At 43.6% G+C, this 72,089-nt stretch overlaps 2 protein-coding genes across 3 annotated transcripts; both read left to right on the top strand.

Annotated features, from left to right (window-relative positions):
* The first annotated feature begins 24,321 nt into the window (after positions 1-24,321).
* On the top strand, positions 24,322-59,361 carry LOC144723454 (fasciculation and elongation protein zeta-2-like). The gene is made up of 8 exons (XM_078602224.1): positions 24,322-24,945; positions 36,981-37,089; positions 41,015-41,134; positions 46,398-46,554; positions 47,060-47,328; positions 50,463-50,538; positions 52,077-52,142; positions 55,813-59,361. Exons 1-8 carry the CDS (start codon positions 24,521-24,523, stop codon positions 55,827-55,829), a joined length of 1,239 nt encoding a protein of 412 aa, XP_078458350.1. The 5' UTR covers positions 24,322-24,520; the 3' UTR covers positions 55,830-59,361.
* Positions 59,362-65,073: 5,712 nt separating this feature from the next.
* JMJD7 (jumonji domain containing 7) lies at positions 65,074-70,582 on the top strand. 2 transcript variants are annotated; one of them, XM_078602222.1, is made up of 9 exons: positions 65,074-65,259; positions 66,237-66,390; positions 66,824-66,969; positions 67,077-67,187; positions 67,796-67,852; positions 68,110-68,205; positions 68,367-68,443; positions 68,931-69,090; positions 69,566-70,582. In XM_078602222.1, exons 1-9 carry the CDS (start codon positions 65,208-65,210, stop codon positions 69,670-69,672), a joined length of 960 nt encoding a protein of 319 aa, XP_078458348.1. In that variant the 5' UTR covers positions 65,074-65,207; the 3' UTR covers positions 69,673-70,582. The 2 variants fall into 2 exon arrangements, with proteins under 2 accessions (XP_078458348.1, XP_078458347.1); XM_078602221.1 differs by having other exon boundaries at positions 68,346-68,443.
* The last annotated feature ends 1,507 nt before the right edge of the window (positions 70,583-72,089 follow it).

The following is a 72,089-nucleotide window of genomic DNA, read 5'->3' as shown; positions in this document are numbered from 1 at the left end:
TGTCACGCCGGAGGGCAGGACATGAGGGCTTGGTCAGGGCAGCGGGCACGGCGTCACGCCGGAGGGCAGGACTAGAGGGGCTTGGACTGGGCAGCGGGCACGGTGTCACGGTGGAGGGCAGGACTAGAGGGCTTGGTCAGGGCAGCGGGCACGGTGTCACGGTGGAGGGCAGGAGGCAGGACATGAGGGGCTTGGTCAGGGCAGGCGGGCACGGTGTCACGGTGGCATGGGGCTCGCGTGCATCCTTCAATGGGAGGCCGTCTCCCCCTCTCTCTCTCTCTCTCCGTGTGTGCTGCCCTTGTACTTGCCGTGTGGGAAAGCAGATGGGCAGTTTCGGGGGTGGGGGGGGGGGCGCTATCAAGACCTCATCTGTTTCCACACACAATGCTTCGTCAAGCCCCTGAGTGATGCAGAAAGCAAAAACCGGCACACCTGCACCTGGCCTCCTCAGCGTCCGTACATGTATCTTTGTTGAGCTGCTTCTCACGCGGACCTTGCCCGGGTGCTGGAAGCTGCCAGACCTTGCTCCCTGCGTCTTGGCCAACGATTCGATTTCAAGTAATTACCGAAGGTTGCCCCGGGGGGGGCAGGGGGAGTGGGGGGTTGTCTTTTTTCACGAACTTATTCCAATTGCGCTATCGGTGTCGTGTCATAAGACGAATGGATGACCGTTTGGAAGGTTCTCAAGATGAGTGCATCACCTGTGTTATGTGAATGGACCGTGGAAGGTAATGTTACAGAACTGCTACTGAGATCCCTTCCAGTGAACTCACGTGAGAGGCAGCAAATGTCCCCAATGTGCTGCCGTAGAGAGACGTTTATTGCATGGTAGGCAAAACTACATTTTGAATCCTCAGAACTGGAATTTTTTGCTTAATAAATTGAACGCCCATATTTATGGAGGTGAGTTTTATTGTGCATTTTATGACTGGGCTTAGATGAACAAGTCGCTTGCACTTGAGAACCCAGTTTATTCATCAGTGGCTGACATCCAGGTTCCAGCCCAGAATCTCAGAGGTGGTAGTTCAAGTGCTCTGGCCACGGAGTCACCTGATGATTAATAAAAGATAAACGTTCGCTCATTTGTGGGTTTTTTTGTGGATTTATTTTTTTTCTGCTAACAGTGCGCGAAACCAGAGCTGTATGTTCCTAAATACGGCAAATATAATGGCGGGATTGTTTTGCGAGCGCAGTGCGTGCTTGCCTATGACAGCCATCGGTAGCAAATGGGTGTTTACTCCATCCAACATGAAAGGCGGCTGCGTTGAATGCGCGCAGGCATAATTGAGTTATTCACAGGCTGCCGTATTTTTGTTCCGAAATAACTGGCAGGGTTACAATGAAACCAGCAGCGGCCTAAACAGGGGACCCAGTTGCCTGTAATGATCCACCATTGTTCACACTTAGTTGGCAAAAAATGGCATAGACCCACCTGCGCTGCTGAGCCCTGCCAAACAGCTGCCTCCCACGGGTGCAAAGTGGAAGGCGTTGCATGTTGTCCGGACAACCCCGGTGTTACGGGACGGCTTTGGCCAGGTCTGCAGAGACCAATCGCTGGGCCAGAGACACATTTAACGATAGCAGAGTTTCCAATCTCCCCCAGGTGAATTGAAGGAATGAAAGCAAGTCTGCTCACACTCGCGTGTTAGCAAACGCTCTGAGACGCGTTGTTTAAGGGTGCCTTGTACATCTAAGTTATTATTACTGAGAACGTTGCGGTTGTGGAGTTTAACTCTCCAATGGTTGTGCCGCGTGTTGCCCAGCTTGAAGTCCGACGTTTCTCTCCACATACTGGTAGACTATGTAGCTCCACCCGGATGACGAGTTATCTGATCTTTTATGACCACGGCACACAGAGCCGTGAAACTGCCTGTGCGTATCTTACTGAAATAAAAAATAAAATCGGTAAGGTTTTCTCTGCTAAAGTAAACTAATGTTGGTCGTTTTCATATTTATTTTAGAATTTTACTATCAGTGTGTTATCGTGATGAGGATAATCCATGCAGGTCTCTCAGAGCAACACAGCACCTTGTGTTAGAGAATGAACTGCAGAAGTCACTTAACTTCTTCCATTTCTTGAAATGACACATTTTATCTCACACGCTGGGCTACACACTTTCCTCCATACCCGGCACGGTAGGAAATGCTTGTCGCTTAACGGTCAAGGCAATGTATATTTGTATTTCTCAGAGCCGGAATTTGACCGAATTAAGCGAAACCCCCTAATCTAGCATTACGTTTTATTTTGTGCAGTCATTGGCAACCAGGCTGAGACCATCAACTCCCTACAATTGAGAACACAGTTTAACCACGGGTGGCTACCACGATTCGAATCCGTGATCTTTGCAGTACCAGCTCAGTGCCCTGAGCCCAGAGCCACCGAGCCAACTGCAAATCGAGGTTGTGCCTCTCCTCCAATGAACACGCAGCAGCGTTGCGTGGCCATTAAATTAACTGTCATGGTCATATTTTTTGCGGCGCAGATGTGGACAGATGTTTGCGGGGAAAACCCACGATTCTAGATTTGAAGCTTTCGTGACTGCAAGGATTCATACTCTTATTTTTTTTCGGTAAAGTCACGTAGGTAAAAATAAAAATAAATAATAAAAATCATATAAATAATAAGAGAAATCAAAAAATAAATCACGACGTTTCGGAGGCAACACAAGCTTCCTTCATCAGGTGTAAAAAAAAGGCACAGCAAAATAACTGTATTTTTACCTACGTGACTTTACCGAAAAAAACCCCTAAAAACCCACGATGTCAACAATACCATGCTGTTGTCAGGTGCTGACCCTAACATTGACAACAGTGATTAGGAAGTCAGCACACTGGCGGATGGAAAGAATCGGCACATATTGCCTATGACCATATTACCATGAATGCTCCCAATTTTGTGTATTTGTAGAAGCTAGCCAAGCAGGCTTCGGCCTGGATAGTGCAAGTCAGGTCATTGAAGGCTGCTGCTACCGAGCGACATGATGTGGGTAACAGAGGGCAATGCCACAAAAATAATGTTGTGCACTATATTTATACGCTCACATGCCTATGACCCCCACCTTTGTCACCAGCACTGACCAGCGAAGTATGATCAATAGCTAACGGTGGCACTGATGGTCCATTTGCTGGAGGTTTTTGCTGTGGTGTCAGTGGCTGTGTGGGGGCCCCACTCCTGATTGTATTGCTTGCCTCCCCTGGTGGACTGCCTTGGCCACAGCACCCACTACTGTTATCTCTTGAAATCAACAGACTCGTTGCACTGCCGATACAGCGGTGTTGATTTGGGGAGGTGAAACTTTTTTTATTCAAAGTAACAATATAAATCATCATCTTGGTTTGGAGAGTGGTGATGCTAGTCAGCAGGTGGTGGGTTCTATCTAGACCCTGACGCCTGTGTATTTGGAGTTGGCAGTTTTCTCGCGTGGATTTTTCTCCGAGTCCTGCGGGTTTTCCCTCCACATTTAAAAGCATGCCTTTAGAGTATTTGACTGCTATCAATTTGCACGTGATACGTCACTTCGTTAGGCTATCATTTGTGGCCAAGTGGCTTCTGAACAAGAGCTATATAGCTCAGTGGGACTTACCTGGTAAAATAAAATGTTTTAATAGTTTAGCTTCGTGCACTCGCTGTTATCCCAGTCAGTTGAGTTTCAGTCTTGACCACAGCTAATGTCAGTAGCGGTATCTTAACTGGTGATGGTGTCCTGCCGTCACCAACCCTCGCTGACCAGCGTGCTGAAGTACAGTCAGACAACTCCCCATGGCTGACATGCTGTGTGGAGGCCTTGATAGAGCAGCAGATTGACAACGGGTCTGCAGATTATCATTGTTATATACATTGCTATATTCTCAAGTGGACTATTTATTACACATGTGAATTAGCCTTAGAGCTCCTCACAAATCACCACGCCTGTCACCACATCAGCAGTGATGTGAGATATGTACAGCTGCGCAATTGGTCCCGATGCTCCCACGAGGCTCTGAGTGGTGTTCGCGTCGTGTGCGACTTCTCAGGCCACAATCCTCCATACGATGTCACGAGCTCTCGGACCGCCGGTCGCTTAGTTTACACGCAGCGGCGTTCTGTGAACTCGAATGTTGGACCACGTGTCCACTGAGGCAGGCAGACTGAGTGAAACTGACATTTACTCATGATCGTCCACATTGTAACTTTAAGTGGAATTGATTGGGTGGTTAATACAGGCGTTGCCACCTTCTACAAGTATAGGATAATAAATTGCTTTTGAGTCAGTTCCCCACTCCCAGAAAAAAAACGTTGGTTGCATGACGGTGCAATGTACCCAGATATGAAGATTGTTATTGCGCGAATGATTAGGTTTCATAAATAGATCAATAATCATTGAATGTGACGTCGGCTCATATACAGTCACTTCACGGTGCACTCACAGTGCAGCCACTGCTATGGGCACAGCTGATAGTAGGCGAGTCCGTGCCCTTGGTGCAAAGTCAATAATCAAAATCCAATCTTCGCAGAATAAAGACAGAGTGTCACACTTCAACTATTTTCTTAACTGTTACATTGTCTTGTACATGTACAATTAAACATGTACAGCCCTTTGTCAATGCACTGTCCATTATCTGAAGGTAATGGAGGTTATATGACCGTACTTCATTACGGGCTGATTTAATGGAGGGAGCATAGATGTGGGAACAAAGTACTATGCAGCACGGATATTCAGTTTGCAGCAGTGCCCTTGATCTGTCGACAACGTGGCCTTGCAGCCTGCTCAAATCACCTGCTGTGCATGGTGGTCGACCAATGAAGCGCTATCCAGCCTCAAATCCGGCTTAGAGATGGGGCACATTCCGGGTGGTGTGGTCAAAGGCCTCATTGTCTTGTGCACGACGAATTTATCCTCACCCTTGAGTGTTGGCGGGCAATGATTCGTTTATCTTATCATATATACATTGTTTTTAAACTTGGATTATACCATGGAACCCTCTGCTCCCGCCCCCACCACTGCATTCATCAACAAATTGTAGCCAACATGTATGAATGGTGAACTTGTTTTATGTATTTTGAACTTCGAATGTCGTCAATCATGCTAGTCTGAGGTGCAGAGGAAGGACAACAAACTAAACACACGAAGCAGTTCTCAAGAAATGAGTTTTCAATCTATATTTAAAAGTGCATATCCTTCAGTGGCTTCCTAATATCGGAAGGAAGAGCGTTCGAGACGGCCACAGAAGCGCATCTGAAAGCGCGCGATGCGGTGACCGTCGTCTTTGTTCGATAGATAACCAAAAGCCGCCGCTGCTGTGAGGATGACCTAAGTTCACGCGATGATGGTTTATGCTCCTTGACGCGATCATCAAGGTATTGTGGTTCATTATACGCAGTGAAAGTAAATCATGTATTTTTCCAGCGACGATACTTCCCAGCAACTTTTGTACAGCACAGTCTCAACATACACGTAAAACAGTTGAATGTGCGAGCTAAATGTTCTGTTACAACTTAAACTCATTTAAATTCCACTTAATCGAATTTCTGACCCACTGGCACTTGATCTTTTTTTTGCAGAATGTTGATTTTCCCAGCTGCTGACTTTTTTCCCTCTCTCTCTCTGCATGTTCATTCGCAACATGGATTATGTATGTGTGTTGAACTTCTTTCGCACCGTGCGTAGCCAACCGTGCTAATCAGAGGTGCTGCTACAGCGATGGGCGCATGAAGCCACGTGGCTCTGGGGAAAGGGAGGTGGGGCGGGCTATGTATTTGTTTTTAGATGTCTCGGCAAGGACCTGATGGTTCCAGCTCAACTTCACCCACGCGCACACCTGTGGAGGTAAAAAACGCAATTAAATTAGTGGAGTTCTTTTTTAGGAAAATAATTATGGGCGATGCCACAGTTTCGGTTTACGCCACAGGCGTGGCAGACGGCCAGGTACCAGCTGCAGGGCCCACGCTGTGGTGAGTGCCGGACGAAACTACGACAGGGCCCAAATTTGGCACAGGGCATGCACCACAGCTTTGTGCCTCTTCTGCACCTGGGTGTTTACATGTGGACTGGCACGGGTGTTTACATGTAGACTGGCACGGGTGTTTACATGTGGACTGGCCCGGGTGTTTACATGTGGACTGGCAAGGGTGTTTACATGTGGACTGGCACGGGTGTTTACATGTGGACTGGCACGGGTGTTTACATGTGGACTGGCACGGGTGTTTACATGTGGACTGGCACGGGTGTTTACATGTGGACTGGCAAGGGTGTTTACATGTGGACTGGCACGGGTGTTTACATGTGGACTGGCACGGGTGTTTACATGTAGACTGGCACGGGTGTTTACATGTAGACTGGTACGGGTGTTTACATGTGGACTGGCACGGGTGTTTACATGTAGACTGGCACGGGTGTTTACATGTAGACTGGCAAGGGTGTTTACATGTGGACTGGCACGGGTGTTTACACGTAGACTGGCACGGGTGTTTACATGTGGACTGACCCGGGTATTTACACGTGGACTGGCCCGGGTGTTTACATGTGGACTGGCCCGGGTATTTACACGTGGACTGGCACGGGTGTTTACATGTAGACTGGCAAGGGTGTTTACATGTGGACTGGCAAGGGTGTTTACATGTGGACTGGCCCGGCTGCACGGGTGTTGGCATGTGTTTGTGTACCTGTGTGCTTACGTTGGAAGATCAAACTGCCATTACTGTTGTTATTAATTTGTAACGCTATTTTCTTGGGCCGAAGAATGAAAAGCCGAGCAACGTGGCACAAGCAGTTGCTGTCTCTGTTATTTCAACAAGCAGCTGGGTGAGTGTGTCTGTGAGTGTCTGTTTTTCTTTATGCTTTCGGAGTCCCTGACCCTCTGCTCACGATCATTAAGGACCTTCATGATGGTGAGCGGGCCCGGGTAAAACTACGTGGCCGGGAGTCAGAGCCTTTCCCTGTACACCTGGGGATGCGACAGGGATGTCCTCTGGCTACCACATTATTTAACATCTATTTTGACCGCGTAGTTCGTGAAGCCTTCAATAGCTGTACCGGGGGAATTTCCATTTGGTACAGATATAATGGGAGGCTGATCGACGCCCGGGTGTGATCAAGGGATGGCTCCCTATTGATCAACCACGTTATGTATGCCGATGATTTGGTAATAGCTGCTCAAGATCGGCCTCTGTGGAGGAGGCTCGTGAAGGACGCTACTGGGCAGTTGGAGGCAGTCGCCCTCCAACAACAACGGAGGGCGGAGGAGCTACGCTCACAACAACGAGCAGAGCGCCGGGTGGCTAAAGCACAGCAAGTTGGCACAGTAGGGGGCACAGGTGGTGCATCAGCCAGTCATCTCGGTCATCTCGGTCAGTCGACCCGTGGCAACTGGGTCTGCCCCGTGACCTCCTGCCAGCGGGCGTTCGACACTTCACGTGGCCTCAAGGTGCACATGGCCTGGCACAAGCGTCGTGGTGACGTCACCGCCACTTAGTGGCGAAAGGCGGTTGTTGTGTCTGTGTGTATGTGTGTCTGTGTGTGTCTGTGCGTGTGTCTGTGCGTGTGTCTCTGTGTGTGTCTGTGCGTGTGTCTGTGTGTGTGTCTGTGTGTGTCATGTCATGGTTAGCGCGCCGTGCTACGAACCCAGCGGCCCGAGTTCGATTCCCGCTTACGGTCACCAACGCCAGTGACGATAGTCTGAGCCGGTCTTGGTCTTCCTCTAGGTCGACTCAGCCTCAAATGAGTACCTGGTGCGCGTTGTAAAATCATTGCCACTGGGGAGACAAAGGCGGTCGGGCGTGGCGATGGCCACCCACCCCCTCGTGTACTGTGCTGACCTTTATAGGTGTTCGCTAACAGCACTTGCCCCAACAGTCTGTTGAGGCTATACGGGGGATCTTTGTCTTTGTTCAATCAGTACTCGGGAAACGGAAAGTCGTACGAAATTGAAACTAATATCGAGCAGCGCATTTTTTTTCACCGCTCACTTGATCATTTCATTGTTTACAGATGTGTTGTAAATGTGTTCATGCTGTTTTAACAGACATCTCTTAAACAATGGCGTCATTTCTGCAAGCCGGTGCAGTGCACTTTTATTAATCATTATGTCACGTATCCTTTCTTGCCTACACAAATATATATAGAGAGTACTCGTGCTCATTACAGTACCTAATCAACAAACATCTGTTTACACATTTACCGCAAATGACAACTTATGCATGGTGAGCGAACTGAGTTGTGAACACCGTCACACGAGTTTGATGCCTGTTACAGTCAAGGCGGAGCATCGTCGATGGCGAGCGATATCTGAACAGGGTCCTGGGCTCACCCCTTCAGCAATCCCCACTGACCAGAGTGGTGAAGTATGGCCCAAACAACCGCCATGACCAGGAGTCTGCAACCTGCGGCTCCAGTGCCGCATTGCGGCTCTTCAAGGGACTGCTGCCTCACCTGATTCAGCCAAGTGCGCATTGCGGGTTTTGAAATATCGTGGGGGGGGCGGGTTACCGAATTAGATTTTAAAAAATGCCACTTCGAATTAGTTTGGTTGCACGTCACTGACATGGTGTGAAGAGGCCTTATCCAGCTTGGTTCGACAATGGGCTGAAAGCTATAATTATTATCACATGTAACTTCAGATTAAAAATATATATCAAGCTATATATCAAGTTTATATATAAATGGATTGTATTATTACCTACAGATTTGCATGTTCTGGCAATAACGTGTGCCTGTTACGTTGTTGTTGAATGTAGTCTTTGAGGCTCATTGACAATTCCATATTTTTCCTAATGCTTTATTATCTGTATATCAAAACATAAAAATGAAATGTGTAAGGTACCCACAAATTGTAATGTAAATAACATGTTTTCTTCTTCAAAGAATTACACGTTGATATCCCACAAATGTAAATTATGTTCACGATATTCAGTTTTGTAACGTAATGGAAAAAGTACAAGTGGCGTATGTAGGTCTGTACCTAATTTACGGAAATATGTTTCAGCACCTCTCTATTTCCCCTCTCAATACATCGATAATGGCATATACAATTAGCTTCTATGTGTCTTCTGGCCGTTAAGATGTACATACATTTTGAACGTCTTTTGCACCGTACTTAGCCATCTGTGCTACTTTGATGTACAGGGTGGTCCAGATGTCTCGTGGCCCCCAATTAATCGACCCCTAACATTATTTTTATGTCCTTGTTCACTCTGTTTTTACACCATTTGAAATACAAAAAAATCTTACGTTTTAGATCTGGACCACCCTTACGGTCCTTGAATACCTAGTAAAAATGTGCTATATAAATGCAATATGATATTATAAATAATGCATTGTGGTGCAGTGGTTAGCGCATTGCACTATGCACGTATTGATCTGCGTTTTATGAATTACCACTGTTAACATCAGTGGCAAGTGATATGTGAATAGATCCTAGCTCCCCCTCCCTCCCCCCCCGCTCCATCAGTTCAGTTTATTTTGAAGTACCCTGTGAGCTCAAACGCTCTTCGATCGTGTTCATCAGCCCGCACTGACCAGCACAGTAACACACACGTGATTCTTTGCCAGGTCTTGTTTCATGACCTTCTGCACTGCAGGGGAAGGTGGCTCGGTCAGAAGTCTTCCGCAGGGCTTACAGGACGTGGAACTAATTTCAGCTCCAGGTTCACCTGATGGAGAACCCTCCCTGGGTACTCATTTGAGGCTGGGTCGACCTTCAGGGAGGCCTCCCTCCAGGTGCTCATTCCAGGCTGAGTCATCATGGGGCAGCCTCGCACCTGGCGCTCATTTCAGGGCTGTGGTGGCTTGGAGCTGCTTCTCACCGGGCTCTCATCTCGCGTTGACTTCAGCTGCGAGAGGCCCCTCCGGTGGGTAGAGCGACTGCAAGAAAGCCGACCTCGCTGGGACGTGGGGCTCAAGAGTTGCATTTCGTACAGGGAGCCTGCGACGTGTTGTCCACCCCCCCCCCCCCCCAGGTTATCTACGTGGAGATATACCGCCGGGGTGTATGGGTGAGCACTCTGGACTTGTAATCCCGAGCTCGTCCCCCATTGCATTTGATCCCACGGCGTTGGCGTTGCAGTTGGCACCATGGGTAGCTTCGTTTAAAATCCTCCTGCCTCTGTCCGCTCAGAATGATAACTACTGGCTACACAACAGCTAGCTGATCGCGTGTCGTGCAATGTTGGAGTAAACGTGTGGGTACTTCCCACTTCTGCAAACACATTCAGGCAGCGTGTACCAGTCGACTAGCGTACGGTCTATAAGGGGTTTCTAAAACTCCCTCTCGTGTCAGCCCCTTCCACTAGCAGTGGCATAAGAAAGTAATTTCAGGGCTGCACCTTTTCCTTTTAACTTAGGGTTATGCTTTGATTTAGTTTCCTCTGTTGCGTTTGTTACAAGTAACATAACATCATATACACGTTTCATATGAAGCCCTGTGTCAATCCGCCACTGAATAATGGCCTCCCCATGCTTTGTCGGCCATGTATGTTGTTTAACCATGTTTAACCATGTTTAACCATGTTTAACCATGTTTAACCATGTTTAACCATGCTTAACCATGTTTAACCATGTTTAACCATGTTTAACCATGCTTAACCATGTTTAACCATGTTTAACCATGTTTAACCATGTTTAACCATGTTTAACCATGCTTAACCATGTTTAACCATGTTTAACCATGTTTAACCATGTTTAACCATGTTTAACCATGTTTAACCATGTTTAACCATGTTTAACCATGTTTAACCATGCCGGTCAGTGCAGAATGCTTCGGATATCACGCAGCACGAATACCATCCATGGCCAGGAATCACACTCAGGTGGTTGAGTTCCAATGCACAGCACGCCGACCTCTGCGCCACCAACGATCAAAGTGATGTTGCCGTGGAGGAGGGTGTTTGTACCACAGCACGTAGTGTAGGATTGCTGTTTGCCACGGGAATGATCTACACAAAATGACCATTTGTACAAGTAATGGCTAAAATAAAATACTGTGAATGTGGTGGTGGTGGTGGTGGTGTGATCATTCTGAAGGCGACCCGATGCAATGTGTGTTTTAGTAATACACCTCCAAAGTCATAGTCAGTTGCATTAGGTTACTTGTCAATTATATCAAATCATATGTTATGTATTATAAGGCGGAATTAACCAGGTAACACAGACACCCAGGAACTTTCAAGACATTTCCCTAAGTTTCTTCCATAAATCAGTATAGCGTCAGCAGACATTGCATGCTATGCCATGGATCAGAAATGATGGACAATTACGAAGAGAACGGAACAAAAGTAGAAGCACGGAGAGGTGTATGTTTGGATTTCCACTGGGAGACAGAGAGAGGCACATCGAGATCAGAGATTCATCAATCATATGCTGACATCATTATTGCCTGTCAATAAAATTAAGTGGGAATTTGGCAGAATGCCCTGCTGGAAGGGACGACGGCCACTGGGTAGAGTGGTCGCCGGAGGAGGGAACACAATGACCGCCGCAAAGATGGAACGATGTTTATTGTTTATTTATGTCTGTTAATTGTGATTCATTTTTTAATTGCTTGGTTGCACCGTGGGACCAAGAGAGAGGACTGTAATTTCATCTGTGTTGTATGTCATGCATGTAACACACTTGACAATAAAGTGACTTTTGACTTTTTTGACTTTTTGAACGATGAGATCAGCTGAGTTTATTAACACGTCGGCTTTCGCGACCAATGTCATCCATACTAGAAGTGTCTTGAGCTCAGCGCGTGGGCAGGAACGAGAGGGACTCTTGCACCGCAGGATCATGAGAGATGGTGACACCTTCTTGGTTCTTTCGGTAAAGTCACGTAGAATGGAAATAATAAAATAATAAAAATACAACATAATAAAAATAATTCTCACGACGTTTCGGCCACAACGCAAGCAGCCGTCCTCAGGTGAAGAACAGGTCTGTCGAGAAGACGGAGTCTGAATGACACACTCCAGGCTTGGAGCGACTATTTAAGATGGTGACTCCTTGGGAAGGCCTTCATCCAGCAGTTGACAATGTCCGACGATGATGAAGGCAGTGGCTGGGAGTCACCTATTCCGGCAACGCCACGACACAAATCCCGTCCAGCAGTCGAACAACTATTGCCCACAGTGCGGCCGGTGCTTCTTTTGAAGGGCTGGCCTCTCATCCCATGAACACGCGCAGGAAAGTGATGCCGAGAGCTGCTCTCCGCAGTCGTCGTTGTTTGCCGAAGACGACACGTGAGTGACATTCTCCTTCGAGCAGACGGCTAGCCTTACCAACCTGCACTGACCCGCATGGTGAAGTAAAGTCAAATAGCCCTCCCTCCCTGTCTGCACTATTCTTCTTCATTCGTATGGCTCATGTAGATGGAGATCAACAACTACAATTTCACATTCAGCTGCTCAAGCCAGACAACTGCGTCAGAAGCAGCGGAGTGCATCGCTGTGATGTCTCCTTCGTGTTTGTGGATCGGGCATTGCACACTGGAGTTTCTCATTGCGTGCATCGGGTATCTGCCATGGTTTGTAGGGTGGAGCATGAGCTTCTGTCTGTACGGGGAGGGGGAGGCCCTAATACAACGATGGATTTGGAAATGGGCTTTTACTCGTACATATGCAATTTATGTAACCATGGGACCTATGCTGCTGCATTTAGTTCTTACTTTCTCCTTTGTGCAAGCTAGCGTACCCTAAAACTTACACAGCCTCACTTGATAAACGACTTGCGTTTAAGCCAAGGGCCAGTGGGTTATCTAGTCACTGCAGAGCACATGGGGGGGGGGGGCACCGGTGGGAGAGCCACGGAGGAGTTGGCAGATGAAGTTGGGCTGAGTGGGGCCACCTGGGGGGAGGTTGCATGTAGGGGTCATCTTATTAAAATAGCCGCGTGCGTGTGTGGGTGTATATGCACGTGCACGTGTGTGCCCACGTGTGCGTGTATGCACACGTGTTACAAGCCTGTTCTTTTATGGCAATTACAAAAACTGGTGCTATGAAAATACAAGACGATGTGGATTTATATAGTGTCTAAACGCAACTGCATCTGTAGACACTGTACAGAAATAGTGGGCATGTTTGTTTTATAGAGAGAGGCAGTCAGTCATAGGCAGAGGGGGGGGAAAGGGGAGGTCTTGAGTCTGGGCCTGAACAGCGGCAGATGGATAGGGGAAAATGTTGTGAGTGTTTATCTCTTGAAATACGTGGCTTAATTTATATACAGCAATTGGGACATATGCAATGTGAATTCATGTGTAGTGCATTTCTCTTGAAATTCTTATTCGTGATATTACAATTCGATAAAACGACAAAGCCAGTTTACAGCGTTGCTGATGAATTTCAACATTCAGTACCGATTCCATGAGGTCACAAGTTCTGCGGCTGAAGTAAACAAGTGCTCGGTTGGACATTTCACACGAAATTCACAGCCAGCAAAGACGTAGAGTGCACATAAGCCTGTATTTATAGGTGATAAACAGAGTATCATTGACTTCCTGTTTAGATTCTGTGCAAAAACCTGGAAGCCTGGCCAAATTACACTTATTGCACCCAGTCTTGTCAGGTCATTGACGCTACGCAGGTGTTGAACCTGTCCGGCGCTTGGTCGTTTGACCACTAGGGCTTTCCAGATGTTGGAGTGGAGCTGCTTGGTGGCCAAACAGTTGGCAGTGTTGAGCGTCACACGTGCAATTGGCCAAGCATCCCAATGCAGGATCTCCATGGACAAAAAGGGCTTCAGGTTCAATGAGGCTTTCCCAGAAACAATAATGGTCATGATTTTTAACCGAGACAAAGGCACTTGATTAACTTGCTCTGTGCCACACTGCGCACGACAGATTGTTATACTGTGATCTGTGATCGGGGACTGAAAAAAATACATTTTCAGTTCTGGTGATTTGTCTATTAATCGTTGACCTGTAGCACCCTGTTTTACAGTCTACACTAAGAAAATACCCCACCGTGAATTCCATTGCACGAATGAGCAGTGCTGTATCGGTGGGGGGGGGGTTCGCTGAAAAGAGATGGGAATTTTGGCAAAGATGTAAAAGTGGACGATGGCCCAAGAGCCTTCTGCCCAATCCAGACACCATCAAGCTCCCTACCGCTCTGCTTTCTTAATGGAATGTCAGGACATCTTCACACATTAATCTGTCCCTGCAGATGCTAATGATGAGTGTAAAATGTAAGCCTCTACAGCAATGGCACATTCGTCATAATACATAATCAGCGTGCGTGATTCATTACCGTTTTAGAATTCTCAGGATTTGTGATGTGTTAACCGTTCAACATGTTTATATTCCCACTCATGCTAAATAGGGAAATACCACTGGTCTGTCCGCATGGCCACACGCACAGTGCTGAATTGTCAGGTGCACCACCTTATCCTGACCTCCCTCGCTAATGATAACTTTGGGTGAAGTGGAATGTTTTTTTCCACATTCTTGAGCGAACAGAACTTTAAATCATCACACAAAAGCACAACACCAGCCTTCCATTTATTGCAGCCTCTGATTATCAAATCCAATGTCTCATTCAAATCCAAAACTCGGTCAACAAAAGAAGACCAGCTGCATCAGAAGCATCTGAATCTTTTTGATTTCAGTTCTGATGTTCAAACTCTCGGTAACCAAAACAAAATGTGTTGGACTTTGAGCGTTTGGGTAATTGTGGGGCAGGCAGTGACTAAAAGCAGGAATTTTTACTGAGGGCCCCAGGGCTGAGGTCACCTTCATAAACCAATAGGAGAAAGCCTCATTGCTCCATAGATTTCATCCAATCAGACATTTGTTGTTGACCTGGGCATGCCCTGCTCTGTGATCCGTCACCCTTCCACTGCCATTTGTGCTTTCAAAAAAAATCTATATTTTACTGCCCCGTTCAAACTATCGTCCATAAATTAATATTCAGCATCCGTGTGAAAATAAACAACCCAGGGTTTCTTTCGACATCCCAGCTTACACTCTTGCCAGGATTCGCTATAATTTCGTGCAGGTGACAGCTCGGTCACATTTATTTTTTCTATAAAGCACGATTTCCTATTTAGACATACGCATCCATCACGGCTGCTTTTGCCTGCATCTTGAGGGAGAGAGGGGGGGAACAAAACACCTCCTTCTTGCTGTCAGGGCATGTCTCACTGCATGCTCCAGAAATGCGCACATGCGTTTTAAAACAGATGGCACCTGTCAAATTTAAAAAGCCAGCCAGCACGTCGAGTTTGCCGCGAAAACGGTGCGAGCTTTTCCGCGGAAAGGAAATGGGTCTGAACAGAGAGCAATTAGTCTGATTAAACGGAACGGCAGAGTTTCATGTCTGTGACTACTGTGAACGCCGAAAAACGAACGCTCGTGGTCGATAGTAATAAGAGTTCTTACACAACGCGGTCGACGACTTCTCGCAAACATCCCTTGGCACACCTGCTGCTACTACGAGAGACTCCCTTCATTATATATTTATATTTACAATGCTGGAACGGGTTGTGATACATTCATGTAACTTTTTTTGTGTTAAGTAAATAAGTATCCTTTAACAGATGCTATGATCCATTGAGCTGTACCTGATATTGCGTGTGAGTGTACAGCTGCGGATTTGACGGCTGAGACTTGTGGTTAGGATTTGGATTATTTCCACAAGGCACATTAAAAGTGTCCGATTATTGCACAATTTTGACTTTATACTTAGAGCGTTAAGAGATGCGTTCACATGCTCGCGCTATTCATGGAAGCGATTTGATACAACACGGTGATGAAAAATTGAGAGGTAATGTTTAAAACTTGTCTCACATTTGAATGTCGGCGTGAGTTGCCAAAACCTGTCATTGTTTATAGCTGGTGTCTTCAGTGACACTCAGTGAACAAATGAAATACTGTGTAATGTTTTGTTCATTTTTGTATCAGATTTCTCCCATCAACTTTTTAAATAGCACCTTACTTCAGCACATGAACTAAAACATTACCTAAACATGGGTTTGATGTGACATGAACTTTAAGAAATCCTGCAAAACAGTATATATATTTTAAACATTAAGAGATTAAAATCTAATAAAGTGACTCATTACCCAATAACAACTGCATATTATATTTCAATATTTAATTTAGTATCTATAAATAACAATGCAATAAAGAAAAACAATGGGACACAATCCATTACCGTATGACCAGCATCAGAATATTTATGTATACTGGAGAAATCTGATGAGCTAATGGACAGTTTTGATTTGGAAACAAACGTGCACTTTCTGAGTCTAACCCAAAGTTAAATCCTGCATTCAGACTACAATCACTTGTTTACAACCCTGAGATAGTGGAGGAAATTCCACATTACTATGGCGAAGGGGGAGGAGTCTCTATACAGGGCAATCGCTGTTCACTTCCCCACAATGTAATGCCCATTGTATTGACCCTGGAAGAATGATGGGCTCAGTCAATCCCCCAACCAGAATTTTCAGTCGCAACCTTCCGATTGCAAGCCGCTCGCTGTGTCGCTGAGTCACATACACAATCCTGTCTATGTTGTTCAAGACTTATATGGAAACCAAGGTAAAACAATTCCATAATGCGTGGGTGATACATTATAAAGGTAGGGTTTGTGTTACAAATGCAGAAGAAACTATCCATTATTTTGTTAATAAAATGTTTGAAAGTAAGTAAGATTCCTCTTTTTACTGTACACGTCAATAATTGCTGGTGATTATGTTTGTTGCTTAAATATGAGATGCGGCTATAGGGAAAATAACAAAATTATCTCAAACATCATCAATCTGGATGAACAACAGCATTGGAACGCCTCCGATAATATTGCATTACAAGATCTGCAAAATTTCGATGTAAAGCTTTCGTGACTGCAGGGATTCATATTCTTGGTTCTTTCGGTAAAGTCACGTAGAAGGGAAATAATACAATAAATTATTATGGTTTTTTATTATTATTTCCCTTCTACGTGACTTTACCGAAAGAACCAGGAATACAATCTGCAAATGTATGTTGCCCTCTAGTGTGTTGCTGAGATACAGCGTCTCTACGTGAACTGCCCCACAGCTCCGCTATTGTGGCGCAGGTCTTGTTCGCAGCGAAGAGATCCCAAGACCAGCATTACTTTCAGCAGACACCATTTCAAACAACCTTCCATCGTGGCTGTGTCTTTGTCTCGTCTCTGATGTTAAGTATTTGAACAATTATTTAGAAAACAATTCTGAACGGGTTTTTTTTATCAACAGAGTACTGAAGATACTCTGTTGCCTTTTCGCCGGGTCTTCCCTAGAAAAGAGAATGTGAACGGGCTCTCTCACCTGATATTTAAATAAAACACACACACACACCTGTACATGCTCGGGCTAACATCAGATCTCTGGCAATGCGTCTGGTATCACCAGACCTCACAAGCCCCGTGGAGGCGGGTCTGGCTGGCGTATCACGCAAATAGTCCGAAACGCCTTTCCCGTGGGTGTCGACGTTTCATGCACCCTGCCTTGTCGGGAGAAGGCAGCGCAGCAAAACACAAAATGTGGACTCCCACCTTGCTCCGTCTGCGTTTGCCCGTGCACTCATGCTCTTGCCCCCCCCCCCCCCCACAAGTATAACACCGTTATATGTATAGGACCGAAGAACTTGCGGGACTCATCACGTGGCTGCCTGCCCCTGTCTGTGGTTGCCCCTTGCAGGTTGGCTACGTACGGTGCGAAAGAGGTTTAACCTCCATATATAGCGCCTCTGAGTCGTTCTCTCTCTCTTGAGAGTGAACGAATACTGTGCGGCCAAGCATCACAAGTTGAAATTATTATTATAATCAGGGATGAGCGTGGACAATGCTTTGATGAGCGATCACCATGCGTGACAGGTGCTACGTTGTGTGCAGTAGAGGGCAGTGCACAAGAATTAAGTGTTGGATTGTAAACAGGACCCTGCGGGGTGGGCTGGTAGGAACGAATAACCAAAGAATATAAACATAATGTATTATTACACTTGTTAAGCCAGGAAAGCCCCACTGAGTCAAAAGGTTTTTGTAGGGTCCTGCCAAGTGTTTGCAGTAGGGGGCGATGTTGATAGACGGACGGACGGACAATATAATCTATTGGTGGTCTGGTCCACTTCGTTCCTACCAGTATAACTTTCCACGTCTATGCTTGACCCATTCACCACCACGCACTACTCAGTGGAGTGAAATGTTGCGAGTTTGGTAGTAATTTGTGTTCGGCAGAAATGGATGTACTTAAGCAATTTGTACAGCACTTATATATGTAATATTTATTTATTTTGACTTGTTTACCTTCCCTATGCTTTGCACTCCTATCGCTTTGTCTTGTTTGTTGCTGTAACACTCTGACCACGTGCCCCTACTGGACGTGTGTGGAAAAGCGCTTCACAGCTCATCGGATTCCTCCACGATGAATAGAGTTTCTGATTCCGAGATAAAGATTCTGATTCTTAAATAACCCCCACGACCGACAAGGTCAGTCCAATGATAAAGGGCTGTGTGCATCGAACATGAGAATAATGAAGGGCTCTCCGTGTGTGAGCCTATTGAATGTCAATGTATCTGCTTTTTTAAACAGTGTAACATGTCAGTGAAATAGCCGCGAAGCGTGTCTTTGTAGAAGTAGGTGTGAGGAATATTGTTTTAAATGAAGGACAGCACTGTAGAATTTAAAATAGAATTCGTGATTTTTATACAGCATTTACAATGGTAAATTATCAATCTACATGCAAGCTTTTAAAAAATCAGGTTACTAAAATAGTTTGCTGCATTTTGACGAATACGTGTTTGCAGATGTATAAATAGCATAACGTACTGTACTCTGTGAGCATTAATCATACATTGAGGTTTAATTATAACAAAGATTCGAAACTGCGTAACACCGCTCAGTTTCATGGAACAGAAGCAATTACTACAAATGAACGGTTGAGGTCGGCATTGAGTTGGTAAATGCAATTGAGTGAAATGCGCAGAGGAGCTAAATATTGGCAGACAGAAGAGAAACAATCTTTCCAGTGACATGTTCAAAGTCAAAACATCCCATCGGCAATTGGGCAACAGAAGGTTTTTGACCTATTTCGCACTCATAATATTTAACATTGAATCATAGCGCATGAAACAGTTTTCTATTGTAATTGTTGCAAGCTAAAGTCAGCATGATGCGTAAGAACACATTGCTTGGTAAGTGTAAAGGTTCAGCCCTGAAATTATGTGGGGCGCCACGGTGACTAGATCTTGACTACCTCGCCTGGTATACAGGAGGTCGTGGGTTGGATCCAGACCCTGACGCCTGTTGTATATTTGGAGTTTGCGTGTCTCTCTCCCTGTGGTGTGCGTGGATTTTTCTGCTGGTCCTCCCGTTCATCTATCCACGTTTAGAAACCTGCGTTTATAGTATTTGGCTCTTACAAAATGTCCACCTGATAAGCCACTTGGTTGAGCTATCATTTCTGACCAGGTCGCTTCTGAAAAATAGCTCAGTGGGCCTTATCTGGTAAAACAAAAACAAAATTGTTTCCAGTTTATTTGTTCACGCCACTGGAACACCACTGCTGGTGGAAGGGCCTCCACTCGGAAGAGCCCCTTTATAGGGCATATTGGCCGACTCTCCCATCCTGGCCAGACGTCCTGGTACCCACATTTTACTCCACCGTATGCAACCTGTGAATCGACTCACTGTGGTGTACCCATCGTCTCAACTGCCACGGCGGGATATTGAACCGGATTCCTCTGGCTTGCAAGTCCAGTGCGCTGGCCATCAACATTGTGGTAGCATCCCCAAAGGACCTGAATGTGATGTAATAAGTGACGGAATTTATATTGGACTTGTGCTACAACAAGGGGTGTTTCATATTACTACGGACTTGTGATGTTTTAAAAGGCACCTCCCTACCCTTTCCCAACACTTACAAAAACACGTTTAATTAAAGAATACTTCTTTCTCAGGGCCAGTTGCACAGTGACTGGTCACATAAATGCACAAAAGGACCTTAAATTATACTGTACACATAAATGCCATCGTCTTGGAAGCGTGTTTCAATCATTCTGTAACTGCATTTAATGAATTATATCACAGTGCCACATTGCGTTTGGTATAAGGTCTCCATTTGTTACGTTTGCTCGCTTGATGAAATGTTGGTTGCAGCAAATTAATGTATCTGAAAATGGAAATGTGCATGTTTTAAACTGTATATTCTACAACAACGCAAACTTGTATTCCTACAAGTTATTTGTTGCTAAACTTGATGAATAATTGTAGTTTCCCATACACGTATTTGCAATGTAATAAACTCATATTCTAGCGGTTTGATGTCGGTCATTTTACTTGCAATTATGATTTTGAAAAGTATTCCTTACGTCCCTCATAAACGAGCGATGGACGATCGAGAAAATCGGTCTAATCTTAAAGGAAGGTGTGCATGGACGAGTACAGACATCGTCAACCGTGCTCTATCCACTGCTGGACGATGGCTTCCCCAAGCCGTCGCCATCTCTCGCAGTTTCGCCATGCGACAATTCATCCCTGGAATTCTTACGCGTGGGCTTATTTCGTCGCTCAGTCTCCAGTATGGCGAGCACCGTCTTGGGTGTGTAAGCTCCTTTGACTGCCATTCCATTGTAAGTCTCGACCACCGACCATCATCCCTTGCAGTCATGCGGCCTGTCCAAACGTCCTCAGTTTTCCTCAGAGTCAATGTGATGTCTCGGACTTAAGTGTGCTCCCCTTTAGGTCTCGCGGTGTAATTCCAAGCATGCACCTCAACAAACGTGAATAAACACCATGGAAATATTAAAAGCACAACAAATCAAAAAGGTACTTTGGAAATGAAATATTAAACGTAACAGAAAACAGAAACTGTTGCATAAAAAATTTACGTACTTTTAATTAAATTACCTTTAACGTGCAATTCAAGTGTGAAGCAACAAAGGACCGGATAAGAGAAGATAAATCAATAATGCATAAGCGAATATGAAAGATGAATCCCAAGAGTTTAGTCGACTATATACTCTAGATTTCTGAAACTCCCAAGTCAGCTGGGATGTGAGATGACCAGCAGATGGAAGGACAAATGTTATACTACCGTATCCCCTTATCTCCACGTTACTCCACTTTTGAAAAAAGCATACATGTTTTTTTATTGAATATTATGTTGAGGCTCTGCTGTAAATAAAACGCCGTTGACCACACCGGTTTTTGCAGAAGCTTTTGGGAACAAATAACACTGGAGATGGTGGCTCACAATTCGGGCAACACTTCGTGCTCTGAAATCCTCATACGACATGATGAAATGCAATGTGCCAGCAACATTTGACGCAGTAATTTTACTTTCAATTTACATTTATTTATTTAGTAGTAATGTTTTCCTTTTGGTTATGGAACAGTCTGTCTTACTCAGTTTCTATTAGATAAATTAATATGCAAATAAAAAAAAACTGGTTGTCAGAAAACTATTTCTTTATTCTCATCAGGCCCAACGGTGTAAGCCTGCAATGTGCAGTCTTCAAATCTATCTCTCTGACCTCTCTATACATGTACGATAAAGCGGGTCATTGCCTGAAACGTTGTCTATTATTAATTTCCTTTAAGGCAGTGTTATTGACGAATGTGAGTTGTTTTGTTAATTGATAGGATGTATTTCGCCAATGCCAAGGCAGACATGTGGATGATTGCAGCGATGAAACTCGTGATTACATCTTCATACCACAAAATGGTGTGGTTTTGTCAACATCGCTAAAACCGCTGTCTCGTTATGTATTTTACAGCCCTTTCTCAATCCACTGCTGGATGGTCTCAATCCCCACTCTTTGTCAGTCACGTGGGTTGTTTGACCATATTTCACAAAGCTGGCTAGTTTAATTTACTATGAGCCAAGAATGTCTGTGTGTCCCGTGCCTGACGTCACTCCACGTCAGCCAGCCCCCCTAATTAATACTCATGAACAGGTGACGTCCTCCACATGGACACCCCCCCTCATTAATAATCATGAGCAGGTGACGTCACTCCACATGGGGGGCCGAGGCGTCTCCTCCCCCCTTCTCAGCATCAACTTACAACCCTCACTACAAAGGCAGAACCCTCACGTCACGTGATCTCCGTAACGCTGTTGAGACATCGAAGTAAAAAGGACGTCATGATGAACAAGGGATTATAACCTTTAAATGACATAGGTCTGTGTCACCGCGCCCTTACAAATTGCACACGAATTGATGCAATGACTATCACGTCGCGCTCTGCTTTTCGCTTGCAAGTTTCAGATTTACTGAAATACACCCGTCCTTGGACGGGCAAAAGGCGAGTTGTTTGATATGAACAAGTGATATTGGTCAGGAGAGTCCTTGTTGAGCTGATGGACTCATAGTTTTCATCATCTGAGTGAAGAACGTAGATCGGAACGTAGATCTATTTCAATTACTATATTGTTGAACAACAGCCAGGCATGGTGCACAATCGTGTTGACGAAGTGCTCTTGCCAATAGCATTAGGTAATCCAAAAGCAGTTCTTTAGCGAGATTGGCTCGCAGTCGACACCAGTTCACTTTTCTTTATGAAGCAAATGTTGTTGGATGATATTCAGAATCAGAATATGTATTTATAACGGAGGAATCCGATGAGTTATAAAGCTTTTTCCTCACGGATGTCCAGTAGGGGTGGGTCAGAACGTTAGAATAACAAACAAAAATACACACGATAGGATTGCAAAGTATAGAAAAGGCTGATGGATTGACAATATTTTATTTGTGTCGCCTTTTACCCCGAATGCAAACTACAGTGTTGGGATTATAACGTAGCCATCATCGCGGAAACATCGTAGGACCCTTCTAAAGAGAGACACCACATGGGCTGCAGAGGGCAGTGCAGTAAATGCATCGTTGTTACACAGTACTCTGCTCTAAATGGCCTGACGATATTACCATAAATGTGCCCAGTCTTGTCATGTTTTTAGAAGCGAGCTAAGCAGCAGGGTTCGGCCTGGACAGTGCTTGGTTGGGCAACCACCGTGCATGTCAGGTTATTGTAGACTGCTGCCGGGCTATCCGATGTGGACAGCAGAGGACACATGCCACAATCTACTGATGTGCTGTATGTGTACGCTCCTACGTCTGTGCTTCCCGCTTTCACCCCCATTCACCACTGTAGTCATGATATACGGTTAAATAAACCGCACGGCATTGGAAGGTCCTCCAACCAGCAGATTTAGCAATGCCCCATAAACGAAGTAGGTGTTTTATATGGAGCGCTCCTTCCAATAACTGGTAATCCAGCTGCATTTAACCAGCCTGACTGCTGATGTCAGCCAAAAGGTGGAAACCGGTCCAAGGTTTGCTTGCTTAAATGTTGCTTGCTGATGATAAGACTCAAATATATTGTAAAAAAACGTACAATTTAATTGGTATTGGCCAAAAATTTGAATACTGAAAAAATGACCTGCACACACAGTACTCAATTGGGATTACACAAAGCGACATCGCCTCCTGCTCAAAAAAACGTGGATCAAACAAATGTCGTGATCATGCTTTGGCTTTTAATCTATCGCCCTTCATGCTCAGAACGCTTTAAATCGCATAGTATCTCAACTCACTGATTGGAAAGAGGCACCACCCCAGTGGCAGCTGTCCCTGTGGGCGCACAAGGTAATTCGGCACCCGGCCTGCAAACGGACACGTGTGTGCCACTAAGCGGCGATGATTACTGCTGTGAGTCATCTCAATTGATTTGTTAAAAAAAACTGTTCATATATATACACAGAACAAAGTTCTACTCATATTTAATAATAATTTTATTTTCTATAGCGTCATTCATGCGATTGCATCCAACAACGTAGCACATCAATTATCCAGTTCGGTACACAACATATAAAAACAAAACCGCACTACTTAGGATTGTTTTTATACATAAATAACGAGAAAAAAGTGCACGTAACAAGAAAAGAAAATCGCAGAGAAAACAAACTAAAGTAAATAAATTCGTTCGGTCTCCATGCCCCAGACCACCACAACGCCAACATTTCGCCGGATTTTTGGAGAGCCTTCACTGTAGTGGTGGTGGAGGGGCCCCCATGAACAACATTTTAATCCACATTTCATTTGTCGTACAAGTTCAAACTGAAACAATAAAGTAGCTCAATTTACATGTAGGTCCTCCTCTGAAGAAAAAAACCGTGATAATTATTTTCTAAATTTTTGTTGTTGAAATGAATCTCAGAGACCACCACCACAACGCCAACCCCACGCCCGCGTCACGTGACTGCGCGCGCCCTGCCGTCCCACTTACACTCATTGCGCATGCGCGAGAAACACCCCCCCCCCCATTTCCAACCCCCCCTCCCCACTTCTGTTTTCTTTCCCAGTTCACGTAAGCGGCCGCCGCCACGCGAGCCGCACGCCAATTGGCTGTAGACGCAGCACGTGACCGCCGCCCTCCACACGGGGGGCGGTGCCGCGCCTTGTGCGTGCTGGGAAATCTGCGCGTCCCCAGCCGCTCCAATTGCAGAGGCGAGGAGGAGGAGGCAGAAGAGGCGTCGGCGTGAGGCGAGAGACGAGAGGCCGGACACCCGAGGAGGAGACGGAGACCGAAGGAGGAGAGAGGGAACAGTGATGAGAGGCGCGAACATGGCCGCGCCGCTGGCCCACTTCGACGAGGACTGGCAGGACTTTAACGAGTTCAAGGCGCCGCTCACGGCCGCCGCCTCCTCCAAGCTCGACGATTCGCTCAACTCGAACGCCGCCGACGCCGCGGACGAGGACGACGATGACGGCGGCGATGTTCGTGGTGGTGGTGGCGGTGGCGATGCGTGTGGTGGAGCCGGGGTGGTGAAGGTGGCCTGCTCAAGCTCGGAGGAGCTGGGCGAGCTGGTGGACAACTTCTCTGGAGATTTGGGCTGCAGCTTCCAGTCGATGGAGGACCTGGTGAGCGGCTTCGAGGAGCAGCTGACCGCCTGCTTCAGGAACTTCAACGCCCCCACCGAGGCGCTGGCCCCGGTGCGAGCCCTGGGGGAGGCGGACGGGCTCCGAGACGACGAGTGAGTGTGTGTGCTGTGCATCGTCATGATCATCGGCATCGCGACAAGTGGCAGTGGCAGTAGTGGTATCAGTAGCAGCAGCAGCGGCATCATCGGCATCGTGACAAGTGGCAGTGGTAGCAGCAGCATCAACATCGTTACCATCAGGAGCAACATTGAACCTCAGTCACGGCATCATTGACGGTATCAAGAGCAAATTGAGCAGTATCAGCGACATCATCATCAGTCGCAGCAACATCATCATCAGTCGCAGCAACATTGAACACAGTCATCTTCCGCAGTATCATCATCAGCTGAAGTAGCATCAACGCGAGCATCATTTGCAGTCACAACAACATCAGTGGCAGCAGCATCGGCAACAGCATCATAATCCTCAGCATCCTCTCGCAGCAACATGGGATATCGCCAGCAGCGGCATAGTCGGCATCATCACCGTGGTCATCATTGGAGACCGTACCCGCAACATTACACACAGCAGCAGATACACCGGCAACATTCATCACCATTCGCCATCAGCAGTCGCATTAAACATCATTAGCGGCAACGTCACCAGCTTAGTCCGTATCGGCAGCATCACGAATAATAAGGAAGGGAAACAACATCGAGTTGAATGGCATCAGCATCATCGTAAACATGAGCAGCAACATATGATAATTGTTTTTTTGCCTTTTATCTGGCAACAAAACTGACACCTTTTTTTTTACCAGGAGTCATGTTTGCATTGACCACAATACCTGCAGTCGAAATGCAAACAAAAAACACACAACTCTGATAATGTATGCACTGTCCTTGAAATTTATTGGTCCACACCCGAGACAGCTTTCTTTAGAGCCTCGTCTCACATGGTGACTGCAGGTATTGTGGTCAATGCAAACATGACTCCTTGTAAAAAAAAAAGTGTCAGTTTTGTTGCCAAATAAAAGGGTAAAAAACCAATTATCATATGTTGCTACTGGCAAATGAGGTTCCAATGATGAGCAGCAACATTAAACATGAGCCACATAAGTTTCAGAAACACATCAGTAGCAGCAGCGTCATTATCATCATCAGAAGTACTTGTTGACAATAAACATAGCAGGAATAGATGTTTAACAATACCAGCATACATAAATATCGCCTGCATTAGCAGCCTCAGACGACAGGTAAAGCCGAGCCCCGGACATCGGAAGCATCATTTGGCACCAGGGGCATTAAACATAATGAGAATCATTGATGGCAGCATTAGTGGCATCCACGCCGACAAGATAGCGAGGTGCAGCTAACAGCAGCTGCGATATTAAATATTATCACCATCATTCACAACAGCAGCAGCAGCATCCGGTACGAGTGCGTGGCGACCCCGATAATCGGGGACGTAATTGAACACGATCAACATGATTAGCATAATCAGCAGTAAGAGCAGGATCGTCATTATCAACGGCGGTATTCAAGATCATTGGTTTAACGAGGTGAGATCTCGAGGCGACCAGCATCGCATAAGGAAACTCGGTACCATTGATTGTACAGCATCATCATTAGAATAATTAGCAACAGCAACACCCATGTGCAGCAACAGCAATGAATATCTGCATCGACATTAAGATAACAATCGGTGAAAATAGTGTGAGCAGAATTCTTGAACATAATCACCGGCGGGATTGCCGTTCGGGTTAACCATCGGCAGCAAAATCCTTATCCGTAGCAGCATGATCATAATCAGCAAGGATTGTGCCTTCACGAGTGTTGTCGGCATTGTTAGCAGCCTGCATCGGTATCAGCATTCAGCGGCATTATTATAATGATCAGTAACAACAGCATGATCATCACCTATGGAAGTGTTATAATCGCAGCAGCAGTGTCATGATTATCATCAAGTATTTTCATTATCATCAGCCGCAGAATCATGACCAAAAACAATTTTTATACTGTAATACGGGAATACATCTTATATCGTGCCGTAGCATGGAAAGCCTTTAAACGGGCCCTGTAATGTCACCATCAGCAGAAATATCGTGGTCATCACAAGCAGCAGATTCAGACCTCGAGCCAATTACAATATCAATTTTAACTGAGATTCCATATACAAATACATTGTTCTTGCAATTCATTGCAATTTGCACATTTACAATTGGGATTGAACTCAGGTATGATTGCCAACCTACATCACCATTCCAGGCATTGTCACAGAGCAATCGTTTATCATCGACTGCATGAGGTGAAGTGGCAAGGGCCCCAACATCATTCTTCAACAGCAGCGGCATCATTTGCACCTTTTGCACAATTATCATGATCATCATGATTATCACCAGCAGCGTCAAACATCATCAGCATCACTAGCAGTATCACCAAAATGATAATCTTAACATCACCATCATTTTTATTATTCCAGCAGCATCATTATCATAATTATCAACCACAATTACTAAAAAGGTCGTTATCAGCATCATCACAGATGGAATATGGCACCAAGGTTGTGGGGGCCCATTCATCGTGGTGGTCATGCCATTGTGACATGATGACCAGCAGCTTAATGTTACTGGCCTTAACATTTCTAATTAAGGTGAAAGTCTTCTCCGAGGAATGTCTGCAGCATCACCAAGAAGCTTGTGGCATAAGTGAGCAGCAGCTTGCATATCATGGCCATGACAATTTCAATAAAGGCGACTTGATGTATTGCTTATGTAGGTAAACAAGGATGTGTGTATAAACACACGGGTGTGCAAAATATGTACAATGTGCAATGTTCTATTCCATATTTACACACGGTACAATTGAGGCCGTCCCACTAACAACACTAATTTGGGTATTATTGTCATTATCACAGTTGTGGGTATTAGGACTTGGAAAATCACCACGTAGACAAGACTTGCATTTGAATAAGTCCTGATTGACTGCCTAACAACCCAAGGAGGTGGTGGGGAAGAGACACGGGTGTGCAAGTGTGCTACTTACTGTCAAGTCTAACCGCCAAGCATACTAACGCATTTCTTAGCTGCTTGTCAAATTCCTCCGATCATCGTTACTACCGCAACGGAATACAAAGTCTGCTTCAGCAGAAAGGGAAACGAATCCGTTTTAAAGGTTAGATCACAAAATGGTGTATGCAATGGTGCATTGGTCTCAGATGACCATTAATGCTCAATTTGATCAGAGGCATGTGCAGTCGCATTGTGGATTGACCTGCATTTTTAAATCCTTCATATTAAGTTTGCGTGCTTGCGTGCTTGCTTGCTTGCTTGCGTGCTTGCTTGCTTGCTTAGGACTGTGCAAATCTTTCGCTCGTTTTTTAACCCACTTCCCGTGATCCAATCGAGCTGACATTTTCCACACAGACTCGTTGTGCCAGACAATTAATGTTCGTGAAAAAAAATTCCCAAAATGTACACTTTTTAGGCAAAAAAAAATATTTTACATATATTCAAATAGAACTCATTCATCGCTTTGGCTGAACGTCACAGTATAAGAGCCCAGAGCGTAACCCCTCCACAGGCCGTGGCGGAGTAGCGCAGTTGGTAGCGCCCTCGCTTCCCATGCCAAAGGTCGCGGGATCGATCCCCGCGTCCTCCACAGGCGAATATATTTTAAATCCTTTATATTAAGTTCGCTGCCACGCATATAAAGGATTTATAGTGAAAAACTTTGTTTTTACGGGTTATACTTATTCACTCTAATGCACCTTAAGTAGAGAGTTAGGCCCCATAGTATGCTAGATAATGGTGTACTCCTTACACACTACTGGATTCCAGAATATTATCAACGATGTATTCATGCTACAGCACGCTGAGGTTGTCATACAATTGGATTGGACAAGTATGTATACACTACAGAACTCTAACAACAATTAGGGTGTTTTTCACCATAAACCACGGAGATTGAATGCGGAAATCAGCTTGTGGGCAGGCACTAGATGGACATCGCGAGATCATGAGAGATGGCTACAGCTTGGGGAAGCATTTTATTCTGCAGTGGATTGATCATCGTTGATTATGAATCTATATGCACCTACCACCAACGTTTTAATTTACAGTTTATATCTACTCTAAAAATATAAAAACATTGTGATCATTATATGATGTGTCAGATAAAATTGTGTATGCTTTAGGAGATGAAACTTCTCCTTAAATAAACATTAGCACGGTGGCTATGTGTTATCCTTGAGAGTCAATCCCAGAGTCCTGCGTGTCTAGAGATATTGAAGATAACACTGCTTTTGAAAAGTTATCCATTGACACGGTGGAATGACACAGACCACCCTGAATCCATATTCAGCCAAACAAAAAGGGCCTTATCAACAGGCTACATTACCCAACAGGTTCAGCTTCTATCAAAGTACATGATATATACATGCACATTTCATGTAATGCATGTGGATAGATAATTTGACTATGTTAAGCACATTCTGATCCTGTATTTTTATATTACGAACAAAAAATCCCAATATTTTACGTGAACGTAATAAACACCATCATCTCTTAACGAGGCTATAAAGATTTTTATTAAACAATAATCCTCGTAATAAACAACTAAAACATCCACACCATCCCATTACATACATAATTGATTTGATTTCCATGCATTTATTATTTTTGCTAAATGTGTTCGTCACTTAGAATCATTTTTTTAAATCTTTTATGTAATTATTTTGTGGGAACTAATGTGTACCGCAAAGTGTATCGCCATTGTCCTTGAACAAAAATATTAAAGGTTTTTCATTTCCGTGGAGCTCAAAAATCAGGTCACAGATGTTTTAGCCGCATTTTATTCAATGAAATTAATTAACGGTGTATGTCATACCCATTGCAATTACAGCACTGACGAACCCCCAAAGCGTATACATTTTTGTAAGTTCAGTCAAATTAAGACATTTTCCAAGTCTTGGATGCAAATGCGAGGTAATTGCCCGTGGATCCCAGGCCAGGCTATGCCGTGACAGATGTAGGGTCCTGTGTGACTAACTAGGTTACATGTTTTTTTTTTACCAATCTGGAGCAAAATCAGCCTCGATATTTTTTTTTATTGTTTTGGGGTCTTTCGGTAAAGTCACGTAGATAGGTTCAAAGAAAATAACAAAAAACTACGACGTTTCGATCGCAACACAAGCGGTCGTCATCAGGAAAAGGGGGTTAGGCTCTAAAGGCAAACTGTTTATAAAGTGCCCAAGTGTCAGCAGCATGGGCGGGGCAGCTAATGTTAATCTAAGTCAGGGGTCCTCAAACTTTTTAAACAGGGGGCCAGTTCACTGTCCCTCAGACCGTTGGAGGGCCGGACTATAGTTAAAGAAAACTATGAACAAATTCCTATGCACACTGCATATATCTTATTTTGAAGTGAAGAAACAAAACGGGGAAAATACAATATTTAAAATGAAGAACAAGTAAAGTTAAATCAACAAACTTGCCAGTATTTCAATGGGAACTATGGGCCTGCTTTTGGCTAATGAGATGGTCAATGTCCGGTTCCATATTTGTCACTGCTAGTCGTAACAAGTGATGCAAGTGTGCATCCGTTAGTCTAGATCTGGTTGGAGATTTCAAATGTTTCATTCTGGAAAAAGTCTGTTCACAGACTTGTGCTGCCAAAGATGGTTGCCATGTTGAGTGCATGGTTCCTGAGATGAGGATATGTCTCAGAGGGGAGAGATGCATAGAAATTATGAAGGCTGCTTGACTTGAATGCGTCTTTCAGAGAGTCACAATTCTGCAGTTCAGCCAGTTCCATTTGGTAAATTGTATCCACATTTTCAATGTCAATAGAAAATGGGTTACGGAAAAGCTGTATGTCCTGTTCATGGAGATGAAGCTCTTTAAATCTAAATTGGAACTCCTTTTGCAATTTTTCCAGTGAATCCACACATGTTTTGTTTGGGAATGCAACCAATGGTTTTTCCGCTAACAGATTTTGAGTTGTGGGGAGATGGCAGAAGTTTTCCTCCTTCACTTGTTTGATGAGGAGGCCTAATTTTACTTCAAATGCTTTGACATGTGATTGCATATCACAGATGAGCTTCCCCTTTCCTTGAAGTTGCACATTGAAACTGTTGAGTAGCTGTGTTACATCTGTCAGAAAGGCAAGGTGCCATTTCCATTCTGCATCATTGAGCTCTGGTACTTCTTTGTTTTTTGAAAGCAGAAAAGCTGTAATCTGTGGAAGTAAGTCATAGAAACGTTTCAAAACTCTCCCTCGACTCAGCCAACGGACTTCTGTGTGGTACAGAACATCTTCATTGTCAACATTTAGCTCTGACAGAAATTCCTGAAATTGTCTGTGGTTTAGTGCATGAGCTCTAATGAAGTTAACACAAGATACCACAATTTTCATAACAGAGTCCCACTTCAGTGATTTACTACACAGCGCTTGTTGGTGGATGAGGCAGTGTATGGCTATTGGATGAGAATGGTTATGTTTGTCCATCTCTTGGTTAATGCGAGCAATTACTCCTTTCTTAGACCCCACCATGCTAGGAGCACCATCAGTTGTCACACTCGCTAGTTTAGCCCAGTTCAGCTCCAAGCCATTCACAGTTTGGCAAACCTTTTCATAGATATCCTCTCCTGTAGTTGTTCCTTTGATGCTTTGCAGTGCAGCAAGCTCTTCTGTGACTTCGAAATAGTCATTCGTCCCACGAATAAAAATTAAAAGTTGTGCAGAATCACGAACATCATTGCTTTCGTCGAGTGCCAAGGAAAAATAGGAAAGTTTTTGTTGTGGAGTTTTGCAAATGCTGATGCAAATTGTCTCCCATTTCTTCAATCCTCCGTGTAATTGTAGGTCCTGAAAGACTCACTGTACTAAATAAATCGGCCTTCTCTGGACACATCTCTTTGGCAACAGAAAGAAGGCATTCTTTAACAAATTCTCCCTCCACGAATGATCTGCCAGTGCACACTATTAGCTTGGCAACTTGAAAACTTGCTCGCAGTAATGAAATATTTAGCTGCTTCTGCTTCACAAAAGTATTTTGCTGAGTTGTTAATGTATTTTTCAGTTTTAATATTTTATCTTTTCTAACTTCTCCGACCAAACAATCATATTTATCTTTATGTTGAGTTTCATAGTGTCGACGTAAATTGTATTCTTTGAACACAGACACTATATTGTGGCATATCAGACACACAGCTCTTTCCTTGTACTGCATGACAAAGTAATCATAAGTCCACTGTTCTTTGAATATCCTACACTCCGAGTCAATTTTTCTCTTTCTTGACATCATTGTTTCCTAGGGAGTCAAAATTGCTATTAGTAAAATACCAATATATATACAGCGCTACAAAAACAATATACCAGCAATAACGTTGCCCACACAGAGACATACAGACTGCACTGCCCATCAATGCAGTCTGATTGGGGGAACTCCGCTTTTACCCCAGGCTCACACTGGTGCGGGTGCCATTAAAAAGTTAATTACACCTGCAGTTTTGTTCACAGATCGCAGTGCGGTGGGCACAATGAGTGCCCTCCGCCGCAGCTCAATCAGTGCCCACCGCCGCAGCTTAATCAGTGCTCACCAGCGCAGCCAAATCAGTGCTCGCCACCGCAGCCCAATCAGTGCTCACCAGCGCAGCCCAATTAGTGCTCACCAGCGCAGCCCAATTAGTGCTCACCAGCGCAGCCCAATTAGTGCTCACAAGCGCAGTCTAATTAGTGACCATGGGCCGGATAAATGTCCTCAGCGGGCCGCATGTGTTCCGCGGGCCGTAGTTTGAGGACCCCTGATCTAAGTGATGGTCAACGATAGCGTTGGTGGTGGGTTTTCCACCAATTAAAGGGCTGCCAAGTAAAAAATTAGCATGTTAATGTGAGATTGTAGAGCCGCCGCCGCGTCGAGGTACGGCGCGCGGAGGTGGCTGTGTTGGTGTGACAAATTTAACCTGTTCATGTAAAATCGGAGAGCCGAAAATAACAACTAACATCGGAAGGTGGCAGGATGGGAACATCACAGCCAGTTATGACTTAAACTGGTTGATCACGTCCTTCCAATGATTGCTAAATTTGTACCCATCCTCTCGGTTGAAATTGTGTCTGTCTGTATATATGGATGGCTTCATGAACAAATCTTTGTTGATAGCCAGTGGGTTTGCAAAGTACCTTCGTCTTAGAGAAATCAATTTCGTGTGAGCCCACCACATTAAAATAATGATCATCCACGGCGAAGTATTGGTCCTACCATGTTTCAGATCTGCCTTATGTTCACGAACATGGTCCGAGACATGTCGCTTAGTTTCCCCAATGTAACTACTGCCGCAGACACAGCGTAGTTTGTAGACGCCGGGGTATTGCATGTCAGGGATCACATCCTTCACAAATGAGATCAGATCACACATTTTATGTACTGTGTTAAATCGAACCTGGATCTTGTGTTTGCTCATGATTTTGGAAATCTTTTTGGTGACCCCTGCTATGTATGGCAAGGTGATGATTTTGATTGGATTCTCAGATGGTTCTTTCCCAACGGTTTGGAGTGTTATTTTCTTTGAACCTATCTACGTGAGTTTACCGAACGACTCAAAGACTATGGATTCCTGCAGTCACGAAAGCTTTAAGTCGATTTTCTTTCAAATTTCCCAGCACAGAATTTGTCCAGCTGCAGTGAATTGCCTGATTGGCAGTTTGATAGTATCCCATTCATTGCATGTCAAAAGCTTTGGACACCTGGTGTGGATGGAGTAGATCTGCTGTTGAAGGCCTTTGGGCTAGGTCCGATTTGCATTCTAAATGAGACCAATTTAAGCCGATATAATGTATGTCTAGAATACATTACTCTTATAATGCTGAAGTAAATTTTATATTTAGTAAGATGTCATTATTTTGGTTGTTAATTCAAATATATGGATATTTGTTAAGTGCTATCTTAAACCAAAATCAGGTATTTGTTTTTTTGGAAATGTTACTTTCTTATCAATTACGGTATTATGCTGTATACAGACTTCACGTATCAATAATTTTCATATCCACAGGTATAGACAATTCTGTTTCAGGAAATACGTAGAATTTTAAAGTGTCCTCATGATACATAAACTTAATGGCCCCTGACACTTTCTTAAGCTTCTTAGTATACATATCATTGAGGGTGAAAAAACTGCAATAAGCACACACAAGGCTGCAGTGTCACTTAACATAGACCGCCACGCCAGTCCGTGCTTACACATCCCTGCTTGTTGCGTGAAGCCAATTAATTTTAAGCAAATGTATTTTTTAACTAGCTTTCACAGCTCTGTGGGATTGCTAGCCACTGCAATCTGCACGCACACATGCTGGGCGCACTGCTGCATTGCAGTATGTCGAATGCTCGCCTTTTTCAAACTGTGGCGTTTCCCCCTAGATGTCACAGCGCTGTGGTGTGCCGGGTTCTTTTGTAGCCTCGTGGCCATACGTGCATTAGCATGCAACTGCTGCTGCTATTCATGAGCATCACACCCAGTTTAAATGCGTTGCTGGTAACTTGCACATTTAGATTTTGAAAATCAATTACTTCATCAGTATATTAAGAGTTATGTCACCATTATTTTTTCATGATTTTAATGTTTTTCCATTACTTTAATGAAATATTAATGTAAATTAGAACTCGACAACAGTATAACCAGATGTATTTTTGTCATCTAAAAATCAAACTCCATCTTTTAGCTCTATAGGTGTTTGCAGTTGTAAATGTATGTGCACATTGTGTGTGTGTATTGGGAGCAAGGGTGAAGTTGTTATGGTACTGCGCCGTGACCCCAGCTGCCTGAGTTAGTCCCAGTCTATGTTGACTGACATGAATTAGTAGTAGCTGCTGCAGTGTGTAAACAATCAGAACCACTGGGGGAGACGCATTCTGTCGACATGATTGCCACCACACCACATCAAACCCTCACGCATTGTTCTAGCTGTAATATGGGTTTGCAGATGTCGGGTCCTTTTAGTACAATTACAGCTACTTTGTTAGGTGAAATTACAGAGACCTCACGAATGCATTTGTTTACGAATTACACAATCACAATTGTTATTGACGTCAGGTCTGGGTGCCTGCGAGGGACACTTTCCCCAATAGTCTATTTAGGACAGGGGTCGGCAACCTACGGCTCCGGAGCCGCATGCGGCTCTTTACGGGCTGCTTCTTGACGATATGTACGTATGTACAGTATGTACTCAGATGCATTGCGGCTCTTGAAATACTGAATTTTGTACCGAATTGGAAAGAAATGGCTCTTCTTGTTATTTTGGTTGCCGACCCCTGATTTAGGATATGGGGGTGGGATCTTTTGTGTGTTTTATCTGTTGGAAGTGCCCGTTCTGATGACTTAGGCGGCTATTGTGCGGTGTGTTGTAATGCAGTTTATCGGAACTGCATAGTAAGTGGGCATGTATAACAAAGTTAGGGGGATTGTTTAATCACGGTCCGGGAATTAAACCCTGCGTGAAGCTGATGGGTCACACTCATCTGCCCTGCTGCCATACCAGCCGCAATCTGAAAGAGCAGGGACTTGCTTACACAGTGGAGTGTAATGCCTCGGCTATTATAATATAGGGGTCATTAATTTTTGGCATTCTTTTTTTTTTCAGAGGATGGTGGGGGGGCAAGCTAGGATTGATTGACTCGTACTGCTGTGTAATGAATTAGTTTTTTACGTCTTTTAATTCCTGGACTTTTAATTGTCATTTAAAAACTTGCCTTGATTGCTACATATTCTGGTCACGGTTTAAAATTGAATTTCCTGCATCAATGACATTGTCCCCATTAAACGTATTTTTCAGTGAGGATCAGTGGTGTGTATTTGTGTGTGCTGGCAATGCAGATGCGATATGCATGTCAGGCCCGAGAGCCTTGCACGGCTGGCAGATTGTCAGCCTTGTCTGAAGTTGAGAGTTACTCCAGCTTTGACATTGTGCTATTGATATGTAATACAGCAGACACGTCAACAATTAATATGGACCAGACATAGTTAGGTACTGTACATCGCTGCTAGAACAATGCTTGCCTGAATGCGTTATTGTTTTTACCTGGTAGCGGGGACATGCTTTTACATATTTTCCAGAATTAATTGGTTTATGGCACTCTTGGGCAGCTATGCTTGTTCAGTATTATGTAGCTCTAGACATGTTATAGTGCAGCCCAAGGTGGCGGTGTGGCTTAGCGGTCACGGCACTCAGCCGGCGTGGATGATATCCAGGGTTAAAATCCAGGCAGCTGTTTGTGTTTAAAACCAGGTTTTCTTCAATAGAAAGTTGATGGTCTGAGCCTGGTCACCAATTACTGGAGGACATTATTTTAATATATGTAAGGGTTTTCTAATTTCAATAACTTCCGGCATTTAGAACGAGACATAAGGTTTTTGCAACTAACAATCTCATTTCGGAGTCAATGTGTAAAGGATAAAAAGGCCATTTTGAAGATTCTTTTTTGGAAGAGATTCTGTGAAACATCTCTCCCACAGGCTGTGTTCTGGCACACGGGTTCACACTGCTCTGTGGGATTGAATTATTCTTTGTCTTGTGGCATGACACGGTTAGTACAATGGGAATAGATTGGCATGAAGGACAAATATATATTTTATGCAGCGACATTCATTATTCCTGTTTTGAAAGCTGCGGAACCAAGCAGTGAGTCCTCCACCTAATGGCAGACAGCTATTCGCAAAGCAGTGCAGCAAAAGCATTGGCACAAGGTGTTCTTGCATTACATAAATTGAACCCATAATGTGATGCTTTGTCAAGTGCCTAACATTTGCTATTTATTTACATGTTCAAAAGTGTCCATTAATCAGTATTGGCATTCACTGACTGCTGGCAAAAACCATTAACTGATTAAAAGCATTTGTAAACACAGTCCATTTGGTCATTTGATCTGCAGGCTGTGGGCACGGTCCTTATCTGCCTTCATCTCAATCACTTGAATACAAGCAATATTTAACCTGTAATGTGACTGTTTAAAATCAATACAAATCTAATTTTAAGTATTGTCGGGTGTATGTAGGATACGGTTAAACGTCTGTGAGATCTGTAGCGGCTATGTTTCATACAGGCTGTATAGATGCCTTGGTACTAACGGAGTGCTTTGTGCGTTGTTGACGGCGATGCAGGCTGTGGAACAAGGTGACGGACAACTACGGGAATGTCATGCCCGTGGACTGGAGCAGCTCTCACACAAGGACACTTTATTTGCCAACGCTCAACCTCAACCAGAAGAAGGTAACAACGCTGAGGATCAACGAAATATGGCCTCCCAATAATCTGGAACAGTAACGATTGCCAGCGGTGTTTTATGTATGGAGTATTCAGCCGGCATCAGTTTAGTTATGTTTAATTCCCCGTGTTGCCACTTGTTTGGACATATATAGTGACACTGGGGGGGAAATCTGTCATAAAATGGGTTTTCTTTGGGATTGCTAGACCACATTAACGTTAAGCTTAATCCGTATCAAAATAAGATGGTAACTCACAATACGATGTCATCCTTTAAGACTGCACTGTTTGTGTCGAAGGCATATTGTAAACCAAGCCATGTAATAATTATAATAAGAGGGAGTACGTTTTATGTTTAACATAACTTAACCCTACAGTGATACATTTTCAAGTAATTACTTTTTTATATGATTGTCAACCGATAATTCCAATCTGATTTAATTTGTAAGCAACAACACCGTTTATAATATCTATTTTTCGCTTTCCCGCCCTAATTTAATTTCTGCTATTTGTATCATGTCCTACAACAATGCTTGCATTGATAAATATTGCAGTTGCCTTTTCAGCCTTTACACAGGGGGAGGGGGGGGATGCACAGGCCACCCGATAGTTTCAATGTTGCTGACAAAACCAAAATATGTTGTTCGGTTTTTGTGTACAGTTATTAGTGACCGGGTGTAGACCATCATCTCATTGAACCTGAGATCCCAGTTCAATCACAGGCAACTAAAACCCAGATGCAAACCCAGAATCCCAGCAGTTCAAACTCAGCACTGACCTGTGAGCTATCTGGGTTAGGTTACACTATTACAATCACTATCGCAATCCAAAACCTATTTTATATATATAAAAACTGAATTCACATGAACACCAAAACCAACATTTCAGACCACTGCCCCGCCTGTTTTTATATTGTTTTGGCACCTCCACCGTCTTGTCTCATACGCTCTGATTAGAGCCTAGCTCTGCGTTGCCCGCAGCAACCGGATACTGTCACGTGATTGGTGTAGCAGCTGGGGAGCAATGCAGTTGCCCCCAAAGCGAGTAGCGTTACGATGTGTAGCCTCGTTTGATTGAGGGGGGGATGCTTCTGTCCTGCAGGTAAAATGTCTAGGTGGTGACAGATGACGGATTAAAAGCTTTTTGGCACGGCTGTTACAACTGCACATTTGTGAGGAGTGCCTGCATCTCCTGAGCAGAGTCATTAAATGGATAGCCCTCAACGCTCTTCACGGGTCACAAGTGATGCGAGGGGCTCTGTTTACACAACCAAGAGCACTTGGATTGCAAAGGGGGAAAAAGCGATTAAGCTATTCCTGCTTGGCTACCAATACAGGATATGGTTCAATATGTAAATGTGATTTTTTTTTTCCCAACACAAGTAAAAGAATCTGCTTGCATGTCATGTATATCTAATTATTCATATATAATGTGCATTGCTCACATTTTAGCATTTTTCTGTAACTTGAAAATAAGTATTTTTTTTGTCTTCTACAGCATCCAATGTGAATTTTTATCTTCTTTTTTATGATTTGTGTCAAGAAAGCGAGATAGGAAATATAATTTCAAAGTGGGCTGCCACTTATCTTATGTTGATACGATCACCGAAACTTGATGCGAGTAAGAGTTGACATCGAAAAGCGATAATCCAACATGAAGGCATTGTACATTGTCATTGCCAGAATACAGAAGCTTGATGGCGCACTGCTCAAGAGATTCACTTGTGACTTTCTGTCTGACTAGTTACCGCACGTCTCGCCTTTCAGTCCAGTAATGTGAAGCAAAACACAAAGTTACCATCTGCTTCAATATTTGTGGATCTTAGCACTAGTCTTTCTCAACTTATAACTTGAGAAAATAATTGTCAGTTACACACCAGGATGCCACATGTGATGTGACTGTCAGTTGGAAAGGTGGTGTTTGCAGTGTTAGAGACCCTCTGGAAATCCTTTTTAAGAGTTTAACTTGTTTCACTTGCAAATTGGATATTTCGCTGGGGGATCTTCAGTAAACTTTGCTTCGTGGTTAACACCATTCAACATGGTCATGCATGCGTTCTGACACACAAGCCGCATGCTGGAGGAAGTTAATGTGCGCATGACAGTTTTTGAAACATTTTCTCCCGTGACCCCAAGGAAGAGCATGCGGTGACTGCAGCCCATTAGAGCAGTGCGCTGTCTGCATGAGCATACTATGGGCTAATGGGAAAGAAGGCACAACTCGGTAATTAGTTGAGTGCCCGCCTGCATGGTAAGAATATATGGGACAGAAATATTGTATTTGCAGCAGTGGAACATGGCTAATTCATAAGTACGTGCTAATGTGAGCTTGTTATCGTTTTCATTTTAAATGCACAAGGCCCTCCTTTATATCCACTCTGTACAATTTACAAGCCATGTAAATAAATTGTTGACTTTACTATAACGAGTTGGTCAATAGCACGAAGATGCTACATTAGAGGAAGAGTGTGGGTGCCATCACGCCTAGGTTCTTTCACGCTGTCGCCTCTCATCCAACTCGTCTATTCATTCCAGTGCCGCCATTCGAAGGGCTAAACATGCTTTTAAACGACAACGTGCATTTTACAGCACCCCATTTCGGTGTTTCAAAGGTCGCTCGTGTAAACTCTGATTCATAAGGGGCCATACACGTTTCAAACAAACATTGACGATTACAACATTCATGCTGAATGCAGGGTATGTGAGTAACGCTGTGTTCCTTGTCCAACAGGGATTGCCTTCACACTTACAGTGGGTTTTTCCCCTTAACATTGGTCTATTTATGGCTTTTGCTTTGATACCTTGGCCTGTTGAAATTTACCAGTCAAATGGCTCTGGATAGGCAATTATCTTTAGGTGCAGGCTCACTTAGCTTTAATGTTATTCATTGTTCGCAGCTTCGGCTCGTTGTTTGCTTTGTCGTCGTAAATATGTAGAGCATCTGATTGTGTGAATATTTAACGTTCCGCAAGTCGTCTTGTGTTGCCGGGCTGTGGTTCCTGCTGTGCGGATTAATTCGCGCAGCAGACGAGGCTGCCACTGTTAATATGCACACTGTATACCAAGCAGCAAAGCGAACCACATGGAAAAAATGGAAGCTCGCAACGTGAACATTTTTCAACATTCACGAAAATCCACATTCCTTTCATTTGCCAATGTTACGTTGTACATTTGTTTAGAGACACATCTGCTTGTACAATATGTTGATTCTATAATGTCATTTTTAAGACATTGCCTCACAATAAGACGGCTATAGCTCTAGACACCTTTTAATTATTGGAAACTCGCAAATAATTATCGCCTGAACCTGGTTTGGAGGTTTGTTGAATAAAAAAAACCTCCTGCTGTTCAGATTTTTTTAAATAACAAATATAATGGCAGCAGTGGTTTAGATGCTTATGTATACTCTCTCAGCCACGCCCTTCGAGGCTAGACTCACAAATACATTGTTTATCTATAATTCCTTGAGAATACAGAATGAATGCCTTAAAATCAGTCAATGTGGAAGTTTTAATTTAACTTACCCTTACCCTGACCGTTTCTTAAATTCCCCACTTCACCTCTGTCTAACCAGCAGTATAAATACTGTACGTGTACCTACCACAGTGAGTTGATTGGCAGGTCGCGTATAGTGGGGTAAAGTGTGGGTACTGCCACCTCTTCCCAGACTTCTAATCAGTGGGCAAGAGTAGACTCAACTACCCTATAGAAGGGCTCCAGAGCTCCCTTGAGCAGAGTCCCTTCTATCAGCAATGACGCGAGCATGTATTTTCACCATTGCACCTTAACTTTTTTTGTACTCATTTAACAGTTGGGAAAAACAGCACTTCCGAGTTTCATAAAGATTAGGGGTAGGCTATTTTGTTGGACTGGACTGGCTGTCTGGGCGGTGGTGTGACCCTGCTCCCCTCCACGGCGACATCTGCTCGCAGGAGAAGGAGGGTGTTAACCTGGATCTCTCTGACGACGAGGAGCTACGCGACCAGTTGGACATGCACTCCATCATCGTGTCCTGCATGCAGCCAGAGGAGCCGCTCTTCACCGCCGAGCAGGTATAGCCGCTCTCCGTAGGCGCAAACAACTCCACCGAGCCCTCGCTGTGGACGTTGGCAACCACGTGCTTGGGTCAAAGCTGCCGTGGCAATATGTAAACTACCTTGCCAGGTATGCAGGAGGACGTGGGTTCAATCCCAACCCTGACGGCTGTATATTTGGAGTTTACATGTTCTCTCCGTGGTCACGTGGATTTTTTCTTCGGGTCCATTTTTTTCCTCTACATTTAGAAACGTGTTTAGAGTATTTGGATGCTATAAATTTACACGTGATAAGCTACCTCGTTGGGCTATCATTTGTGGCCAAGTCGCTTCTGACTAAGAGCTATAGAGCTTAGTAGGCCTTACCTGGTAAAATAAAAAATTGTCTAGTTTCAATGTAAGTGAAACCTACAATTCTCTGGTGTGTCCAGGTTGTGCCACGTATTAATTAACTGGATTTCCAATTTTGATTTAAAGCTTTCGTGACTGCAGGGATTCATATTCTTGGTTCTTTCGGTAAAGTCACGTGGAAGGGGAATAATAAAATAATAAAAATATAAAACAATATTTTTATTGTTTTATTATTTCCCTTCTACGTGACTTTACCGAAAGAACCAAGAATATGAATGTCCAATGTTTCGCTGCCCGCGCTGGGAGCTTCAGGGACTGAAACATGTCGGTTGAAACGTCAAATATCTTGCAGAATAATGCACGGCACATCTACATCTCCCATTAGCATGCTTGGCTATGTATGTTGCGAATTAAGCTCTACATGCATACATCCAGAAAGCACATTGGAGAGCTATATAGCATAACAGCGTCCACATACCTCGTAATCTAAGGTTCAGTTAATATTTACCCTCGTGTTGTGTATATGAACTCAAGATGGAGATTGCATAAGAGCCGTGTTTTGTTAATTATTTAAAGGGAACGTTTTAGCCATATTTACTGTGGTGATCCATTATGTTTTTGAAGGTTTTGTGTATAATTTACTGTGCATAGTTATCCGGTTGTCTTGGACAGTGTCTTGAAATGCCCCTCTATTTAGACAGATAAATAACAATTGTTGGGAAGAGGCATTTGCATGCATGCAAGCGTTATAGGTCTGTGACGCCTGTCACTGATCAAGGCCTAACACTATACTAAAAGTTACATTTCATTTTAAACTGTAATACGACATGTGGAAGATGTCTAAAAAACATTAATGTTTTTGTTGTGTTTATTAAGATTATTTGGTTCTTTCGGTTAAGTCACGTCTAAAGATAAAATAATAAATTAAATTAAATAATAGAATACGACGTTTCGATTGCAACACAAGCAATCATCATCAGGTATAATGAAATAGCGACATAATATCTAACCAGAAAACTATTATGTCGCTATTTCATTATACCTGATGATGATTGCTTGTGTTGCAATCGAAACGTCGTATTCTATTATTTAATTTAATTTATTATTTTATCTTTAGACGTGACTTAACCGAAAGAACCAAATAATAATTCCTGCAGTCACGAAAGTTCTAAAATTAAGATTTATTAAGATTATTTTATCGTCTTAACAGTGAATTGAATTCGTTGGATGTTTGCAAGGTTCAATTGTGCATAGATTTAATCATTTTGTATTTTTTACATTTAATATTTCCTTTATATTCATGTTTAGCATCTTATCAGGCAATTATGTTTAGCTGCACATCTCAAAAAATATCGTTTGAGCTGGTATATTATTTATCTTATTAAGTGTCCCTTAGTTGCATGGACTTTACCCGCTTTAAATGCTTACAGCTACATGAGATAAACGACGCTTAGTCTGGCTCTTTTACCACACACTGTCATGATTAGGGCACGGTGGATGGAATTCAATGACAGTCGGTTCAAGCGATGTATTCTTGTGTGCCCACATTCGATTGCATTGATTGAGTTTGTGGCTGGGTCACGTCAAGTTCCCCTGTACACTAGGGCTTTGTGCTTGAACATGGGCTCGTAAAATGAGGCTTTGTTTACCAAGGGCTATCAAATTGTAGGGTATTTTCTAACATACATGTTGTGCACTGTGATTCACATGTGTTGATGTGTGACGGATGGTTGCCAGCTGCTTGCACGTATCGTGTACAGTGGTGTTCAACTAAGGTGGCCTGAGAGAGTAGAAAAGGCATGGTTTGTGCTTTGTGGGCAGGCAATGGTTAGTGTTGTGATGATGTAGGAGGCCATGCCTAAGTGATTTCTTGTGTATTGACTAAACATGCACTGCACATGAGAGGTTGGATCAATAGACACTCTGCCGTATGGCAGTGGGTGTTTGGGTTACGGTGAGGTTTCTATGGGTGAGCTCAATGGAGTAAAATTGGGGCCGAGCATCGTCCGGCAGAAGTAATTTGTCATGGACTGAGTTTTGTTGGAGTTTGTGTGGCCCTTTGTCCCAGAACTGGATCCGAATTGTAACCCAGTGCAATTGCAAATGCTGAATGGGATTTCATGAAAAAGAGTTTTGAGTGAGATTTTTGTGGATGAACAAAGAGTATTATTGTTTATCATTACTATGGCTGCGAATCCAGTAGTATAAATTCAAGAGTGGCTAATGTGAAGCAAGTTTTCTGTACACATGAATATATAGCAAGTTATTTAAAGATTGCTGTTGAACATAAGAAAAAAATACATGAAAACAGCATATTTTTCAACATAACTCTTGAAGCGTAGGCAACTCGCACATGATTTGTTCCAATCCTCCAAAGAGTTTCGTCATTCAGTTGACTAGAAACATTTCGATTTGCAGATACTCAATAAAATAAAGGCTCTGATATTTGAATCTTATGGCGGGACCCCGGGGTCAAAATCGTAATAAATTAATTTTTAGCGACTCCGTCCCACCGTGCACAAGCGCCGCGACCCGCCTGGCGCGGATCATTCTGTTGTCATGTCCAAGCGCAGCAGCAGCGAGGACGAATGCGCAGAAGAAACAAAACTTTGATGAGCGCATCGGGTAGAGCTCGGCGAGAGGAATAGATCACCGGGGTCCCGCCATCCTGCCGGTAATTTGTTGAAAATGTTATAACAGCTGTTCCTTGTGGCCCTTGTGATTGCTTCAGCCCTGGACTGTCCTGTCTTGTCTGACAAGTTCTGCACAGAACATCATTGTCATTCATACAGATGTACATCATGCGTCCATTTGCCCGATTTTAATTTGAATGCACGAGGGTACGGAGGACTTGTTAACGCTTGGCCACGTGTGCAAGTCATTATCTTCCCCATTCAAATCCTTTACCAAGTGGGTGCACATCCGTGACCTAGATTTACTGCCTGTGCCTTTTGCAGTCTTTTTTCATGGGAGCAGCAGCAATGCTGATTAAATGTTAAAGGGGGGCACCCCAGGAGCAAGGCTCCACTCCTGCTTATTAAATTGAATTTTATCAGCTCACCAAGAGTTGTAGTCCAGATGTGGTGCCCCCCCCCCCAACCCTTCTAGAGGGCTTCAAGAGAATAATACCAAAGATTACGGTTTTGTAAATCTTGCTGTCTCAAATGATGTTGCGATACAAACGCTATCAAGTAACATTTCCTAGTCTGTTCTAATGTACATACTAATGACTTAAATGCATTTATTAGGTGATGTTAAGTGAATGTAAATATCCGAGTTTCCATGGTTTCCAGCATTTCTTGCTGCTGCGGTGAAATGTTAATGAGAAGCCAGATGAATTGCTGCGTTCGCAGCAGCGGCAGCAAGCGTGTCATTGGCGAGAACGCCCCAATACCCATTAGAGGATACATTTAATTACAAGTTCCTCTTAATGAACTACGGACTGATTTTAATATTGAAAGCGTAAGCAGGGGCTGTGAGATTACTCCAGTGTATTACCACTGGGAGCTATCACAAGAGGGTCTTGTTTTAGATTTTCCACCCGACTTTGAATGGCAACGTCCTTGCATGAGACAGGGCCATTACTGCACTTTGCAAGCAATATGTCCAAATGTGAAATTCACCCTCCTTTTCTGCTAAGCTGCAGCTCATGCTTAACAATGTGGACACCAATGGCTGTATGGTGGCAAATCCATTCTACTTTAGTCATCGCTGAGCACCCAGTGGTGTGCCAATGACAACAGCTGTGGCCTGATGAAATCCCCCCCCCCCCTCAATGCTACATGTGTCTGGCATACGATGATGGCTCACTTGCCTATGAATGTGCCAGAAAATGGGCCTGTTGTGGAGTGGGGATAAAAGCTTAAGCAAATAAACCCTTTTTAACTCTTGCAAATAACATATGGTTGCTTGTCTGGTAATGAAATGAATGCACGAGACAGATAACCTAATACTTATTATTTAACGTAGCATCATTTAGGCTTTTATCGTTTCTAAATGTGTTTACGGGATGGCTTGATGTGATGCATAAGTAAGACACAAAAGAGCTAAAATCCCTCATGGTATCAATTGTGCCAACATTTCTTTTGCAATTCTATTACCGTGAATTACCCATATGCTTACGTATTGCCGAATCTACACACGGTGAGCATTGAAATGTTAATCAGGCAATCATGATGTGTGCTTGGGTGACATTCTTTAATTGCCCTCCACCCCAATTTTAGTGATGCGCTGCGTTACATTTATTTTCCCAGATAGCCAGGTAGCCTGGGATGATGCTACTGAAGGCCTCGAGCCATATGAAGAATAATTCATATGTTTAGGGGTTCACTTTTTGTTGACAAACCTACTAGACTCACCAAGTTTGTATAATTTGTAGCAACCGGCGTGCTCCATGTTGAGTAGGGGTGGAACTTTGCCATCTGTTCGTGGATTAATCGTGCTTTTTAAAGATAAAGGGTCGCATTCATAGGGCGCTTAAATGCTGTGGCATTTCGATGGTTCTTACAAAACACAGAAACCACGGAAAATGCATGGACAGCCATGACAGGGGTAAAAAAGGGGAAAAGATCGGGGGGAAATAGATATAATAGACATGAAAGAACAACAAATGAAGGACATCACAAGGAGGGGCAGTTGATGACCCACATGTACATACCAGGGCACGAAACCAGCCAACATCCCGAGTATCAGTAAAGAGTCCGAGGGAAGGTCCAGCAACACCACAAAGCAGAGGAACCAGCCTGTCTCACCATCTAGACACCCCACACAATCACCACCATCCATCCTCACGAACCACCAACCCACATGTTTGGGGAATAGAGTAGCAGCGAGGCCCCGGTCTCTTGTGACACTGACCGGCCCACGTACACTTTTGACAGCACTCCAATTATGGTGGATTTCATTCGACGTGCGCCGTCTTCTGTGGCAGGTGATTGAGGAGCTCGAGGAGATGATGCAGGAGTCACCAGACCCAGAGCCAGAGGGTGTGCCGACACCAGGCCAGTCCGACCGCCTCTCACTGCTCTCCCTGGAGGTGGCAGCTCTCAAGCAGTCTCCCGTGTCTGACAAGGGTGCGCCGGCTGACGGTGAGTTTTAACTAGTGGCTCACTCGACCCGATTGTTCGTTCTTTATTTCCAGAAACACAGGTTCGGTTTCCAGCCCATGTGCACTGCGGGCATTTGTTTTGTTTGCCAGGTGTCAAGCCCTCCCCGTGGGTTGTCTCCAAAAAAGAAATATAGCACTGGGTGTACTGTATCAGTCAGTGCTTGGGATGCTAAGGCAGAGTACTATATATATATGTTAAGCTCCACTTCTATCTCATGCACTGTACCAGCTGTAATAAGTTTCCGCTCATACATTGTTTTCACAACTGATTCACATTTTGATGGACTTCAGCTGTTGTCGAGCCCTGCCATGAATATGCTCTCCAAGTGTGCTATGGAAGCACGTGTTCAATAGAGCATTGGCACATTTATGCAGAACTCAACCATTTATCAGTCGTAACATCACCATGACTTAAGACAGTCTTTTTTTTCTTCATAGATCTTGTGCCTGCGGAGTACTAACGTATGCCCATTGCCCATTGACAGCGCTTAAGGGCCTGTCTGTGGCCCGGCTCATGGAGATGCTGGAGGACATGGAGACAGCGGTTCGCACGTTTTCTGAGGAACTCATCCAGCAGCTTGCACTGAGGGACGAGCTCGAGTTCGAGAAGGAGGTGAAGAATAGCTTCATCGCCGCCCTGGTGGAGGTGCAGAACAAGCAGAAGGAGTTCCGAGACATCATGAAGAAGAAGAGGAGAAGCAATGGTGCCTCGCCAAGCCACCGCCGTGACAAGGGGACCATTGCGCCTGGCACAGTGAGCTATAACTAACTCTCACAATTTCGATTTAAAGCTTTCGTGACTGCAGGGATTCATCTTCTTGGTTCTTTCGGTAAAGTCAGGTAGAATGGAAATAATAAAATAATAAAAATAAAACATAATAAAATAATTCTCGTGACGTTTCGGCCACATCGCAAGCAGCCGTCCTCAGGTGGAGAACAGGTCTGTCGAGAAGACAGAGATTCAGACTGTCTTCTCGACAGACCTGTTAACCTGAGGATGGCTGCTTGCGTTGTGGCCGAAACGTCACGAGAATTATTTTATTATGTGTTATTATTTTATTATTTCCATTCTACGTGACTTTACCGAAAGAACCAAGACGATAACTCTCACAACTTTTATTTTACCAGGTAAGGCTCACTGAGCTGTATAGCTCTTTTTCAGAAGCGACCTGGCCACATGATACCCAACAGAAGCGGCTTATCACGTGGACATTTATAATAGCCAAATACTCCTAAGCGCGTGATTCTAAATGTGGAGGGAAAAACTGGAGGACTCGGAGAAAAATCCACACGATCACGTGGAGAACGTGCAAACTCCAAATATACGGGTGTCAAGATCGGGATTGAACCCATGACCTCCTTCCTGTATACCAGGCGAGGTAGTTAACATCTCGCTATCGTGGCACTCATGCTACAGTAGGGCTAGTTGGATAATTAAATGATCAATTGCTCTTTCAATTCATTGGATAGGACCAAAATAGTTGAAAAATTACTCACCCTTTTTTTTCCCCCACGTGTGTCCTGCTGGATGGGAGGTGATGGGCTGAGCTTGGTGATGTCGGAGATTTCCTACTTTTGGAGGATGCAGGGTGTTGTGTTGGCCATAAAAACATGAGTAGATTACTTATCATCCGAGCTTGAGCTCCCCGCCGATCTCCAGAAATATTCACTGCCAAAACTAAATTCAGGAACCAGCTCTATAGCAGTATCACTAACTTGGGTATATATACACATACCTCAGCAAATTCTGAGGCTCTTGCAATGATGGAGCAGAATGCATTTCGATTAGAAACAATTTGTCCAGATAAAAAAAATTCCCTTCCAGAACCCATGTATTGTTTTAAAATATTTATTTCAGTGATGCAGGAATATTGTTTGCAGGCAATTTTAAAGTACGTCTCAGTTGGCCATAGACACCACATAAAATGAAATTGCAGGCCATATCCAGCCTGTTGGCAATAGGTTCCCCATCCTTGCTCCATAGCAATGGTTTATATATTTCCTTTGGGAAGCTTTTCCATGTTAGTCAGTAGTTCCATTCAGGAGTAAATTAGGTAATTTATTTTGTGCATCTGTTGAATGGTGAAAATGGAAATCTGATGTCTGGTAGTTTGTGGATTGAAGTGCAAGAAACATTTCTCCGGAGTGTCGCTGTTTGTCCATTAATGCCACTCAAAGCTCCTTGCCCATTTGAAGTAGCTAGCTCTTATGAATTGTATCACTGGTGCTATTGTAGTACCGTCGAATACAGGTCGACACCCGGGGTTGAGGCACACTGAGGTTTATTACACCAAACGTTGTGACATACACACTTGAGGGGGTTTTGGCCCCCTCACCCGTCTATCTGAGGACACACCTCCTAGCTAACCCTAGTCTGCCTCAGAGTCCTCCTCTCGTGGACTAGGGGAGGCTATCTTGGCCCGACACTGGTCAGTCGGGCCCGGTACTCAGAGTCCAGACCAGCACTGGCTCTGGCACCACGCCACTGGCTCGAGCCTGCGCGGTCCTGACAAGGACGGCGTACCAGGGGGAGACCAGGGCTCTATCTAGGACGTCTTCCGTCTTCTCTTCTTAGCTAACCCAACACTCCCGAGCCCCCCGATACATTCCCCTTTTATACATCCTCCTCCCTGAGGGGTGGGGCCCCGGGGGATCGTAACGTCCGAAGCGCGGACGTCGTAGAGGGCACCTGCCCGTGCACTGACGTAGCCCCGCCCACTGTGCTAGTTTCCCGTAGGATCCCATACATATCAGCTCTACACATATTTCCTCCGTAAGACCCCTACACTATAATAAAAAAAATTAAATGTATAACATTTACAGCCCTTTGTCAATCCGCTGTTAGGTGAAGGACTGCCTGATACTATATTGGTCATAAGGTTTGTTAAACAATACTTCACCACGCTTTTCAGTACAGGTTGGGACCAGTTCTGAGATCCCTTGCTACTCATGTTACCGTGATTGGAAATGGAACTCAGGTTTGCTAGTGTCACAGTGCGGTACGCTAACCGCTGCGCCACCAGTCAACCCCAATCTGTACTATGAACACACCATAAATCAAATGGTCTCATATTGTTTTGGTTGGGCTTCCTACAAAATGGTGCACAATTATGGCAGAACATCAATATAGCATTACCTTGTGCTGCACTCTGGAACCACTTACTGTACAAAGCTGTGTCAAACGCACGATGCACAATTATGGTTTGCTTGCAAGTACTAATATAAATGTATTTTCACTGGCTGGCCTACACGGTCATAATTGTAAACTATAAAACACAGGCGGATTGCCTACAGTGCTTAAATTTTTGATGAAAGGTAAATTATGAAAAGACAAACCGCCATGCATCCGAGATGCATCCTGTTTGCAGTGATCTTGATGATGCTTATACATGTTTTGAGCTGCACACATGCTTCATTGGACATAATAGTATGTTTTGTGCTGTGCTCGAGCTTGTAATTATTTATTTTGTAATTATTGTAACGTTAATTACAAAGGTTCAGCAGGCCCTTTTAAAAGTGTGTTATGCTAATTGTAACCTTTGTTGAATTGGCCATTATCGTGCGCACTATAAAATTGAAAAAAAGCACTTTTGGGTCGTGAAAGAATAATGCATTTCTCTAACTGCCATTTTCGTATTTGTAGACAACATACAACACGTTTTTTTCCCAATAATTTTGTAAAATCGTACATTTTGTTTTGTTTAAAACAATAATGGATGTCCGTGATGAAACCAATTTAAATTGCACTCTCTTACCGCAAAACACACCATCATGCCGGGCCTTGTACTTGTCAAACGTTAACTTGTGTCAAGAGAGCAAGGGCAATGTGATTAAGCCGTGAATGCTCTCACTGTGCGGTTTCCTTGTGTGTGTGTGTCATGGCAACAGTACTTGACGACCGTGATCCCGTATGAAGACAAGGAAGAGCCACCATCTGTCCAGCAGCTGCAGGTCCTCATTAAGAGTAAGGCATGGATGGGTGGAGGTGGCCAATTCCCCTTTTCCACTAGCACAGCCGGGCCGGGCCAGTTCTGGGCCCACACGGTACAGGTGGTTTTCCTGCTGAATATTTTCTGTGCTATGCCGAGCCGAGTCGAAGCCAAATCGTGGTAATCTGAATCTGGTTCGGTGGGGCCAAGCAGGGCAAGGTGCGTCGCTAACCACATGTTCATTGCACATGACGGTAGTCAGTCAACATCAATTTAAAACCTTTTTGATATGTAGCTCTTTTTCAAAAGCAACCTGGCCACAAATGATAGCTCAACGAAATGGCTTATTTGGAAATTTACATAGCAGCCAAATACTGTAAACGAATATTTCTAAATGTTTAGGGAAAAAACGTAGAACCCGGAGAAAAATTGTACGCGACTACAGGGAGAACATGCAAACTCCAAATATACAGGCATCAGGGTCGGGATCGAACCCATGACCTTCTGTATACCAGGCGAGGTAGTTAACATCTCGCCACCGCGGCACCCTGCAGCATCACTGCATCATCCACATGATTCTTGACTCATACATTGCGTGCGATGTGAGCGGCTTTGTTCTGCAGTGGACAAACAAATCAGCGCCTGTCGAGCCGTGCTGGGCACACTCGTCACAGCCCTGGCACGGCTCGGTTGTGCAGTGGAAAAGAGAAGCGTCACCGGTTTGGGATGATGTGGCTTGGGATGCTATTGCCATGTCAGACCTGTGAGTCAGCACCACTTAGATCTTGGGTGCTAATCCAGTCGGTGATGCTGAAAAAAAATCATTAATTTAAATGAGATGTTTAATGTAATTTGGCATGTTCCTTTGCACACGAAAAATCAATCTGACTTGCAGAGAACACTCTTTGCAAAACATTAAAAGTTGTTTCCCTCGAGTGGATGAAGACGCCTATTAAATAGATTTCTGAATTAGTTCTGCGGTGTCATCTTGTGCGGCCGTTTTGACACAAGGGGGGGGAGTGTACTGCAGGTACAGAGAGTTCTGAATGGGATTTTCCTTGCCTCATGACATGACACTGATAGCAGAGTTCTCATATAATTTGAAGAGGGAAACGCTACAATGTGTGCTTCAAGCCACATGCAACAAGTTCTACCTTTTAAATGCGAACAAAATGATTGCTGTCAATGCGGTTTCAGCTTGAACGCGGCGATGAAAGTGGTTGTCTTTCATACCCATCTCGATAATTGTTTTCCTTGCAGACAATTATTTGCCCTGGAACATTATTTATATGCAGATGTTAAATCTCCCCGTGATATGTTTTGCATTTTTTTTCAGTGTCTCTAAGCTCACTCGTTCAATAAATAAGTGAAAATTTTCCAAATGTGGAAATTACAAATATACAGTCTTACTTAATTTATCCAACTCAGATTAGCATAAACTGCTTACAAAAAATATAGCTTAAGGAAAACATTGTCATGCGATCTGCCCCAGAAATCTATTGAGTTTTTGAATTTTTAATATGAAAACAATGTATGCTGATTGCTCTTTTTTTATTGCAAATGCCACCAACAGTCTTGAAAGCAATGAAGGATGACAGTGACAGAGTTCCCAGCTTGCTAACCGACTACATTCTAAAAGGTGAGCATCCCATGATGGTCATTTGTTATCTTGTTTTCTAGCATGAAGGTTTATAATCAAATTATGTTGGTGCTTGATGGATTGATTTAATAAATTGACAAAGATGCAAAATGTTAAAATAATTTAGCTTTTGAGCTATTTAAGTATATTGCCTTCAGATAATTGTCGGAGATGGCAGTCTATTAATAATCTCTTTCATCATATTGCTGATTTGTGTCAGCTGCAAACCATCATCAATTATGCTAGCGCTGAGATTTAGTTTGTTTTTATATTCCGCTGGAATTTCCCTTCATGTATTGAACAGGATGAGTTGGATTGTCATGAAGGCTCCTGCATGGACAACATTTCTGCAAGCCACAGTTAATGTGAAACGAAGGCAAACATGTTTTTAAACACGTTCTTTCTTTATTAACGTGTAAACAGCAAAGAAAAAAACTCGACAATAATTGCACTTCAAGGAGACAGAATATGGTCATCTTGGCCAACAGCTGGATGAATAAATCACGGAAATTGTTAGGTGTTACTCATTTTATCTTGGATATATATTGTACACTCACATTAATAACACCACTGCATTCACCTTGAGCTTGCTGGTTATACATATTATAGTTTAATTATACTCTATATAAATGAAGCAGCAATGGGTGGTCATTTCCTGTTGATGCGCACTCATGTCCTTGCATTAAAATGCCCTTTCCTGGAAAGCCTTGTTCTTCTAACCCCACTTGAAGTCTCTCTTGCCAGTAAAATCAAAACATCCCATGGAAAACACTCCATCACAGCCCAGATGCCATTGTTCCCAGATGTTGTCTTGAAGCTCTTCATATCAGCTAGTTGACAATGTCCACAGGGCAACTGACATTTTCTCAAACTGGCGTGATCTTGCACGGTTTGTGCGTTGCTTGCCAATGACCGCTTCCTCTGAAGTCTGATCACGATGACCAGTTTGTTTTCCCATTTAACTAACACGCTGTGCTGTAATATCTCGCAACTTGCAACCCTCGCCTCTCGTTACGCGGAGTTCCTGTGACGCTTTGTTTGACTCGCAGTATCGTTTGTTTATGCCACGTTAGCAGTCATGTGATAGCGGAACAACATGAGGGCACTGTGGTACCTCTGCCCTGCCCTAAGGTTTGTGTGTTGACGTGCTGGTAGCAGCCAGCTGTGTGTCCGCTTGCGTCACCTTGAACCCCGTCCCAGTCAGCCCATTTCTCACCTTGACGGACGGAAGTCTGCAACCCCTGCCTTGCTTTAGCGACGCATTCTGTCAAGGTGAAGAGCTAATCGTGGCCAGTGCTGTTTGATTCCAATCACAATTTGCCATCATTTCTTTATGCGTCATAAGTGTTGATGTAGACAGAAGAAAGTCCAGCCCTTGAAAAGCATTTGAGAATGCAAATTTGTTAATAAAATGTAGTCACTGATGAACAACAGCTTATTAATGCAAGTCAGGGGTGCTGCCGATTTCTGTTGACCTTTCATGCGTTTCATCGTTGCTTTGCTCATTAAGCCCTGTGGACTTGTCTTGTCTCGTGCTTTGTGTACCTACAGTAGTTGTCTGTTTTCAAGATGAATGTGTACACGTTTTTTTTAGATTTTTATTTTCAGATAATAAGCAGCAAAGGCTCCAGGCTGATAGCACATTGCTACTACTAATAGCTGCAGAGAAGTATAGTGAGGATGTTAGATGAGTTGATGTCATTTTTCAACAATGTGGTACTGAAAAAAAATATTTTCTACCCACAATTTTAATAATATTGCAAATGTACCCAAAATTGAATTAAATTGTTCATGCACAATAGCATTAAACATGTTTGCTGAAACACTCCCAATGAAATTCTCAATGATTTATTCATGTGACTGACTAAGCAGTTAGTACTTTGATGGAAGACTGGCTTGGCTTGGAATACAAAGTTTTGTAGGCTTGGATTAAAGTGGCCAGATGGCAGCAATAGATAGATATTTTATCAAATCTGTGCGGCGCTTTAACTTTTAACCCCTCGTAATGATTCTTGGTCTTTGAAATATTTTAAAATTTAAGGCCATGCCTAGGTTTGTTTTAACGCAGTTAGATATGTATAACATATTTTAGTTTTAAAGAGAGGTGATGTAGTTTTGTATTTGCCATTGAACCACAGAATTGCTGTCCGAGACGGGGTCATTACCTAACGTTTTTACACAACCGTGAACAATAGCGGCAGTCACTAAATAACTTTTAATACTGAGAAATGTACCTAATGTACAAATTTATTGGATTGGTATTGGAACTGCCATATCAGAGAATGTCTGTTATAAGTTTGATAAGACTGCTTAATTCAGAGGCTTATCGGACAATTTTGAAGAAACGAGACAAGCTGAAATGCAATATTCCACAAAGGGATCTTCTTGATAACGTGTTCCAAAAATCTAAAGATAAATAATCATACTTGGCACGTTTTCAACTTCATTGTTCAATGATATTTGTGAAGTCTGCTGAATAGGGGCTTAGGTTTTCATGAAACGGAATATGATATTTTTTTTATAAATGAGCTCCCTTGCGGTTTGATAACACGAATCGTCTGCAATCGTTGCAAAAGTCGAGGCCTTTACCATGAGACCATTTTATATCGATGTGCTTGCCCTAGTTTATGCTATTTAAATATGCGTGCAATTTTTTCTATCCCTCGTTTTGTTCCTTTACCATCTTACGCGCTTTGGGGGTTGTGTTATAATGTTGGTAATGTTATGTTGATTGCCTGCTATTTCCTGCATCCAAGGCTACACTATGCCCTTACAGAGTTGTTGGTTGAGGTAATGATACAACCTTTCAACGTCGCTTAGCATGATTTTGTTTGGTAAATGAAATCGTGATCATCCTGCCAAAAGAGACTTAATTGGGCTTTAACCTAGTTAAATGGAGGTCCTTCAATTAAGTCATTTTTAAAACAAACCTTAATTTAGAAGGCTATATTCTTGTACAGAGTTGTGTAAGATTAGGTTTTTAATCCAGGGATAATATGTATAGTATCATTTCAATCGTTACTTTAAAAAAATACTGTTTTAAATGGTAAACTCGTAAAATACAGTTTTAATTTATCAAACAATGAAATGTAACATTGTACTGTCATTTGTTACACTTGTATTTATTATGTTATGATAGTGAGCATCGTTTTACCCAGTAACATTTAAGATTTTGAATGGATGTGTTATGTTGACAATATATTGGAATGCATTATTTACAGACGTAATTGATCATTATCCAGTCTGGATACTCTGAACATTGGATAATTCAATGAATATTTGCCATTACTGGTGTGGCAGAGCTCCATGTCAACTGATAATTGTGACATATCAAATTAGTGGTTCATTCCTATGCTCACTAGATGGTTCCTTTTGGTGTGAGGACAGTGTGAATGGGATTGAGAAGTGTCATTACGGGAGATTCCTAGAACACTTGACAATATTTATTTAAAACGTACATGTTTAATTTATTCGCAGTGGAATTAGGCCAGATATAAAAGTACAGTAAATCAAACATTCTCTCATTATTCTTTCCGTTTTATTTATTTTCATGCGACGCAAAACTTCAATTTCCATAGTCTTCCGATGGATCAAACGTTCTTCATGAGAAGTGCACATTTCAAGTCTGTTGATGCTGATGCCCTGTGTGTCTGTTTCTGTTTGTTTTTAGTGCTGTGTCCTACGTAAGCTGTCGTGCCCTGGAACACCCACACATGAAGCAAAGTCACTCATCTCAAAATGCCATCGCTGTTAACTTGGCTCCATTCCAGCAGCAGGTGCTAATCCGGCCCTACTCTTCACAGCAAGCACATTGACAGCGAAGGGCACAGCTGCACCCACAACTGTCCTCCTTCCCATGCGAGTGTGATCGGTGCCGTCTGTCACCGAGTAGAGTTGATGATTATTCCCGACGTCCGTGATACTGATGGAGGCAGGAGTGGCAATGCCCTCACCCCTGTGGAAATGGAGCCAACCTTCCAGCTATTGATTGTCAATGCTCCCCTTTTTACTGATATCAAATGTTTTACAAATCAAAGCTTTTAAAAGTCAAACTTTGTTACCAGGTTAGAAAACGTGTTACATAGGTGGCATAATTATTAATAGAGCAGATATTTTAATATTAGTGCATGGCCGTCTGCGTGTGTGTGTGTGCGCTTCTCTGCTTGTTATATAACTGGTATATATGTAAGAACAACATCTTCACAGTATTTTTCTTTTTTTATCTACGAAAGAGCTGTTGGTAATACTACATTACATGTTATGATTATTATCTTGAATTGTAATTGTACGTAATGAATTGTGTTTAAACAAGAAGCTAAATCAGGTCTGGACTGCCAAGCTCAGTGCCAAAATAACAGTTCAGGGCAACTCTTTATATTTTTTGTTTTTTTAAACAAACATGCATGTTTCAAGTACTGTATACTGAATCCCCCAGTTGTGTCTTGCCACACACGCTGATGGCTGTAGCAAAGAAACCTCCATCTGGCACATGTGGCTTCATCATGTCACCTTGATGTGGCTCTTTAAGCATTGGCCTTCGGTGTTGATTTTTTTTTTGCTATACCACAACACTCATCATCAGTGTGCTTAACTGAATCATAGGGTTTAGCAAACCATTTCTTACGACCCACCGCTTGCTTTGTTTACTGGCTGGAGCCCTTTATCAGTCCACTCCTGGATTGAAGGTGCTTACCACTGTGCCACCACTCCACCATGGATAGGGTAGAGAGACTTTTCCTTTGAATCGGTGCACTGCATACCATGTGCTATGCACACAGATGCACACGTTATATCTATGTTCTAATCACTCTAAACTACGTCATGTGTGATACACACACATTTGTTTTTCTTGAATTGGCAGTCTCGAAAAGGCAATTTTTCAAGTGCATGACGTTTAAATTTCGATTTAAAGCTTTTGTGACTGCAGGGATTCATCTTGGTTCTTTCGGTAAAGTCACGTAGAAGGGAAATAATAAAATAATACAAATTAAACTAAGATTCTCAAAAATGTTCTTGCTGTGGTTTTCACACCTGATGATTGCTTGTGTTGCAATAGAAACGTGAGAATTTTATTGTATTATTAATTTATGATTTCCCTTCTACGTGACTTTACCGAAAGAACCAAGAATATGCATGACGTTTGTCACAACCTAATTTTGTACATGAACTGAGGTGCTTTGTGCCCGTGGAAAGGCGTACTGTGGTGCAGAGTGAGGACCATAGTTTGGGAAACGTTGCTGTGAAGAAACCACAAATAGACCCCGAAAGATTGTCTCCGTTAATTCTGTAACAATACCAAGCTGATCGCGGGTCAGTGTTGCATTGCTCATCCTTGCTGAGCTGACTAGGTGCAAGTGCTTGTGAACCCCCCTCCCCCTCCATCTGCTTAATCGCACAATTTCAATATTGTTCGTTTGGAGTGGTTTTCAGTGCAAGTATAATTTAAAAGCAAGGTTGGCTAAATAAATAATAATAAATGTGCTCATAAAAGGCTTCTTAGCTGTTAAGTTTTAGTCTGGCTGTTCTGAGATTGCAGTACAATATGTGGATGGCGAGATGTGAATACAAACATCTTCGGTGGTCAGCCGTCTTGCGGTAATAAATCAACGATGTTATGCAGTAGAGCTACTGTATAGCCATCAAAGAAACAACAATTCACAAAGGACATATACTTAATTATATACTCTGTACCTTTAATATTAAAAACCAGGGCTTAACAAGCAGTTAATCTTCACGTCTGTGTATAACACTTCGGTAAAAAGAACACTTGGCTTCCATTTTAATTTGTTCATGTCACTTTCGTTGTTTTCTATCTGTTTCTATGAAATACAATACATGGTTAATAAAACGTAATTTGTTTTTAAACACTTTTGTTAAAACTAGAAAATTAGTGAGCAGCTGTAGAACTAATGGTAATTTGTCAGATTTGCGACTTAAACCAGATTCAATTGAGATGTTATCAACTGAAACCGTTGCAAATGGAACAGTATTATGGCAGAGTTGATCAATGGGAACACAATGGGGTCATTACATGTTATATTTATTGTCTTTGTTAGATTGCGGTAATGTCGGCATTATTTTGCAGATGTTTATTTGTATCGGAGTATGCTCCATATAACCTGTTACAAACATTCTTCAAACATTTTAAACTAATGCTTCAAATTGGGTCTCCCGTTGAATTGACGTGGCCACACTAATTGAAGCAGAGATTTACATTGCAGTGGTAAACGGGTTCGATGTAGACTTTAGTCTGGGCAATTTAGCCACGACCTACGAAATTAAAATTATGTTGATGTGAAATGGGTCTAATCAGCTGTGTGGCACTATCGTGTTTTACATATTAGCAGTTTAATTTGTGCTGTGATGTCAAGTGGTATTTGCTTAAATTAATTCCACGTTATTAATGTGCAATAACTTTTGTTGAAATATGCCTCATTGCAAGTTCTTTTTAATTTACATTTTGTCTTTTTGTGTCTTTGTGTCCATTAGATGTTTAAATTATGAACTATTTGTAAGTGGTAGAATGTGTTTCATGGCGTGAACCTTGAAACTCGGTTGACATCAGTTGCCAGTGGTTTAATTCGAAGGAGATTTTGAAAGTGTAAATGTAATGCGTAGAGGGAAGTGCAGGTTTTGTTTATTTTAAAGGTTGGACACAAGAAACATCTGAAGAATTTGGTGTGGAGTGTTGGAATTTCAGATTGGAAAGCAGAGCTTATGGACGTTGAATAGATGAATGTCACAGTCCAGTATTGCAATTGTTTTAATGTACACAACGTAGCCAGTGAGCAAAATTAATGCATCAATTTTATGCATATGCAAAAGCATCGTTTGACATAACGCCAGTTTATAGTCGTATAGAGTTGAAGTAAGCATAATGAACTATTACTCGATAATAAACGTATGTTTAGGATTAGCACGCTAAATGATATACAAGCATATTTAATCTGAACAAAAGCATTCTGGGAGATATATTTATCTTTGGGATCCTTAACCTGCGGTTTCATTATATGCATTCTGAATTGCAGAATGCTTGGCTAATTTCCGTGTATTTATCACCTTGCCGTTTTCATAGATCAAAACTAAGGACCACGCAGTTAAATTAATTTTGCTGTGCATGTAATTGCTATAATGTGAGTCATGTAACAATATATGTCGTGAATGATTGCTTTTATTTGTGGAGACAATAGCATGAATAAAACTTTGTATAAAGCAGCAATTACTGTTGGCTTCACCTCATTGTTCTTACTTTGGATTTGAATGAGTTTTGGCGTCACGTGGGTCTCAATACACATGACCTGTGATTAAATAAAATGTGAGCGAATGAAGCCCAATCAATCCATGACCTGTGGTCATAGCTGCCCAATGGCGAAGCGCTTGTGCAGGTCTTCGGTTTACCTAACATTCGCGTGAACGCGATTGACAAATTACGGACACTTTTTCGATGAACGAAATCGAAAGTCTGCTCGAACGAAATGTCACTCCGAAATGCGCCGTGAGATCAAAAAAGAAGCATAAGGGGGGAGAGGCTGCGGCATCTACCCACGAGAGTCGCGGTATCTGCACAGTGCAAAACAGTGACGCCTCCACGTCACCTGCGCCAGTCATTACAACATGCAGATCTTTTGGCGAGTTTCCTGCAAAGGTTAATCATTGTCCTTTTTAATTATTCCATTCGTTTTAATATCCATGTTCCTTTGTTTCGTATTGTGAAAAGTCATAGGTGTATATAGGCGAGTTCGAATGACTGTCCGAAACACATCCCTACATATTTTGTATTAAATTAATCGGAAAACCCATTTCGATTTACAAAATATCGTTTTATGCATGTTTTGCAAAAAACGTATCCCTTTAATAAATCGAGGGATATCTGAATGTGGACAGGTAATCTCGAGATTCAGGTGCATAGCCAACTGGTCCAATTTAATACAAATTTAGCATTTTATGATTTAACCCGTAAACATTTCTATAATTTTTATTTGTAAACATGGGGCAAAATTATGTAGGTAAAAATGTACGTGCGGATGAAGGTGATGTACGGCATTTTAAACTGATTCAAGCGGTGAACAAATAAATGCTCTGCACTGCAGCAGCGCAGTATTTATCAAAGTCCATTTCGCCAGCCCTCGATAAGCGCAGAACGTTGCACCATGGCAGACCACGAGGACGAGAGTTGGCAGCACAGACTCGATGGTGGGTGAGACGTTCCAGCGGAATGTTGCAGAAAGTCTTCAACAGAACTCACAGAAGTACTCCGAGGCAAAAAGTCAACCATCGGTAATACTTTATTTGTGAGCGTGCATGAAAAACTGATGTAACGCTGCCTAATGGTGTTAACCCTTAGACTCGCTAATCTGGGCTCCGTTGTCAGTGAACCTCGGCTTTCATTCCCTTTTCACATCTCGACAGCATCTCATGTCTCTGTCGAAGACCTCATATCCGCCCCCAGCTGCCAATTATACCCTCATCCATGCTTTTATGACATTTTGACTCGACGATTAAACTCGTTTATGGCCTCTACAATTTCCCCATCTCAACTCTCACCTTCACGGGCTCTTCAAATCCCTCAACCCTACAATCCTGTTACCAGACTCTTCACCTGCAACCAAAAATGAAAGCACATCGCACCGAAGACTTAAATCGTGCTCTGGCTCCCAATCCAATTCCTGATCAATTTCACACTTCGTGAAACTCACCCCTGCCTACCGAGCCCCTCTGATCTCGCCCTGCTCCCATACGCAGTCTCCACTACAGAAACCCATGCATTCTTTTGTAGCCTCCGGTCAACCTTTAAGAGGTCGTGTATTATTTTCCGTCGCTACCAATATGAAACTCCCTCCCCCCAGCCATCTGGTGCCGTTGAGTCATTGTCCCTGGTCAATAAGAAACCATGTTTCTTTCGGTTCCGTTGCCTCTACTACAGGTTTCCCAAACTCCTTTCGACTCACCACGCTACTCCTTTCCGCGTGTACCAATGTACTCCCAATCAAAGACAACTTCACTCGTTCCGTACTGCGACGCGCCCGATGATTGTTAAACGTGCCCCGCGTGACGCGCTAAGCAATGAACTCTGCCTGCGTCAATGGAGCCGACTCACATCACGATTGAGCTCTCGATGTGGCGCGTGTTCCACGTGTGCGCGTATTCCACGTGTGCGCGTATTCCACGTGTGCGCGTATTCCACGTGTGCGCGTATTCCACGTGTGCGCGTATTCCACGTGTGCGCGTATTCCACGTGTGCGCGTATTCCACGTGTGCGCGTATTCCACGTGTGCGCGTATTCCACGTGTGCGCGTATTCCACGTGTGCGCGTATTCCACAGCTTTAATTGCTGATCAGCGTCACGTCGGACGTGTTTAACAAGCATCGTGCGCGTGCAGCGTGGAACGAGTTAGTTTAACATTTGAATGGGCGCGTAAATTGGAAAGACTGAGAGCGTGGTGGTGGGTCGCGAGGACTGGAGTCGGGGAAGCAACTGGGCGATATCAATCCAAATGATATTGCTTGTTGGTGTCTAAGCATCCGATCGTTACGGGCGGTTGCATGCGACATCAGAGCGGAGATTGGCCCATTGTTCAAGCTGAAATCATGTGCAGGAGAACAGCTGATGGGTTCATTGTGATAAGTTGAAAATGCAATTAATTGACTCAGCTTGGTGCACATGCACGGGCGTGGTGGATACATTATGTGCAGATCAAAAGTTGCTCTGACTCGTAGCAGACTTTGTACCTTGAATGAGCTGGCCCATGCGTTTGTGTGCAGCGCCTTTATCTTGTGAGTAGCGGTCGTTGTCGCGGTTAGCACGCCGCGTTACGAACCAGGCGTCCCAAGTTCAATTCACGCTCACGATTATCTGAACCGGTACTGGGCCGCCACCAGGTCTACTCGGCCACAACTGAGTACCTGGTGCGGTGTGTAAAGCGTCGCCACGAGGGAGACAAAGGCGACGTTTCGTGCTGCTGGCATGCCGGCTTCCACGTGTACTTTCTCACAGCACTTGCTCCAAAAGTGTGTTCAGTCTATAAAGGGGGTGATGGGGGAGGGGCTCTGTGGGTCTTGTCTCCCTACATTCTGGCGAGGATTCGCTCATTCAAGGAGGCTATGGATCCTGCGTGACGGAGAGCCTTGGGCAGCTGAGCGGCCCCACGTGCAGCTGCGTTGCCACCACGCTCACTGGCCAGTCGAACCAAGAGCCCCCCAAGAATGCTCCTGGGCTGTGCCGGGAGAATGAGCCAGGTGGCTTCAACTCTTCATCCTCCACACGCAGTACGAGCCACCAGGATCCATCGCCTCGGCCACTCTCTCTCTCTCTCGTCCCCACCACCTTCGCAACCTCGACCCCTATCTATGCAGCAAGAGAGCAGTGATTGTGAAGCGATCATTATAACACAGGCTCGGGATAGATTGGGATATATAAAGCAACAAAACCACTAACATTGACTCAAGCAAGGGACCGCTTGTCATGTCACGACTGGTTTCAAGAGCGGCAATAAGCGTGTGGTCTCTCGATGCTTGAGTGAGTGTCTGTGGGAACATGTTTGCTGCTTCTGCTTCTTCTTCCTCAATTTGAACATACCAATGACTGCCCCGCGTGCGTATCCCTGCACACGCGTGTACATCGAAGTCATGGGGTGAAGAAAAATCATTCTGGGCCGCCCACACAAGTGTCACTGGAGGGAATGAATGTCCTGCAAGATGTGCTGGGAGATGACACCACCCCGACCTGCTGCTGGTGTCACTCCAAGAAGCTTCCCTTGCGTAACACAAACTGGCTCAGGTCTCCGTCATGCTCCTGTAAACAACTCGTTGCCACGTGCCAATTAACCGATGCACGTTTAACCTTCGTCGTGCTCTTAAGCGATAGCTTGGCTACATTAAGTTAAAATCAATAGAGTGCGCATACATGTCGCTCTTTACAAGATTAAAACTATGAAATGTTCTCAACGTGGAGAAACGCGCTTTAATGTGAACAAGTGGGTTGTCTGGATTTAAATCGCTGATCGCGGCAGTGCTGGCATTAGCGACCTTGAGCGATCCAACCCCGCAGGACTGATGTGACGTTGTTACTGGCAGAGAGGGAACGACTTTCTCTCTCTCTGCCACGCGGTGAGTCAGCGTCAACCATTGCCCAGGCTCTGCGGTCCTCGATATATTCAGGTGTTATCGACCGAGTATTGAGTGTTTTACATGTGGCTGCTATACATTCACACGTGACAAGCCACTTTGTTGAGCTATCATTTGTGGCCAAGTTGCTTCTGAGAAGGGAACTAAGGGGCCGTCCATAAATGACGTCACGCACCTAGGGGGGGGACAGACATTTTTGACGATGTGTGACAAGGGGGGGGGGGGTGGGAAATGTGACGTCACATCAAAATGCGCAACTATTAATAAATATAGACAACACTTAATTAAATCGACTTTTTTTTATAAATGTTTTCTCCTACAACATCAGAGTGCAGCGCCACATTAAATACGCACTACAATGACAATAGTTTAAAGCGATTTGAAGCATGTTTTATTTATTTTCACTCCTATCGTGATTTTGTTCTGTTTGTTGTAACTTTCTGACCGGCCCCGACTTGATTGATCTGTGGCAAAGAAGCTTTTTAGCTCATCGGATTCCTCTGTGTTAATAAAGATTCTGATAGCCCCATGCGTGCGAGGGGGGAACACGCGATCCCCTGACGAGCCAGGGTAGATGACATCTCCACGACGCCCCAGGGAAGCGAGTTTCGTAACAGTTGTGTCATCAACCAACCCTCGCCTCCACACTGCTGGATTACAGGCATGCACAGACACCGCCACGGGGTCAATGTTAGACGTTAATTTAAACTATAAGTTAGAGTATCAAACGCGAATGGCAAAACTGCATCGTGTAAAGTGGAAAGTGTTATTCATTACATTGTGCATACCAGATAAGGCCCACTAAGCTCTGTAACTCTATTTTTAGAAGCGACCTGGCCACAAATGATGGCTCACTGAAGGTGCTCGTCATCGTGTGGTCATGTAGAACAGCCGCTGACTCTGTACGCGTGATGTTGATTCTAAATGTGGAGGGGAAAACCGGAGGACCCGGAGAAAAATCCACGCGACCACGGGGAGAAAGACACGCAAACTCCAAACACACAGCAGCAGCAGCAGGCGTCAGGTCGGGATTGAACCCACGACCTCCTGTACACCAGGCGAGGGAGTTAACATCTGCTGGATGAGGACCTCCCCACACCCTGAAGGATTTGTCATACTTCCCCACGACGGTCATTGGAGTGTGGTTAGCAATCACCGCATTACAATGTCGACATCTACTGCACAAATGTGGTACTGATTGTGGTTCCTACCGTTGATTTTGTACGTTAACTGCCGTTGGTCTTAAAGTACTTTAACAATGAAACCTTTACAGTCTATTTAATATCTGTTGACACGAAGTAGGTTCCCATTACCCCCAGAATATCACACACTCTGTGGAAATGTTTTCATTTAATACATAAACGATAGTGATTAAATAACTGGCAAATTTGGCAATTCCCACTTCTCCAATACAAGTGAGTTTTTTTATCTAATCTAAAATTACTTCTCAGCATGCTTTAAAGGAAGGGTTTCAACTCCGCTTGACTTACCCCGCCTGTAATTTTTTTAAATGTATAAGGGTTGCAAGACGTGTATTAACGACTGTACTAATTCCATTCTGGCATTTTAAGGGAGAGATCGACTGCAATATTTTGCTGTCTTTTCTTGGATTTTCTGTTTGCACATAGTCACTTTAAGATGTTTTCTTGTTCATATTTTTGTTTGTTGCGGTTGCACCCGATTCAAGAGCCGAATGGCTCACAGGGCTATACAACAATAAATGAAACTGAAATGAAAACTGACTCGGGGCGGAACCAATTTTTATTGTCCGGGGAGTGCGCTCGCGTTTTCGCACGGACAGTTTTGAATGAGACGCACACGTGTTTTCGAGTGAGACCAGTGGGGCTGATGGAGCCGGCTCTTAATTTCTGACATCAGCCCCCTTTTTACAAAGTGGGATACACACGCCAGACGCTGCACGGTCGGTTCGTTACACTTGAAATGCATCGGCGACTACACGAGGCGTTGACGAGCGTGTCTGTGGATGCAAGGGGTGCGTTTCAACTCCTTTATAACTGCGATGACGATGAGTTTAGTCACTGTGTAGAGTGTCAAACACCACTCGTCACAGTTGTTGGTATTGAGCGTCAATTACACCTCCAATTAATGTTCTCGGCGTGCACGACACGATTCCAGTTTTACTTTATCTGCGTGGTGTAACTTTTAAACCGTAATCACGCGCTATATATCATTTACTTGGGGTTGTTTTGGTGCATGTTTAACCGTATGTAAAACGTGTGTGTGTGTATATAACATGTAGAAATTAAAACGTAATGTATTCCTCCTGTTTACTAATTGGATAATATTTAATTTTGTATTTTACACACTTTAGAAATAAAAGTGGAACCTACAGAAACGGCATTGTACTTTGAATGTAGAGTACAGTAACACGTGTTTGTAAGACGTATCCTGTATTCGATATCGTACTGGTGTGTAGTTTTGTAGACCATATGTATGCTCATTATTGTTAAGGGATAACGGATGTCGTATGTATGATATTTGTGGTCGTCTTTTCGGACGGTGGAAGTGAGCACTTTGAGTGAACCGGCTTTTCAAGTGTCGTTAATTATGGCCCCAACCCTGTAACCAAGGACTGCACAAAACAACACATTACATTTGGTGCTGCACATATAATTTGGCTAAATTATATCTGTAAGAATTAAAAACATAAATATCAGTGTTACTCTCCTGCGACGAACATGACTCACTGGAGCGGGGCGGGATGGGGAAGTGTTGCCCGCTCCTGCGTCGACCAGAGGTGACATGAAGAGATCTCCAAAGTGCTTCAGTGATATCTGCCTCCGTGGGCCACCCTCTCCATGGAGCGAGTTTGCACTTACGTGCATGCAAACTATATGAATTGATTCTTTATCTCATGCCAAAACATCGATAGCGTAATTGGGATAACACTGGAGATGCATTATATTTTTACAAATATTCCAGTTCAGACCCCTGTGGCGTGTTTGCCAGATCTGTATCTGCATGGCAGCGTGCAATACGTGGATGGGCCCCCAAGCCCTCTGGAGTTTCTCCGGGAGTGGGTGACACCAAACCGGCCCGTGATCTACAGGCACACCACGGAGCACTGGGCAGCCCTGACCAAGTGGAGCCCCGCGTACTTGCGGTAAGGACAACAACCTCAGTCGTCGATTAAAGCAGCACCGCAACAACAACGAGGAATTTTCATCTCATTTTTTTTGCATCTCCACTCTGATGCTTGGTCATTCAATGTTGCAGCCTTTCCCTGCGTTTTTCCTTTCACTAAAACAAAATAAACATCACAAAATATTACTTGTAAATATTCAAAACTTGTCACAATATTGATACAAAAATATATTAGGTTTTACAAAGCTGGCCTTTTTATATTGCATTTGTGGATAAAGGCCAACGAAATGGGACCAACACGTTTGGTTTTCATTAGACCACGGTCATAACTATGAGCTGTTGCTCCAGAAGTTGAGTAGGAGTGTGTGTTTCTGGTGATAACATTTATAAATGGTGTGACACATAAGTAATATGTGGTGGGTGTTTCCCTTGTCCATGTTTACACCATCAAGGAATGTCATGGGCAGCAAGGATGTGAGCGTGGCTGTTACACCAAACGGCTATGCGGATGCGGTTCTTGGTGATCGCTTCGTAATGCCAGAGGAGAGAATGATGAAGTTTGGAGCATTCTTGGACATCCTTGAAAAGAAGACCCAAAGTATGTCGTGAAACTACTCTTAGGGAGGCAATATTGTTTTTTTGTAAAAGTGTTACTTTTGCCCTTATAGGCACATTTGTGATGTGTTTCTGGGCATTGTTGTTCAGACAAAGGTGGAGTATTTTACATTCAGAAGCAATGTTCCAATCTCACTTCCGAGTTCCAGGAGCTTCTGGCTGATGTGGAACCTGATATCCCATGGGCATCAGAGGCATTCGGTGAGTGCCGAACCTTATTCTTTTCCTCGGGTGTTAACATTGCCGATGTGTCAATTTTTGAGAATCGAGATGCAGGTGAAATTAACAGCCATTCGTCGGATACACCTGGCATGAGGATACCCTTCACGGGGCATGGTGTATTCTCACATTTATATTTAACAAAATGTTCTGTATATACAGTGAACCGTTTATAGATAGTGCTTTCTTTTGACCCTCTTACAATTTCTCAAAGTGTGATTGAACATTATGAGAGTTATGGATCCCCATATCTTACAGAAATCTCAGCATATTTGTCAAAAATACTGGCAATGGCTGTTTCGAGCAATGGCCTTTCTTCATAGCATACCGCGTCTTACAGAGGACGATGTTGAAAGATGAAATATGTGAATTCATATTGTTGCAGTTCCTGTGGGACCGGGTTTTGCCAAACGTTTGTTTTCTCTTATCATTGGTCATTATTTTTGTGGAATATCCATATATAGACCACCCTATATTGTGTTTGACTATAGTCCGGCATTTGTTCAAATTGCATTGTGCACATGCTGATGTTTATTTACCTTTGCTTGAATTTTGTCATTGACTCTCACGCTTGCTTTGTTTATGTTCAGGTAAGAAGCCTGACGCTGTAAACTTTTGGATTGGGGAGAAAGAAGCCGTCACATCTTGTAAGTTCCGATTTTGCCAACAAAGCACAGTGGAATCCAATCATTACCATCCTAAGTGCAATTTAAGCAGTGGTTATCCAAACAAGCCTTATGTTCGAATTCACACATATTACTTCTTTAATTTGCCCAACCAAACAATGCAGTATTTAATATACCTTTACAATGATGTGTTTAGTCCTGCTTATCTAGGTTTAAAGATGACAGTAATTGTGTTGATGATTGAAGCCTGGTTCTTATAAAGATGCCCATGTTTTCAGTACACAAGGACCACTACGAGAATCTGTACTGCGTAATATCAGGAGAGAAGGAATTCACTCTCTTCCCTCCTACCGACCGGCCCTTCATACCATACGGTATACCTGTCACTTTATAACAATCACCACCCTTCGCCTTCATCCACTTTTTAAAATTATTTCATGAACGTCACCCACCCCTCCTCCCTCTTATAAAATGGTTTGATCTGTTCATCTTGTTTTGGCTGCGTGACACATAGCTTGGTGCTTATTCTCTGCAGAGTTTTACCAGCCAGCCACGTACAGACAGCGTGAGGATGGAGACTTTGAAGTTGTCGATGAAAAATATGCAGAGAAGGTACTGCAGTAAACAAAAAACACGTTACATATCATGAGCATGGCACTTTGAAGGCTAGCATTGTTGTACCACTTGCAGTTGTGAAGCTCTCAATCCTACGAGGCTATGACGGTGGCCAGGAAATAACAGTGTATAGCAAGTGGAATCGTGAACACTTTTTTGTCGACTGTTGAATGTTGGCTCTTCACGTGCATGTATTTTTTCCGAGTACTCCAGTTTCGTCCCATGTGCAAAACACTCCTTCAAAATGTCCTCGATGGATAAATTATTACTGTAATAAACATTCAAAGTGAAAGTTTCTCCCAAGCTCAAATGAACACACCAAATAACTCATCTTCATTGGTGGTCTTGAGCCAGTATTGGAAATTATATATTTCTGTGTTAGGAGCCAGCATGTCCAATGATTCCACACACCGCTCTCAACTAAACCGAGCTCAGGGGCCCGGCAGTACAAGGACACCCCTCCTGCCCCCTCTGCACCCGCCAGGTGCCGTGGATCCCCGTGAACCCCCTCCAGCCTGACCTGGGCCGGTACCCGGAGTTTTCTGGAGCCTGTGCCATTCACGTGACCCTGCGGGCCGGGGAGACGCTCTACCTGCCCTCCCTCTGGTTCCACCACGTGCAGCAGTCGCATGGCTGCATCGCCGGTACGGCACGACCAACACTATTCACAGTCGTATGTATGTGTGTTGAATTTCTTTCACACCGTACGTAGCCAACCGTGCTAATCGGAGGTGCGGGGGAAGTACAAAATACTAAACTTTAAAAGCAGTCATTACAAACACGCATATGTTGCGCCGCATCTACGCATGTTGGCCATTACCAAGAATCAAACTGAGGTCACCGAGTTCATAGGGCAGTGCGCTAACATTTGTGCCACTGCTCCACCGCCCCCAAAAACATAAAAATTATTATCACGAAACAAAATAGGGAAAAAACTTTGTGGAATTTATATACATATATTTTGATAGTTAAATGTTGAATTGTAAAATTATCATTGAAAACCGAATATATATGAATAACTTGCATATGTATAATTAGCCTGAGCAACGATAATCTAACCCATTGTTTCAAAGCAGTTACCTTTCAGTAATCATGTTTCAAAATGTGTTTTCTCCTCAGTGAACTTTTGGTACGACATGGAATATGACATAAAGTACAACTACTATCAATTCTTAGATGCAGTAGCTGGTGTGGCTAAAAGATACATGTGTGACGACGACTCATAGCTTGGCACAGCGGAGGTAATCAACACTCGACTCTTTGCCGTGGCTTGGTCACTCGAAGGACTGTGGCAGCAAATTGGAAAATGATGGCAGGACCTCGGCCTCGGTTTCAAGCTACCGCATGGACAAAGAGAACGGATGTTTTGGTTTTTTAATTTGACAGGGGATCCATGAAGATGCGATTACATTGAAAGTGTTTGCTTGGAAAGCATTGATTGTGTACGAAAAGCCTCGAGATTGCATGTGGGAACACTCGATGGGACACGACCATTGTGTCATTATTAGCACCCTGGACTGGCAATCGAGACGTCTATTTATTCAATTTCCTGGCTCGGCAGTTGAAATACCGGCAACGTTTCATACATCACGCCGCCTCTGTACACCCGTCAGTGTAAATGGGCACACCACAATCCATCAGCAGGTCGTGTGTGGTGGGGTAAAGTGTGGATACTCAACAACTCTTCTAAAGTGAATGGCAAACGTAGAAGAGTAGGCCAAAATACCCTCTAGATGGGGCTCTCTAGAGCTTCCTCTGGTGGAGGCCCTTCTACCAATCGTGGCCTGAGTAAGCAATTGCAGGGCTGAGCCTTTACCTTTTTACTCCTGGTCAGTTACACTTAACTATGACGACTCAATGCAATGACTGCACAGAACAGAGGCAGCTTGTTCTGCATCGCTTTTGAATTCTCCTCAAACCTCTCAAGAGTGTCTCTGCTCATATTGCCTCCATGGCACACTGAACATCATTATTTTTGTTGGTGATGATGTTGATTGTACTGTTTTTATATAAATGTGTAAATGAAGGTATCTTATTTTGCATGTGTGGTTGAATGCAATTTTTATTAATGTTTAATGGAAATGTGTTTTTGTTTTATTAAAGTCTGCCATAAAGAGTTTCTACAATGCCACAAAACATGCTACATTACTTAATTTGTGTAACCTGTTGAAAGATTAATCAGCCAGAATCTACCCACTGCTGGATTTTACCATTAACGATTGGACAATATCCAAATTACTTGTACTAAGGACATCTGGTGACGTTGCATATTGCCCCCTGAAAATGTGTATTAACAACATAATCTCGGTGTCGGAGGGTACATTACAGTACTTAAAGGCGGCTGCTGGCGTGGGCCCTGCACCACCAAATGTCCCATTGGCCCCCCCACCCAAGCTCACTCCCCTTGGTGGTGAATCACTGGTGGTGGTGGTGACCCACACCAGGGAGTCGAAACAAAAACCGGAGCGAGGGACCAGATTGAACCACTATTCCTGAACGAAAACTGAACCAAAATGTGATTTTGCCTCCGAAATGAAAAATCCTGAAAAGAGGATGCGGTCAGTGGTTTTGAAAACCCGGTTGAAGATAAATATTGAGCTTTGCAACTTGTATGAGAAAAAATCTTGTATTTATAAAGGCTGCAATCTCTAAGCCAATGATGCTACAGAGCACATGATCATGGTCGGTCAGTCCTTTTGCGAAACGTCCCCTAACAGAGCCACAGGATTATGCCTGCAGTCAACACGAGCGCTGAGGGTCAGAAGGTCACACCAAGACTCAGAGACGTACAAAGACAAAGATCCCCCGTACAGCCTTCACAGACTTGGTGGGGCAAGTGCTGTTAGCGAGGGAGCAGCTATCAAGGCCGCCACTGCACAGGAGGGGGTGGGGTGGCCAATAGCACGCCCGCTCGCCTTTGTCTCCCTATTGGCGATGTTTGCACAGCGCCAATAATTAAAATGTATAAAGCGCCCTTAAACCAGGTACTCATTTGAGGCTGAGTCGACCTAGGGGATGCCCAGAACCGGTTTAGATAGTCGTCACTGGTTGTTGGTGGTGGCCGTGAGCAGGAATCGAACTCAAGTGACCGGGTTCGTGGCAACGTACCACTACCGCTCCATTGATATACAATGATCACGTCCAGTACACACAATAGTCAGAGATACACACACAAGGTAGGGCAATGAAGCACACATTCTCGAGATACTATAACAGGAATGGTCCATGATAAGGGGGTTAACTCGCGTTAATTACAAGCTACTACACAGACATTAAAAATTGTCCTCAAAGTGTATTTGAGGAATACAGGGCAACGTGATCATGTTTCATTGCTTGGCGTGTTTGCATTGTATGTGGTAGTGTCCTGCAGTGCTTGCAATAATGCAAACACGGTCAGCAATAAACAGCTCAGAATTCCTCAAATATACTGAACTTGTTCATCACAATTTTATTCACACGTAGGAAACTGCAAATGTTCCTGTGAAATGTCACCAGCAAAATCGGCAGGGAAATGCAATTCACGTGGAAGCCTCATTTATTCATAATTCCCTGCTGAATTTGCGCATTAAATATATATTTGTAACCGTATCTCATTATACGTCTTAACGGGTGAACTGCAGTATTCCTTTCATGTTAAACTCAA

The sequence above is a fragment of the Lampetra planeri genome, chromosome 18 (genome assembly GCF_965212315.1).
Source record: "Lampetra planeri chromosome 18, kcLamPlan1.2.h2, whole genome shotgun sequence".
Taxonomy (NCBI): Eukaryota; Metazoa; Chordata; class Hyperoartia; order Petromyzontiformes; family Petromyzontidae; genus Lampetra; species Lampetra planeri.
This window is presented reverse-complemented; position numbering and strand designations above follow the sequence as displayed.

Bases quoted from the DNA above. Each gene is read 5' to 3' on its own strand.
- LOC144723454 (XM_078602224.1), top strand. From the start codon at position 24,521: ATGAGAGGCGCGAACATGGCCGCGCCGCTGGCCCACTTCGACGAGGAC. The intron at 37,090-41,014 runs GTAACAACGCTG...ATCTGCTCGCAG, and splicing joins TCAACCTCAACCAGAAGAAG to GAGAAGGAGGGTGTTAACCT. The intron at 47,329-50,462 runs GTGAGCTATAAC...TCATGGCAACAG, and splicing joins GGACCATTGCGCCTGGCACA to TACTTGACGACCGTGATCCC.
- JMJD7 (XM_078602221.1), top strand. From the start codon at position 65,208: ATGCATCGGCGACTACACGAGGCGTTGACGAGCGTGTCTGTGGATGCA. The intron at 65,260-66,236 runs GTGCGTTTCAAC...CGTGTTTGCCAG, and splicing joins CGTGTCTGTGGATGCAAGGG to ATCTGTATCTGCATGGCAGC. The intron at 68,444-68,930 runs GTACTGCAGTAA...TGCACCCGCCAG, and splicing joins ATGAAAAATATGCAGAGAAG to GTGCCGTGGATCCCCGTGAA.